Raw genomic sequence first — 72,089 nt, 5'->3', positions numbered from 1 at the left:
CATCAGCGGCGACACTGCCGCATCATAGTGTGGGCCCGCCAGCAGCTCGCGTGGACGCGACTGCCGGCTAGTGAAGAATGCAGAGAGGATCCGGGAGCCGCCGCCGAGGATCCGGGTGCCGGAGGTCGAGTGTTATTTTTTTTTTAAATTGATTATACACAAGTATATACGGTAGTTACATTTTTAACAATCATTGGTACATTGCACCACTGTGTGTCCCTAACCATGTGGCCTCTATGCTGTTGCATCGGCTGCATTATGGGTAAAAAGACCCCTGCTTATGAAACTGGTATCTTCTTATGTAACATGGTTTCTTTGGTGGTATAGTAAATGGCTCTATATTCTTTTACAGTGATTAACCTGCAAAAATTTAATGCAGTAATTGTTTCAAAAGCAGGCCCAGAATGACAATACATTCACGATTCATGGTAGGCCGCTAATAAAGTGGGGTGCTCTGATTACCCTGTTTATTCTTGACCTTACCTGTTCCAAAAGTCAGCTGCTCCTTAAGCATTAATATCAGGCCTATAAATAATTTATTTGGAAATTGTGTAATTAATGTGTAATTAAATGTCCCACTGGTCGAGACATTGTGAAACTTCCAGCGATCCTTAGCTATGTAGGTGACATATGGCCGACCATATTCTATGGTCCAAGTGTGGAGATCCTGTTGTTAGAATGTGTCATTTACAGGCACTCTCTTCCGTGGAAAAACAATTTTCTACTTTTATTATAAAATAAAATAGATAAAAACTTCAATTGTCTATAAGCACATAGAACAATGGGGTAGTGCAAACTAAAAGTGGGTTTGCCTGTGTTTAATGCTGGGTGTGTCAGATTCATGAAGAACGTGCGTCAGAAATCGTGAATCTGGTGCTTCCCTGCACTGACCCTACAGAGTTCACGAACTTTTTTGTGGTGCACCTTTAACATAGGGCTTGCGACACACTTATGTCTGACTTTGCATGAGAAATCTGGCGCACGGTTAGAATGAGCTCCTCTTATTTGTGTTACATGATGCCAAGTGCCAAATCTAGACCTAGGCTGTACTAAAGCCAGCCACTCAGGTACCAGTAGAATCCAGCTCCCCATCAGGTCAGGCCGTGATAGAAGGACGTTGCAGTACATCTCTTGGAGAAAATTTTTCAGTCTCTCACCCCTTCTACAGTCCCATGTGCTGCCAGAAAATAGATAAAGACAAAAACTCATCCTCTTAAAGTGGTGTTATATTATAATAGGGTATGCATAATGTAAATGAATGCAGTGTGTACTGTATAAATGGTTATGTATAAAGGTGAATGCACATGTAGTGTAGTGTTGCTATAAATTTGCATATGTTGTGAATATTATCTGCACAGAAATGGACCTGTACGCCAATAACATTGATCATAGATTTTCATCTATAATCTGCTGTGGATATACAGACAAAGGAGAAATTTGCTGCAGATCCAAAGCAGAAAATTACCATGCTAAGTTATAATATAAAGAACAAATTCTCACAATGGGGTTTATTTACTAAGGCCCCGTGGCCGCATTTCCGTCTGGTTTGCTGACGTTTTCAGAGATCGCACCGGGGATTGCGTCGCAATTGCGCCGGCTTTCCCACGACACAAATCAGGGGGGCGGTCCGACGGACGATCCAACGGATTCGGACAACGCTCAGCATTTAACAAGTCAAATTGTGTCGCAAGACATGCACTCACATACACCGGGAAGAAGAAGGTGAACTCCGGGGGACCTGAGCGGGGAAGCGACACATGCAGGATCTCAGGCGCACGATCTTGGTGAATCATCCTCAGTGGACAACGCACCTCGGGGATCGCGCAGGGACCAGGTAAGTAAATGTTTTACTCGGCTTGTGAACTGCTGTTTAATAGAGTTTGATTAGAGGACCATATTGAGTATGTTAAAAAAATAAATTCTGCCCTAGGAGTAAAATTCCTACAATAATAGTCATCTCGAATAAAAACATCTCTGCATGATTACAGCTCTCCTCTACAATGATGTTTTTTATGCACATTTGACTTAAAAATTCTGAAATAAACCCCATGCACCATTTCCATTTATTATGGGAGTTAGTAAACAGTATCATATGAAGTAGTAAGAGGGACGACTGATTAAAGTACTTTTTTTATGTGGACAACAATATTGCATGTCAAGGTCTGTTAACCAGGGCTGCTTTTCTTAGTTCCAACACATCCTTGTAATAAAAAGTAATTCTAGTAAATCTTTAACAGCATAAAGCAAAGCAAATCTTTGGACCTGCAGATTATCACATTTTAATGTACATATTATTCTACAAAAGAGCTAACAATTCAGGTATCCATATACTTTATGCCATTATATATAGGTCCTGCTGAACACCAGCTGATGGACTTGATAGCTACAGTAACTGTGGAGGGATTTGATTTGTAAAGAGCTGCTGAATTTGATGACTCTATATAAGTAAAGATTATTATTATGTAATCAGATCAGGGGAGTAACTAGGAGAGGCAGGGTCCCACAGCAGACTTCTGAATGGGGCCACCCTGCCATATACATACATACGGGGTATAAACATGCATACAGCATATACACACATCGGTGTCAGGTCGGATGATGGGACCCCTGGACACTGTGGGCCCCATAGCTGCTGCTATGTCTGCTACCACTGTAGTTACGCCCCTGAATCAGATAATTGTCTATAAGTACTGTGAAATTACTCTGCTTTAAAGATGTGTCTGAGACTGCACCAAAAGATGGTGACAACATCTGAGATAATAGTGGAAACTGACCGCCCTGAAGTCTTGGTCATCTGGGATTTACTGATCAAGGAGAGATACAGAACAAAGCTGGCAATGCCCTGGATAGTGCCACATCTCCACCGAGAGGAGATCTTATACCATACTTCTGTCCTGGTGTGGTTTCTTTGAGCTCGCTCAGTGGATTATATTCACCATTAGAAAACCTGAGGCTGTGTAAACAGGGGCAAAGATCATCATAACTATGAAGTACAACTTGCTGTGGGTCCAGTGTAGTTTCTAGCAAATATTATATTGTAAAAAGTAGCAACTGCAATATTATGTTTCTTCACTAGAGAGCATTGCAGCCCCACAATTGCCAAGCACATCTTTTCCTCATAAACATGTCAAATCTACAAGCTCTGTCCTCATAATTTAATTAACTAAGGTTAACCAGAACCTTACATCAACAAGGTGTAAGAAATCTCATATTGTACACTTTATATGTAATTGACAAATATAAATGCTTGCCCATAAATATCAGACGTTTCACAATCACTTCTACTCTCCCGCTAACAGGACGTCAGTGTTTGTTTAACACCACAATGCTGTATTTATTATGTAATTATAGGTGTGCAGGAGCCGGGGGGATATTGATTCTATATGACATAGTGAACTTAAGTATGTGATCATTATTACAAAGTAACACAACATTTTCTATCATAATTCATAAGCAAATTTCCCAGTTTCAAAGGAAGTTTGTCTATGCTAAACATAGCAATAGGCTCCCCTGTATTCATTCCCTACTTCTCTTCTGGAAGATCGTTCTACCAATGCGGCCCAACTTCTGGTACCTGACTATACTTCAAACATATGTGTGTCAACTTCAGGATGGGCTCACATAGGTCTAAACATAAGGAAACATGCTATCAAAATCATGGACACTTACCAGGGACACAAACCAAGTACACTTACTCATAGATCCAGGCACTGTTATATCAGGAAGGTCTGAAGGGGAGGGGGAAGGATGAGTCAGTGAAGCCATAGAATGGAGGGGCTCTGGTTATGCCCCCCAAAGCTCTTCTGCCTCTTTATCATGATTTAAAAAGTTGATTTAAGAAGGAGAGAGACCATGGATAACATATTTAAGAAGATTACCACAGTCACAGTGCCTGAATCTATAAGTAAGTGCCCCTGGTTTGTCATGATTGATTTTAATGGTAGATTTAAGAAGAGCACCCCAGGTAAGTCTTCTGTTTGAGGTGGGGGTACAAGACGTTTATTGACCCAAACTACCATAGAAGGCCAGCATCTTGGGGCATATTAATCAGGGCCTTTGCGTGGAGGTCCTGAAATAATTGCAAATGCTAGCTTATGAATAGCACTTGCGATTATTTTCCCCAATCCGCCACCTTCACGCCAGTGGGAGAGGAGGGGCGTGAAGGGGACGCGGCCATCCGAGCAATCGCTGCTGCTGGCGACTTTTCACATGTGAAAAGTCGCGGGCTACATTAATTTCTATGCCAGGCAGGGACAATGACTTGTTTTATGGAGTCCTGAAGTATTCAAACAATCATGTTAATGGGCTTTTCAGATTTTGGATTATGGTGGTCCATCCATATCCTGGGGTGGATTTATTACTTCTATTGCCCAATCAAAGCTATTCCTGGGTTTTCCAAAAGGAAAAGCAGTTACATAGGTTACATTATGGGAAAATCTGCCCCTGTCCATAGTTAAAGGCCACGTGTTGAATCACATCTGATTAACCGTTTACATCAGAGACTGGAAGTTGGAGCCATTTTCTCTGTGTAGTGGTTGGCCCAAGAAGCTCCTCTTCACTTTAATAAGTATAAACACAGTATGCACTTCCTCACTTATAACTGTGTTACAGGAACCAGCCTAAGTATCCCTGCCACTATGGAGAGCATGTAAGGTATAATCAAAGTAAAGTAGTAGTATACACATATCTCCATTGACCCAGGTATTGAAAGCCTTTCACTGGGACCAAATTCACAATCCTATTAAACTACCATCCCAATATGATATGTAATGGCCCTGCCATTTCAAAATATTACACTCCTATTAGATTGCATATGCCCATAGAGCCTGCTCACCTATACACTCACCGGCCACTTTATTAGGTACACCATGCTAGTAACGGGTTGGACCCCCTTTTGCCTTCAGAACTGCCTCAGTTCTTCGTGGCATAGATTCAACAAGGTGCTGGAAGCATTCCTCAGAGATTTTGGTCCATATTGATATGATGGCATCACACAGTTGCCGCAGATTTGTCAGCTGCACATCCATGATGCGAATCTCCCGTTCCCCCACATTCCAAAGATGCTCTATTGGATTGAGATCTGGTGACTGTGGAGGCCATTTGAGTAAAGTGAACTCCTTGTCATGTTCAAGAAACCAGTCTGAGATGATTCCAGCTTTATGACATGGCGCATTATCCTGCTGAAAGTAGCCATCAGATGTTGGGTACATTGTGGTCATAAAGGGATGGACATGGTCAGCAACAATACTCAGGAAGGCTGCGGCATTGCAACGATGCTCAATTGGTACCAAGGGGCCCAAAGAGTGCCAAGAAAATATTCCCCACACCATGACACCACCACCACCAGCCTGAACCATTGATACAAGGCAGGATGGATCCATGCTTTCATGTTGTTGATGCCAAATTCTGACCCTACCATCCGAATGTCGCAGCAGAAATCGAGACTCATCAGACCAGGCAACGTTTTTCCAATCTTCCACTGTCCAATTTCGATGAGCTTGTGCAAATTGTAGCCTCAGTTTCCTGTACTTAGCTGAAAGGAGTGGCACCCGGTGTGGTCTTCTGCTGCTGATGCCCATCTGCCTCGTAGTTTGACGTACTGTGCGTTCAGAGATGCTCTTCTGCCTACCTTGGTTGTAACGGTTGGTGATTTGAGTCACTGTTGCCTTTCTATCAGCTCGAACCAGTCTGCCCATTCTCCTCTGACCTCTGGAATCAACAAGGCATTTCCGCCCACAGAACTGCCGCTCACTGGATGTTTTTTCTTTTTCGGACCATTCTCTGTAAACCCTAGAGATGGTTGTGCGTGAAAATCCCAGTAGATCAGCAGTTTCTGAAATACTCAGACCAGCCCTTCTGGCACCAACAACCATGCCACGTTCAAAGGCACTCAAATCACCTATCTTCCCCATACTGATGCTCGGTTTGTACTGCAGGAGATTGTCTTGACCATGTCTACATGCCTAAATGCACTGAGTTGCCGCCATGTGATTGGCTGATTAGAAATTAAGTGTTAACGAGCAGTTGGACGGGTGTACCTAATAAAGTGGCCGGTGAGTGTATGTGCCATCTTCTGTCTATGGTTCCTATGGCCCCTGGTTTGATGGCCTGAACTTTTCACGCCAGTTGAAGTTTATGTCAAACTCCCTGTGGCTAGAAAGTTTCAGAGAGTTCTTAGAGAGACTCAGAGAAGACTAGCTGGAGATTAGATCCAGTAATGAGAGTGTGTCTGGGACCTGCTGTCCAGAAACACGGCCTGCGGTTAAGGCCTGCAGCAGCTCTGAGCCCTACCACAGCCTGCCTTGGAGTACTGCTAAAGCAGGCCATGACCTCTCCAGCCTGTAGCTACAGAAGGCAGATGTAATACAACCAGCTAACTTGGAACTGGACAGACATTACTGTTACCTTGGCCTGTTGCCTTTGCTGTGTTCGTGTTATGGAATAAAGGAACTGTGAGTTGATGTTTGACATCCCTTGTCTTCTAAGATCAACCATCTACTCAGGGATCCTTATACATACATACTGTACATCAGGAGTGCCCCAGGGAGAACTACCATTCATCCGCAGCATTTCCCTCTTTCTTGCCACCCACCTGTTGGACACCTGCCCGGAGAAGATGAGGCTTGTTCCACCTGGACCAAGCGACAATGACCCAGTCGAGCGCTAGGACGGGCTGAAGCCAGCCACTCAGGTACCAGGGGAATCCAGCTGCCCCCAAAACCAATAGGTCAGACCCCAATTGGGGGATGTTGCAGATATAGTATAGTATAAAGATAAAAACATCAAGAATGAAACATAATAAACATTTAAGTTTTGGGTTGAGTATCCCTTTAAGAACACAGATTTATGTATTCACCACATCTACAACATTTTCTAATAAATAACATCAATGCTTCTGACAGTAAATCATACTTCGCAGACAAGAAGCTGGTTATGGCCCACCGAGAGCATAAATACACTGCAGCATTCTTGACCATGAAATGAGTCACTCAAAGACAAAAAGTACAACATAGAAAATAAGTCATTTCAAATCTGAACAGTCGTAGAGAACAAATTAAAATTCAGTTTTTGGGAAGGATGAAGCAACACATCTGTTTACATATTTGTTTTTGGCACCCAAAGGAGCCTGTTAGCTAAGGAAGATTGTAAACAGCTAATTAATTGCTTTTTTCCTATACTTTTTTTTTTTCAAAAAAAGATTATACTGCCATGGTTTTAATATAATCACAATTTCATATGCCAGCCTTCTAGACATAAGTTAGTACATGGCACACGAGTCAGTTTGTAATAACAACCCTCAGAGAAGTTTCCTGTAGTCTGTAACAAATCCGGTAATAAAAATATAGCGATAAGCGACGAGCTACACTACATGTAATAACAGGTCAACAGTGTCAGTAAATATACCACAATTCTAACTTTTATCAATGTGCTTTATAACTACTGTTCATATGAAAAATACTATGGCGAATGGGAGCAATTCACATAATTCTGAATCACTTATGGTCCTTGGGATAATGTACAGGGGTGATGCCAATGATCTTCATTGTTGTATACAGCAGGTGGGTGGTGTCAGTGATATAAACATCAATGTTCATTACGTGAGTAACAGTTCTATATCAGTGTGATATGGTAGTTGTTTGCCTATACAATACTTCTTAGCTAAAATTTAGCTAAGCTCCTCTATTCTGCCTATCCTTTACTCCCCCTTTCTCCTTACCTTTTTGCTCCCGTATTCTGCCTTTTCTCTACTCCTCTACCTTCCTTCCACTCATGTACACACTTCTCTCCTGTATTCTGCCTCTCCTTTTCTCCTGTATTCTGCTTTTCCTTTTGTCTTGTTTTCTGCCTCTCCTTTTGTCCTGTATTCTTCCTCTCCCTTTCTCCTGTTTTCTCCTGTAAATCTGCACATACATTTTCCAGGAGGGGCAAAGTCTCCATAAGAGTACTTCCCAACTTTAGTCAAAAGCTTCTTATTGGGGGGGGGGGGGTGGATTCACCACCCATGTGAGAAGACGCACGATCTGTAGATGCTGCAACAGATCTGGCTATTATCCCGCCTTCATTGCCATTGGTGAGGTTTAAACCCTCAACACATAATATAGTATAATAACACATTATAGTCTAATAGGACTTGGGGGAGTAAAAGGCTGAATGAGAACTACGACATGAGAAGCGGCATTGCCACGCCGCATAAGAAAAACGGCAGCGCAGCACAGGTCAGAGCACAGGAAGTCGCGCCCCCCCCCCCCATGGAAAAATATGACCGGTCAGCCACGGGTCCGTAAACATTGGGTAATGAGACACCCGAACCCTAACATCTTTCTGCCGGCGATGACCTGGTGCCTGAAATGGATCCCCCTATGGCCAGAATGGAGGTACAAGGGGCAGAACAGGGGAATGCTACAACAAGTTTACAGCCATATATTCCCAGAGGGCCTCTCACAGAGCCTGCAAAATACACCCGAGGAACCTACACTAACTGACTTGTTTTCTGCTATATCCCACTGCAGTTTTGCCCTGCTTGCTAAGAACTCAAAGTTTGTCAGCCTTATGAAAGATATTTCACCTATTTGTCATGATATACGTACAGTCAATGATAGATTGCATGCAGTTGAAGACCGGGTCAGTGAGATAGAGGACCAGCTAACACCGGTAAAGCATGATCTGCAAAAAATGATTAACAACCTCTCCATGCTTATGGATAAATCAGAGGATATTTTAAGCAGATTGAGTAGGAAAAATCTGCGGTTAGTGGGGATGCATGAAAGAGCGGAGGGTAATCGACCAGTGGAATTTTTCGAATCCTGTCTAAGTGAAAAATTCCCGGATGGTGTGCTCTCTGCCTTCTTTGCCATAGAAAAAGCACACAGTACCAACACGACCACTTCATTCAGGGGCATTACCGCAAACTAATACTGTTTATGATACTACATTTCCGAGACCGTGACAACATAGTTTGGCAGGCAAGAGACCATACGATGCTGAACATTGAAGGGAATCGAATTTCCATCTTTCCAGACTTCTCAGCAGGTGTACTAATGAGACCCTCTTATTTCCTCAATACCAAGAGGCGGCTACACATCCTCCAAGTACCATATGATATGATCTTCCTGGCTCGACAGAGAGTGGTGGCCCTGGGATAAGTGCACGTGTTTGAGACGTAGGCATCAGTCTAGTGGCTTGACAACACCGAAGGGCCACTCCGTGTACATAGAGATCAAGCTGACTGATCGTGGCCACACGAAGGATGGTATTTGTTTTTCTTTCCAAAGTATTAAAAGCATGATTAAGATGCCATGACAAAAAAAATCTTAGAAAAAAACTGACTCATTTCAGGTCTGAACAAACCTTAATCGTAGTGCATACTAGAGGTATGGCAGCACACTATTATATGGAGACTTTGCAACTGGTACCACCCCAGAAGTATGTCTGAAAACGTCATTACGAGTGAGATCATTACAGGTGAGTATATAAAATGCAAGAATGAACATTAGTAGAGATGAGCGAATATACTCATCCGAGCTTGATGCTCGTTCGAGTATTAGCATACTCGAAACGGCTCGTTGCTCGGACGAGTATTTCCCCTGCTCGATAACGAGCTTTCAGTCGAGAAGAATAGTGAAGAACACAGTGAACACAGGATCATTTAAGGATCATTAAGGATCATTTAAGTGAAGAACACAGTGAAGAACACAGTGAACACAGTGAAGAACACATTGCAGATGTTTCCGTACATCTACTAACTTATCAGAAGACATTAGTGCAGAACAGTGTTCTTCACAATAGTATGTGAAGAACAATATGTGTGAAGAATCTTTACACATATTGTTCTTCACATACTATTGTGAAGAACACCGTCCTGCACTCGTGTCTTCGGATAAGTTAGCAGATGTACTGAAACATCTGGGAGTTAATATTTTATAGGGTTTAAAAAAGACACTTGTCCATCAAGTTCAACCAAGAAAGGGAAGGGATTGCACGAGGAAGGGATTTAGGGGAAACAATTCTATATAACATAACCATCAATGTTATTTAGGTGTTAAAAGGCATCTAGACCCTTCTTGAAGCTCTCTGCTGTCCCTGCTGTGACCAGTGCCTCAGTTAGGCTATTCCACAGATTTATAGGCCAGTGTTATATACAATATAAAAATATAATATATTTTATAATTTTTAGTGTAAGCTGCAATGAGTAAATTATCTATTGGGTTGTGATTGCCTGATCACTTAATCGTAAATAAGTGTATAAATTGTAGCTTATTGATACTGTCATTGGACAAAACACATTGATAAGATGGAAAAACCCAATTTCACTCAACCATTTTCATGAGAAATAGCAGAGGGATAACACAATGCATGTTATAACAAAAGGTTTAGTAGATTGTTTAGTGAGAAATGGAAGTATTTATTTAAATAGACAAGGCAGGAGAGGTGACAGATCCTCTTTAATCATTTCTAGTTTTTCCATACTCAATGACAAGAGTTTCACTATCCAACCAAAAATCACTGCACATAGTGGATTCTGCCAATTTGTGGGCAAAAATAATTTTAAGAATCTAGCTTCCAAATATGCTGGTAACAGCACACATGTCATTGCATCCGGGTGAACAGCAGAGCAACCAAGATGCCTTCAAAATTCTTCATTTAATCCATATAGTAATGAGACAGGCAAGTCATTTTTAATGGAAGTGATGGCAGTAGTCATCCTCAACACTGAACAATATTATAGTAAAAAGAATATTATGATAAATTCCAATAAAAAATAAGACATTACTTGTTCATCTAAATTAAAAATACAAGTCCACAAAACATAGAAGACAAGAGATGATCGAGTATACTCGTCCGAGCTTGATGCTCGTTCGAGTATTAAGATATTCGAAACGGCTCGTTGCTCGGACGAGTATTTCCCCTGCTCGAGATCGAGCATTTAATTAAAAAAACACAGTGAAGAACAATGAAGAATAGAATAAAAACAGTGGACACAGGATCATTTAAGTGAAGAACACAGTGAAAAACACAGTGAAGAATAGATTACAGATGTTCGGCACATCTGCTTACTTGTCGGGAGATACGCACGGAACGGTGCGAACAAAATAGTATGTGAAGAACAATATATATGTGTGAAGAACACATTAAAGAACACGGGGAGCAGCACAGAGACACCGGGGAGCAGCACAGAGACATCAGGGAACAGGACAGAGACACCGGGGAGCAGGAGAGAGACACCGGGAGCAGGACAGAGACATCGGGGAGCAGCACAGAGACATCGGGGAGCAGCGCAGAAACATCGGGGAGCAGCGCAGAGGCATCGGGCAGCAGCGCAGAGGCTTCGGGGAGCAGCGCAGAAACATCGGTGAGCAGCGCAGAGGCATCGGGCAGCAGCGCAGAAACATCGGGCAGCAGCGCAGAGTCATCAGGGAGCAGCGCAGAAACATCGGGGAGCAGTGCAGAGGCATCGGGCAGCAGCGCAGAGGCATCGGGAAGCAGCGCAGAGACATCGGGGAGCAGCGCAGAGGCATTGGGGAGCAGCGCAGAGGCATCGGGCAGCAGCGCAGAGGCATCGGGGAGCAGCTCAGAGGCATCGGGGAGCAGCGCAGAGGCATCGGGGAGCAGCGCAGAGGCATCGGGGAGCAGCGCAGAGGCAATGGGGAGCAGCGCAGAGGCATCGGGGAGCAGCGCAGAGGCAATGGGGAGCAGCGCAGAGGCATCGGGGAGCAGCGCAGAGGCATCGGGGAGCAGCGCAGAGGCAATGGGGAGCAGCGCAGAGGCATCGGGGAGCAGCGCAGAGGCATCGGGGAGCAGCGCAGAGAGATCGGGGAGACTTCAGTGGAAGAAGAGGAGAGGATCCCAGGACAGCGTATCTCCCGACAAGTAAGCAGATGTGCAGAACATCTGTAATCTATTCTTCACTGTGTTTTTCACTGCGTTTTTCACTTAAATGATCCTGTGTTCACTGTTTTTATTCTATTCTTCACTGTTCTTCACATCTGCTAACTTGTCGGGAGATAATATACGCGCGGAACAGTGAAGAATAGATTGCAGATGTTTGCATACATCTGCTAACTTATCAGAAGACATTCTTTTTCAATTAAATAACACATTTTATTCCCGAACCATGGTCCCTTTAAAAAATGCATCAGGAAAAGTTCGTCTCGAATAACGAGCACTTGAGCATTTTAGTGCTCGCTCATCTCTATAGAAGACATAATAAAAATGTTGTTAGCATTACTTCATTAACTTCTAATTCGGAGAAGTTCTTGTAGTTTTGTTGCTACAAAACAAGTGCTAGTTCTTGGACTTTTACCATTTTGTATCATCAATAGTTGATTCTGGTGCAGTCAGAAATTTTATGTACTCCCGCCCTCCACTTTTTTCAGTACTCAGCAATCAGTACTGCTAGTTTGGACATGCAATATGCTAAGTAGGCACTTTACTATTAACTGGGTGTTTATGGGTAAAGCAGAGGCCAGGACATTTATTATTGGCATATTGGGTGCCATAAATAATGGCACTGGTTCCAATGGAATGATGGGAGATAGTGCAAAAGTTCCAACAGAATCACAATAAATGGAGTAGCAACCTTGAGAAGAGCAGATGGAGCTGATGAAACGACAACTTTAACCCCTTCCCGTCTGTGCCTTTTTTTCGTTTTTGCAATTCCATTTTTTTGCTCCCATTCTTTAAAAATGTAAAGGACCAACCAGAAGGTCATTTTACAGGCATCAATCCTACTTTACAGCTTCATGATCTACCGTGCTGCGAGATACAGTTTGACCATAAGTCTACTGTATTATAAGCAAAGTTTCATGTCATTATAATGTAATATAGCCAAAATAGAAAAGCTAAATTTTCAGCTCACCACTCCGTTGCGCTCGCCACCTGATGTGCACGGACGATCCTGAGACTCCAGACTTCACAGAAAAAAAGCTAATATTCCAGCACAGTCTTCGGTAGGTAAAAACATTGAAACTTCTTTATTGAAAACTTTGATAAAAATATATCCAACGGCACATAGCATAGATACCCCAGTAAAACTAACGATCAACACGTTTCAGCCTTGTCGGCTTTAGTCATGATCATGACTAAAGCCGGCAAGGCTGAAACGCGTTGATCATTAGTGTGACAGGGATATCTATGCTATGTGCCGTTGGATATATTATTATCAAAGTTTTGATAAATCAGCAACGCTCATGGCTCATGTCCATGAGGAAGGACAGAAAGTGCGTTTGAAACGCGTTGCTGATTTACGTTTTTTTTTAAGCTGTTATATGTGGGAACTGGAAATTTGTGACTATGGTCCTGAAGTAAAAGCATGAAGTTTTATCTTGTTTGATGCATCGTAACAAGTTTAAAATTCGAGTCATGTCATTATAAGACTACTAAGTACAATATAATATTGTAAATTCAGGATAAATGAACTTCAATTGGACCATGAAATGTGGCCATCACGTCAACCATGTTTCCTGGCCCAAATGTTGGGCCCTAACAGTGACAAACTCTATGTAGGGCTGAATACAATTGTACTATAGGTATTTCTCTATCATAAACATTCCAAAAATGAAGAAAATGATGGACACTATCCCTTTAAGCCCCCGAAGGTGGATTCCCAAACTGCTTTTTTAATTATGTATTTATGGTGCTTAGCTGTATGTAAACATAAGAACATTCAATTCAAAAGGTAGAAAGAAACAGCAGCACTTGCCGCATAAATCCAATGTTTTATTTCATATCCTCTTTAAAAGGTTGCAGGCAGCCAGGGTGGGAGCAGGGGGTGATCAGAATGAGCAACAGTCTTTTCGCATTATAGTAGCGCTTTCTCCTACTATTCTCTTTTACTTTAGCGGGAAAGGACTGCTGCTCATTCGGACAGCCTCCTGCTCCCATACTGGCTGCCTGCAAACCTTTAAAGGAACTCTACCACCAGGATGAACGATTGTAAACCAAGTACACAGACATACTGGCATGTGCCACCCTCTGTAAGGATCCATTCTCTTTAAGGTTCTTTGTTTTAAGAAAAAGAGGTTTTAAAAATTATGCAGATGAGCTTCAGGGGCTCCAGGCTCCATTAACATCTATAGAGCCGGGAGCCCCTGAGACTCATTCGCATAATTTGTGAAACCTTTTTATTGTAAAAACAAGGTGCTAAGAAACTAAAACAAAAGCATAACCTGACAGAGGGTGCACACAAAAGTATGTCAGTGAGTTTGGTTTACAATTCTTCATCCTGGTGGTAGATTTCATGTTTAAAGAGAACATGAAATGAAATATGGTGTGAGTACGGCTTCTTTTTACCTTTTGCACTTGTCTTGATCTACAATTATAAAGTATACAGTTTCGACTTACATACAAATTCAACTTAAGAACAAACCTATGGAACCTATCTTGCACGTAACCTGGGGACTGCCTGTACTGGTTTGTTTTATGCAGAACAAATTGTACTTCCTTGTGTAAGTTTTTTATTCCATGCTGTGTAGTGGGAAGATGCAAAAAAAATCCAAGTGCAATGAAATTATATACACATTACTGTCAGACCGCACATGGAATGTATATACATGTATATACTAGAGGATAAGCCAACCCGAGTATAAGCAGAGGTACCCAATTTTAACACAAAATACTGGGAAAACCCATTGACTCAAGTATAAGCTGAGGGTGGGAAATGCATTGGTCACAGCCACCCAGAATATAGACAGCCAGTCGCCTGTAGTATATAGGCTGCCAGCCCCTGTAGTATATAGCCTGCCAGCCATTGTAGTATATAGCCTGCCAGACCCCTGTAGTATATAGCCTGCCAGCCACTGTAGTATACAGCCAGCCAGCCCCTGTAGTATACAGCCAGCCAGCCCCTATAGTATATAGCCTGCCAGCCCCTATAGTATATAGCCTGCCAGCCATTGTAGTATATAGCCTGCCAGACCTCTGTAGTATATAGACTGCCAGACCCCTGTAGTATACAGCCTGCCAGCCCCTATAGTAAATAAGAAAGGATGCAGAAGAGGACCTATGGGGGAAGTCGGAAAGGTGTACAGTGTTAATTTTTTATAGACTCGAGAATAAGCCGAAATCCCTGAGCTATCAAAATACACAAATGATCATTCCATGTAGAGAAGACTGTAACAAGAAATGTCCATATTGCCACTTTTTAGCATTTCCCCACACATAAAAACTTGCACAAAAAGTGAGCCGAAGGTTGCTCCCATAATGGTAGAAATGTAAATGTCAGCTCGACCTGCATAAAAATTACAGCTTACCCGCTTGAAACCTTGGCACCAAAATATGAAAAGGTTATGGACATCAGATTATAGTGATAAAGATTTTATTTGCAAAAGATTACATTATTTTTAAAATGTATTAAAAGGTCCCTAATCTTGCCTCAAATAACTGGGAAAACTTTTTGACTGAAGTTTAAGCCTAGGGTGGGAAATACATTGGTCACAGCCTTCCCCATGCAGCCAGCTCCCCCATACTGATGGAATGCCCCATGCAGCCAGCCTCCCATACTGATGGAATGCCCCATGCAGCCAGCCCCCCAGTTATGAAATGCCCCATGCAACCAGCCACATAGTTATGAAATGATCCCCGATGCTCACTTCAACTCCTTATGTTTGTTTTCTTTGCATGCAACAGCAGACAGAGACATGTCTATGCACACTATGACATCATCATTGGCAACACTGCCACATCATAGTGTGAGCTGTCGGGCAGAGCGCATGGACACAAAGAGAAGAAATAAGAGGAGCCACAGGAAGCATCAGGGAGCACTGGAAGGTGAGTATGTACATTTATTTTTTTTATTCACTAGTGTGCTGAAAAACATGGCTTATACACGAGAATATACGGTATATAAATTTGCTATCTCCATGATTTTACTGAGCCATAGATTAAAGTGGATGTATCATCTGGAACGCACAGTGAAAGCTGCAACAATAGAGATTGTGAGAATTTGATGCATATGTGTTTTTTGTTGAATTAAAATGTTTTTACAGCTTCGTAGTACATTGTACGGACTATTAAATGGTTCCACTGGAAGGTCCAATTGTTACACAGAAAACAAGCCCCCATAAACTGGTGTAATGTGAAATATAAAAAAGTTCAAGCTTTTGAGAAGAAAGGAGAAGAAAACATAAATGCAAAAATGGGGAAAAAATACTATGTCATTTCAGCTCAGTTCCTCTTATTCTGTAACATGCTGCCTGCAGATAGGACACATTGTACAATCTACACAGATTATCATGCTCTATAAAATGCTGCCTGCAGATAGGACACTTTGTACAATCTGCACCGATTCTCCTGCTCTATAACCTGCTGCCTGCTGACAATTTTCTCAGCTCCTTTTGCTCTATTTTATTCTGCAAGCAGGATTTTATTGTGGCATTAATTTCAAAAATAGCTTTGGTTAATTTAAAAAATCAATGTTGAACATGAAACACTGACAGTAATGTGCCTGTTTCCAAGAACAAATATCTTGAATGTAAAAATGTCTAATTCAAAGAATTCCATATTGTTAATAATTACAATTTTTGCAGATTATGAAGAAGCGGGCTCCTGTCCGAGAGACATATTTTACTATGGGGAATATTATTCCTATATCAATGTGAGATCCCTGAAATTGGCCTCAAGCATAGCGTTGCTGGAAAGACAATCGGTGTGCGGTTTCCAGCTTGAGAACTGGCTGTAGCATTGTTCAGCTTACATATCTGGGAACTCCTGCTCATAACTAAAATGACTGAATGTTGGCGTCCAACTACCTGCTGCCTTAATTGCTCTTCACATTTTGGGACGATCATTGGCTTGTGAAGATAATTAGAGACCCCTGCTATGCAATCTAAGCTAAGAATCTTAAAGCTAATTAAAATGAAACTCTGCACATATGCAGTTGGCTGATAAAAGTATGCTGCGCTTAATCGGGATGTGGGAAGTACAAAGCAAAGAGAGGATATCAAATAAGCTTTAGACATAGTAGTATTAAGCGACTATGAAAAATCTAATTCAATTAAATAAGGCCGAATTTCCTCATTGTTTCGTTGTTATATGTGTAATCTGTATAAGCAGCATGAAGAAAATGAGACTTTTCTATCTGTTTTGACAAATGAGTTTCATCGCTGGTTTATATCTGTCTAATTGGTAAAGGACTAGATATCATGGTTAATCTTACTTAAAATATTATTTACGCCGCACATTTAGATTTTGAAATTCATCTCTTCCAAGTCAAGATTGCTGACAGTAATCTCATTTTGGTGAATTAATAGTCAATTATTGTATATGTGTTTAACATAAGCTGTCAGGAATCTTAGTGATATATACTATGGGCTGGCTATATACTATGGGCTGGCTGGTTATACCCTGGGGATTGGCTGGCTATATACAATTAACTGGATGGCTATATACTGGGCAATGGCTGGCTATATAGAATGGGCTGGCTATATACTATGAACTGGCTGGCTATATACTTTTGGTGGGCTGGCTATATACTGAGGACTGACTGTATGCTATCGGATTGCTGGCTATATACTTTGGGTGGGATAGCTATATTTTATGGGGCTGACTATAAACTATGGGCTGTTTATGAATTAGGGAGTGTGCTAGCTATATACTATGGGGCTGGCTATATAAAATGGCTGCTTGGCTATGTACTTTAGGCTGGCTGACTATGTACTATGGGCTTGCTATATACTATGGGCTGGCAGGCTATTTACTATGGGCTGGCTATATACTATGGTCTGGCTGGATATATAGTACACTGGGGCAGAGGAGGGCTGTATACTGGGGGCTGGCAGGCTATATACTGGTGCTGGTGGGCTATATACTGGGGGCTGGCAGGCTACATACTGGGGCCTGGCTCGCTATATACTGGGGGCTGGTATGTTATATACTGGTGGCTGGCAAGCTATATACTGGGGCATGGGCTGGCTATATACCAGGTGAATGGGCTGGCTATATACAGGGGCATGGGATGGCTATATACTGGGGGTAGGATGTAACCAATGCCTTTTCCTAACCTTGTCTTATACAAAAACTGAAATATCAAATGGTCATAAGTGTTCAGACCCTTTGCTGGGGACTGGTTATATACTGGGGGCTAGCTGGCTATATACTAGGTTTTGGCTATATACGGCAAACTATATACTGGGGGCTGGTTATATACTGGGGGCTGGCAGGCTATAGACTGGGGCCTGGCAGGCTAAATACTGTACGGCAAACTATATACTGGGGGCTGGTTATATTCTGGGGGCTGGCTGTATACTAGGGGCTAGCAGGCTATATACTGGGAGCTGGCACGCTATATAATAGGCACTTGCAGGCTATATACTGGGTCATGGGCTGGCAAGCTATATACTAGGGCATGGGCTGGCAGGTTATATACTAGGGGCTGACAGGCTATATACTGGGGCATGGGCTGGCCATATAGTGGGGCATGGACTGACCAGCTACATACTGGGGCAGGGGCTGGCTATATACTGTGGGCTGGCTTTACACAAAGCGGAGCCTGTGACCAATGCCTTTTCCTACCCTATTCTCAAGTCAATAGTTTTTCTCGGCTTATATGTGAGTCAGCTTATACACGAGTATATCCAATATTTTTGCTAATTTATTAAACATGAAAAACTGATATATCACATGATCATAAGTATTCAGATCCTTTGCTCAGTATTGAGTAGAAGCACCGTTTCAGGTATTTCAGCCATGAGTTTTCTTGGGAATGATACAACAAGTTTTTCACACCTGGTTTGGGGATCCTCTGCTATTCTTCCTTGCAGATCCTTTCCAGTTCCCTCAGGTTGGATGGTGGACATTGGTGGACGCCATTTTCAAGTCTCTCAAAAGATACTCAATTGAGTTTAGGTCACAGTGGCCATAATGGTCACAAAGTTGTTCTAAGGCCACTGCTTTGTTATTTTAGCTGTGTGCTTAGGGTCATTGTCTTTCTGGAAGGTGAACCTTCTGCCCAATCTGAGGTCCATATGAACAGTGCCTGGTTTGCTCCACACATACCACTTAACACCAAAAAGTTCAATCTTTGTCTCATCAGAAGAGAAAATATTATTTTTTATAGTCTGGGAGTCCTTCATGTGTTCTTTTGCAATGTGTATGCAGTCTTTCAAATGTCTTGCACTGAGGAGAGGCTTCCATTGGCACACTCTCTATCTCCCATCTTCTCTCATGATTGCTTAGTGTAGCTGGATGGCAGGCCAAGGAAGAGTTGTGGTCATCCCAAGCTTCTTCGATTTAAGGATTTTTATGCTCTTAGGAACATTGAGTGCTGCAGAAATTCTTTTGCAACCTTGGCCAGATCTCTCTCTGTCTCTGAGCTCCTTGGGCAGTTCCTTAGACCTGCACTGCAGGCTGTGAGGATGTGTGCCTTTCTTAATTAAATTAAATCCGTTGAATTAAAAAGAGCTGGATTCCAATGAAGGAGTCTTAAAAAGGAGTCTTAAATGGTATCCAAACCACAGTGGCATAGTTCACCCCCTTATCTTGAATTCATCCTCTAGGTTGCCTACCTACCCTACCAATGCATGGGAAAGGTAGGTATTGCAAAAGTGTCCCTCTCCATGTCAGGAGCTACCTGGTGAAATTGATCACCTCATTAAAAGGTCTCTAGCATGGTAAACTTGGTAAATGCAGCTATAAGTCTCTGCCTGGGAGGCTAGGAGTAAACTGTTTTAACCATAGATATGCTGTGTCATTACTGTAAGGAAGGAGTAAGCTAGTTGGACAAAGTGCTTTCTACCTCACAACGGGAGGTTATAAAATCCCTTTTGGGTGGGAGCACATGGTACAGTCTTTGCATGGAGGTGAGACTGCTGACATAGTCAGCCCAGGAAGAAGCCGTGTCTGAGGCAAGCGCCGTGACACCAGACCAGAACAGAGGTCCACATCAGAACACTGTTCCTACCTAACCATCCCAACCTGAAGATACTTTGCCAGGATGTGGACAACCACCTTCCTGCAGATCTGCTCCAACCAGCTTCCTCTAACCACCTGAAGTCAGCTGATGTTTAAGGCTGTTGTCTACTGTTAGCTGATTAAATAACTGTAAATTATTCTTCACCAACGTGTCTCAGCGTGTTCCCTGAATTAGGCTGTTTACCACCACGGACTCGCCATCCTTCATCTCCAGGCAGTGGTCATCCTCGAACATGCCACTCTAATGGTGATCGCACATAGGTTCAAGCAACTTTCCATTTGTAGTTAAACCCCCCACTTCTCCCCCAGGACATCGTGGGGCACTATAGGAGCCAGGAGGAGGCTCCTATAGCTGTAATTTAACGATCACTTTCACTATAATAATGAAGTAGTATATTAGCACAATATTTGCAATACAATTGTATTGCAGCACACTGTATGAGTGATCACACTTAACCTAGAAAAAAATGTAAAAAAAATTACAAAATTCTTAAATTCAAACCTGAACTTTTAAAGGAAATCTACCATCAAATTCCAAAATGATAAAACATAGATATTTACTCATAGATATAGTCACCGTGGTAAACTTCTTACATTTGTCATCCATGGCCTCCTCCTTCTAAAATAAATGTTTAAAATTATGCTCACCCAACTCCCTGATCTCTCCCTCCTCCCTCTGTCTGTGTAATGTAGCAGCAGTAAGAAGGGCAGGGGGAGAGGAAACCTGCTCTGCTCATTGTAACACCCTGTGAATATACTGCACAGAGGGGCTCTGGAAAACCCCTCCAGAGCCCTTTAGGCTCAAAAGTATAGAAGGAATGAGCCATAGGATAACAAATATAAGAAGATTACCACATTCACAGTGCCTGGATCAATGAGTAAGTGTCAGTCGGTTATCATGATAGATTTTGATGGTAGATTTTCTTTAAAATTGTATTAATAAAACATCAGCTCATCTTGTAAAAACATGAACGCTATGCACTGAAATACACAGAAAATTGTAATAAAAACGTATTTCCTTTTCCAGATAATAAATCATAACAAAGCTTCGTCAATGTGATATCTCCATGATCACCACCCACAGAATCATTTTAGCCATATCAGTGAAATTCATAAAGAATAAAGTAGCACAACTTGTTTTTTTCCTAATTTTCACCACATTTGGAAATGTTTCCAGTACAAGGCACAGACTAATAAGGACAATATGGGAAGGACAATATATTCTGCAGATAACATGTAGCTCTGCAAATGGAAAAATATAAATGCAGTGGCTTATGGAAGGCGGTGAGTAAAAAGTTAAAAGGAAATAAAAGGGTTAATTTTAATCAGTCAATGGTAGACCGGAAGCTTCATTTCTGCAACATCTGTATGTTGCTGTAAAAAAATAATGTACCTGCTAATATACAGGCAGTCATACATCATAGGTTCTGTAGGTTTGTTCTTTAGTTGAATTTGTATGTAAGTCGGAACTGTATACTTTATAATTGTATCTCCAGACAAATTTTTTTTGGCCTCTGTGACAATTGGATTTTAAAAATGTTGGGTTGTCATAAGAACCAGGATTAACAATAAGCTTATTTGCAGACACCTTTGATAACTGTTACAGCTGATTATTATAGCCAAGGGCTAAAGTACAGTAAATTACCAACATCCAGAGGGCCGTTTGTAACTAGGGGTCGTCTGTAAGTCAGATGTTCTTAAGTAGGGGACCGTCTGTATATTAATATCTCTTGTAAATGATCCAATTTATAATATCTACATAGATATTATTCAGAAGGATGAGACACGGAGCTTCTCTTAATAAAGCTACGATGATATGAGATATTCTGCAATTGTCAGGACAGAATGTAGCCTATTTCTTTAAAGTAACGCTTTGAAGAAGATGAAATCCTTCCTATTATCAGTACGTTACTGTGTCTTAAAAAATACATTACATCGTTTCGAAATCTGCCAGTTTGGAATATTAATGTGAAATAAATGTAATTTAAATATCGTTATGGAATAGACACATTACCATGCCTACACAAAATGAACTTGACAATGGATACATGTACATTAGTCTTCAAATATATTACCCAAAAAAGATGATAATCCCATGTGAATCTGTAGGAGTGTACTCATCCAATTTAATGATCTTCTCTGCCGAACCTCCACGTATGAGGCACACACAATGTAAGTGAAAGCAACTTATTTAACAGCGTTGTCTCTCTGGGATGCAAAAATGTCAATGTTTGAAAAGTAATTTGATGTATTACTGATTTAATATGCCAAAGGTTGTCATACAGAAACCTAACAAGCTTATTCAAACCAGCAGCTCCACAAATTGCCAAATGCATTATTGCTTTTGTCTTCTGGAAAGAGAGACAGATGTTGAGTGGGAGGAAAGATTTTCATTAGTAAATTAACACTATATTTTCTTAGATTCACTTCTCAAAAGTCAGTTTGCAAACTATCAGTTATGTTGTGAAATTCATCCGTTTTCCATCAGTTTATAACTAGTAGCAGATTTATTACTTGCTGGCCTATAAGCACACACTGACTTATCCTTCTCTTTAATCCTTTTCCATCCTCATACGAGGTGTATTATGGCGCACATACATAATTACTAATGAATTTATTAACCTTGTTCCTACTCCCTGAGGAAGGGGTGAATGAGGGAGACATTGATGAAGAGGAAACAAGCCCCTAGTGACTTGGTGACCCTTCTGGCAAGATGTCAGCTAGTTTTTTTTTTATTGATTTCTTAAAGGGCACCTACCACCACAAATCTACCTATAAAGGTAGATCGGGTGGTAGGTGAATCAATGGGACGTGAGGATAGCCCTTTTAAGGGCTAATCCTCACGTCCCCGCACTTTTTTGTAAACTTTTATTACCCTAATATGTTAATTTACTTATGCGGCTACTGGGGCGTGGAGTAGCCGCATCTGAGGTTACACGAGGCGGCTACTCCACGCCCCGGTAGCCACTTTACCCCTCCTACTCACCATGTTCGGCGCGCAGCTGCTCGTAGCTGCGCGCCCTCGTCCGACGATCCTGCCGTCTGCGCATGCGCAGAACAGCAGGCCCGCGCCTGTGCAGCCCCGGCTTCGGAGCAGTGACCGCGCAGGCGCGGGCCTGCTGTTCTGCGCATGCGCAGACGGCAGGATCGGCGGACGAGGGCGCGCAGCTACAAGCAGCTGCGCGCCGAACATGGTGAGTAGGAGGGGTAAAGTGACTACCGGGGCGTGGAGTAGCCGCCTCGTGTAACCTCAGATGCGGCTACTCCACGCCCAAGTAGCCGCATAACAAAATTAACATATTAGGGTAATAAAAGTTTACAAAAAAGTGCGGGGACGTGAGGATTAGCCCTTAAAAGGGCTATCCTCACGTCCCATTGATTCACCTACCACCCGATCTACCTTTATAGGTAGATTTGTGGTGGTAGGTTTCCTTTAAGGATATGAGCTGTGGATTTATACAATAAAAATTGCATGGAAAACAGTAAGTAGACTTCTGTATGGTTCTGTCATTATATTTAAAGGGGTTTTCCCACAAACTGAGGTTAGGCCCTATCCACAAAATAAGCCTTAACTTGCTGATCAGTGCTGAGACCCCCACAGATCGCGGAAACGAGGGGTCTGATGGACCCCTCATCGCTCCTAAGACTAATGGAGGAGACGGCTGCGCATGACCGTTCTGTTCCATTAATCTCTATGGAGCTGATGGAAATTGCCTCACCGATCTCCGTCAGCTGCATAGAGATTAATGGAGCAGAACGGTCGTGCGCGGCCGACTCCTCAATTAGCCTCAGGAGTGGTGATGGGCCGTCCCCCCTCACCGTGGATAGGGCCTAACTTCAGTTTGTGGGAAAACCCGCAAGAGTGAAGAAGTCAGATCATGAAAGGACATTAAAAAAAACGTAAAAACAACAGAATGATATATACACAGACATGAGGCGTGACAAGAGAGCTCTGGCTTTTATCTGCTTGTGGCCTTGAGGTCAGAGAGGGGTTCATGAAGTTTGTATGGATATTAAGAACGCTTTGTAAATTTCTGCATTAACCCCCTTAAGGACGCAGGGTTTTTCCGCTCATTTCTCGCTCTCCAACTTCAAAAATCCATAACGTTTTCATTTTTATGTGTACAGACCTGTGTGAGGGCTTATTTTGTGCGTAACAAATTTTACTTTCCCGTAATGTTATTTATTTTAACATGCCGTGTATTGCGAAGCTGAAAAAAAATTCCAAATGTGGAAAAACTGAAAAAAAACCGCACGTCACGTTCTTGTGGTCTCAGTTTTTTCGACTTTGACTGTGCACTCAAAATAACACCTCAGCTTTATTCTTTGGTTCGGTGCGATCGCGGTGATACCAAATTTATACAGGTTTTATTGTGTTTTAATACATTTTCAAAAATTAAACCAATGTGTACAAAAAAGAAAAAAAATTTTTTTGCCATCTTCTGACGCTAATAACTTTTTCATACTTTGGTGCAAGGAGATGTGTGAGGTGTCATTTTTTGCGAAATAAGGCGACGTTTTCATTTCTACCATTCTGAGGTCTGTGCGACATTTTGATCATTTTTTATTTCATTTTTTATGTGATGTAAAAAGGTGTAAAAGTCGCATTTCGGACATTTGGGCGCCATTTCCCGCCTCGGAGGTCACCGCCGGCCGTAACCGTTTTTATATTTTGATAGATCGGGCATTTTAGGACGCGGCGATACCTAATATGTTTGTGAATTTTACTGTTTATTATGTTTTATATCAGTTCTAGGGAAAAGGGGGTGATTTGAATTTTTAATATTTTATTAATTTTTTTTATTTTTTAAACTTTTTTTTTTCTTTTTTTCCACTATTTCTTAGACCATCTAGGGTACATTAACCCTAGATAGTCAGATTGTTCCTACCATATACTGCAATTCTTCTGTATTGCAATATATGGCATTTTTGCAGGTCATTCATTACAATGAGCCACTGGCTCATTGTAACGAATCTCCAGAAGCCATGTAGCCTCGTGTCAAAAGAAGACCCGAGGCTACCATGGCAACCAATCGCCACCCCCCCCGATGACGTTCGGGAGCGCGGCGATCGTAAAAAAGATGGCGGCGCCCGAGCGGCGGCGGCGTTGAGAGGGTTAATAGCGGTGGGGGTTTTCTGCAAAATGCAAAAACCCCCACCTTTGTATGAAGAGGACTCAGCCCGTGAGCCCTCTTCATACACTCCTTATACCTCTGCGCCGTAGCTCTACGGCGCAGAGCGTTAAGGGGTTAATTTACACTCCCATTCTTTTCATACAGTAATCTTGTATGTAACATGTCTGTGTATGTCTGTGTTGTTTTAGTGATCACTGCCTAGTATGCATAAAATGCTGTGAGTTTTCTGTTTCATGCATAACATCATGTCTGAGGAAGAGAACTAGTTTTCTCGAAAGGCATTTCTCTACTGATCCATAGCAGTCCCCACCATTCCAGAGCAAACCTTGCCACCCAATATACCATATAGGCTCTCTATTGTCAAGAGGGTATTCCTTGGGTGGAGAGAAAAATGCAATGGAATAAATGCAAAATGCCTGTGGTGTTAATTAGTTAATGGGATAATAGGAAACAATTTGGAACCCATCTATGTAAAATGCAGTACAAAACCTAAGTCGATGGTTTTGTACCATTGACTCTGAAAAGAATATTTCCATATTTCCTTAACAACGTCAGGTGCGGGTCCATGGAGAGGGCTTACGGGCGATTATCTTTCGATTATTTTGGCTATACACAGTGTTGCACTTGCATTGGTTCTACATTTAAGCCACTATTTCTGAGTGTACTGATACCCCATATGTGGTGGTAAACTGCATATGGTCGGACATGGAATGGAAGCAGCGCCATACAGAGCAGATTTGTATTATCACATTGTAAAGGCTATAAAAGTAAAAATTTTTTGGTAATGCGAACATATGAGGGCTTATTATTTGCGAGGTGTGATAAAGTATATAGATAATTCATTTTGGGGGGCTATAGCTTATTCATGAGATTTTATGAACTATCTCAAGGGGGATTCAAACAAATTTACCAATTTTTTATGTTTGATTTTCAGCGCTTTTTTTCCCGCTCCTCATAACATTACCACGATTACGGTGATACCTCATTTATATTGTTTTTCTTATTTTTGCTTAATTTTACTGAGCAAAACCAATATTGGAGAAAACCAGATTTTTTTTTCTATAGACAAATTTTCAGGGCCATAACTTCTGTATTTTTTCTGTTGACAGATCTGGTCTGATCTGATTTGTTCTTTTCAGTCATTTTTCAGTTTGTTTGGTTTTTTTTACGTCGTTCACCAAGCTGGTTGTCATGGACGCACCCGCGATTGCGGGCACACCTGTGCCTCTCTATGTACCGCGGTCCCCGCTGCCGCTGTCCCGCTCCCCGGCCTGGACTCACTTCTCCACGCTCCTGGCTGTACTCCTGTACAGCTAGGGTGCGTGCGCGCCAGCTCTTTAAGACTTAAAGGGCCAGCGTCCTCCTGATTGGCTATTGCTAATCCGGCTCGCCCTTACAATCCGGCTTCTCCCTTCACTCCCTGCCAGATCTTAAGCATCATTTCCTGCCAAGAGAAAGTCCTCCTGTGTTCCTGTGTTTCCAGTGTTCCTCCGTGTTCCAGCATTACCAGTGTTCCTCCGTGTCTCTGCAATTCCTGTGACCTGCTGTGCCTTCCAGGATTCCTGTCCAGCGGAATCTACAGTCCGTGCCAGCATCACCAGTGTTCCTCCTTGTGCCAACGTTACCAGTATTCCACCGTGTTTCCTGCTGTCATCTCAGGTTTGGACTGTTTCCTGCATTTCCTGCAGTACTACCTTGGCTGCCACCATGGGCCTCATACTATCTTCCGCGGTGGTCTAATGGGTCCACAGACTCTCCCATAGAGGCTTTCCCTATACCTGTCCCCACAAGTGTGACAGTAAGATCTGGCCATGGACCCCGCCAAGGCCATGGATCCCATCATGGACTGTTCCAAGGACAATACCATTTGCTGAAAGATGTTCTCGCCCAGCAGTCTCATCTGATTTTTTTCTTGGGGAGAGGATCTGAGTAGGGTTGCCACCCTGCTCCAACAGCTGTTAGACTCCCGGCTACCACACGCTCCACTTCCGCATCTTCCCAGTGCTGCTCCGGCTTTCCAAGAGCCACTCCAGCCTGTCTCCATGCCTCAACAGCTGTTTGATTGCCAGAAACTTCAAGTCCAGCTTCCATGTCGGCCTTGCTTGGCTCCGGTGTTCCAAAAGCCGGCCGCCGTGCTTCCGCACCTTCCGAACTTTTCTCCGGTTTTCCAAGAACCACTCCAGACGGCCGCCATGCTTCCACCGCTTCCAAGTTCTTCTCCTGATTTTCAAGAAGCCACTCCAGAGTCTCCGGCTTTTCCAGAAGCCACTCCAGCCTCCTGCTTTCCAGAGCCTCTCCAGCCTCCGGCTTTCCTAGAAGCCCCTCCAGAGTCTCCAACTTTCCCAGAAGCCACTCTAGTGCATCCGGCTTTCCAAGAGGCACTCCAACCTCTGCAGCTTTCCAAAGTTGTTCCAGCCTTCCAAGAGCCGCTCCAGCCTCCGCAGCTTCACAGTGCTGCTCCGGCTTCCCAAGAGCCCCTTCAGCCTCCGGCCGTACTGCTTGCAGGGGAGTCTATGCAAGTTAGAAGAGTATGTCTCTTGGCCAAAGGACACTCCAGGTCCAAGCACCTCATCGGGGTTTGTCCTGTTTCTGATTTTCTCCTCAGGTGTCCGGACTGCAAGATAAATTGGAGGAGGTGAAAGAAGAGGATGAAGAAGAAGAGAAGAGGGGCCCTAAAGGGGGGAGGGGTTACTGTCCCAGATCGCGGACACACCCATGCCCCTCTATGTGCCGTAGTCCCCGCTGCTGCTGTCCCGCTCCCCAGCCTGGACTCATATCTCCACGCTCCTGGCTGTACCCCTGCTAGGCCACACGCTGCCACAGCTAGGGCGCTCACGCGCCAGCTCTTTAAGACTTAAAGGACTAGCGTCCTCCTGGTTGGCTCTTGCTAATCCGACTCGTCCTTATAATCCGGCACCTTCCTTCACTCCCTGCCAGATCTTCAGCAAGTTTTCCCACTGAAGTGAAAGCCTTCCGTGTGTTCCCAAAGTCCCGTTCCTGTGTGTTTCCCGAGGTCCCGTTTCCTGTGCGTTTCCAGATGCCTCCATGTTCCTGTGTGTTTCCTGATGCCTCCCGTGGTCTGTGTCCGGTGGTCCATATCCTGTGGTCCATATGCTGTGGTCTGTTCCCGTACGACTGTGCTCCTGCTGTGCCGTCAAGGGTTCCAGCCCAGTGGTGACCTCCTGCCTTCCTGTGCTTCTGCCGTGCCTTCCAGGGTTCCAGCCCAGTGGTGTCTTCACTCCGTACCAGCGTTACCAGTGCTCCTCTGCGTTCTTGCTGTCATCTCAGGTTTGGACTATTTTCTGCATTTCCTGCCGTAATACCTTGGCTGCCACCGCGGGCCTCGTACCATCTCCCGCAGTGGTCCAGAGGGTCCACAGACTCTTCCAAGAGATTTTTCCACACACTTTCCCTCCACAAGTGTGACACAGGTTCAATATTGATTTAGATTTATTGTACAGATTAATAAGGACACAGTGATACTAAATATGTATGTTTTTGGTGTGTTTTTGTGTTTTATATGCTTTATTTGTATTTTATATGTAATTGGGATGATTAGGGGACTTTTATTTTATTTATTTAATTATTATTATTATAAAATGATTTTTACTTTTTGTTTTTTTTTAATTTTTTAATATTCCCAAACTTGGGCTTGAACAAACGTTCATCTGAACGTTTGTTAAAGCCCTTACGCTGCAATACACATTTATTGCCAATGTACAATGTAAGTAACAGCCGGGTCTTGCCAGGAGGAGGAGGAGTCGGCAGCCTCAGGGCACACGCCGGACCCCGATGTGCCGCAGGAAGTATCGGTTCCCCCGGTAAACTCACTGAGAAGGGGAAGTCCGATCCACGGGGGACAGAGGCAAAAAGGATGTCCCTACCTGCCAGTATATGTCTATGAATATGAAGCATAACACAATAAGACCAATGCTATTTCTCCTTCATTAAAGGAACACTCCAGTCACAGGTGATTCATTGAATCATACCTCGTAAAGCGCCTGAAGGGACTCTAGTGTCCAGGAATACAATGAAAATGAGTCATGTTCCTCCCTTCAGGTCCTCCACTAGGGGTGCAACATTCAAGTAACAATCATGGGCAACTGCAATGGGCCCAGCCCTTTCCAGGACCTACATCTGCCACCCGGCAAGAAAAGGGAAGGATGATCAATGCTATGTGTGTCATTGAAACACAATTAGAATTGATTCAGCAACACAGGCGGAGACACATACCCACGCTCTGCCTTTGTTCACTGTATGACATCATCACACTGCAGTATCATACAGTGCACACAGGAAGAACACGAATATGTGTGTTTGCTGGCAGTATATTATTAGGGGGGGGGGATTAATGGCTTTAGGACAGTGTATTATTGGGTTGATTTAATGGCTCCTGGACAGTATATTATGAGGGGAGGGATTAATGACTCCTCCTAACAGCTCCTGACCTGCAGAGAGCGTTATTTGCAACAACCAGTCTATATATGCATTGGCAGGGATGTTGCATATGCATGGGTGAGATTTATCAGAAGTTTCTGAGGTAAAACTGTTCTAGTTGCCCATGGAAACCAATCAGAGATCAGCTTTAAGTTTATAAACAGCTGTGGGAAAATGAAAGCTGAGCTTTTATTGGTTGCCATGCGCATATGTTTGTGTAGTTATATATGGTATATGTGTATTCTGAAGTATTACGTGCGGGGTGGTTTAGGTATATGGTGGCCCAATTCTATGTTCGCACCAGGGTCCACTGGGGTCTTGTTACGCCACTGCTGTTCCCCATGCATTATTCAATGCATTAGTTTGACTGGAGTGTTCCTTTAAGATTTTAGGCCTGAGTGATATATCTGCCTTCCTATAGTACGAAAAAGTTTCAAAACAGAGCAAAATAAATTAAAAACAGCAGAACAAGGATCTGATTTTATTTGTTAATGCGCCTAGAATATTGTTCCAATCTATTTTACAAAGTTATGGCCCATGCAAAATGAAAGCCATAAGCATGATGTTGTATAACAGCACCAATCAAGTGATATTAAAAACCCATTGAGAGTTTCTAATTGCTTCTAGCATTAGGAGATGCAATCGTTTGGTATAAATAATATTAGATTGTATCCTCCATTGACTCATAAGGGAGTGAGCGGAGAGCTAAAGTAGCACTTTTATCTGCCAAATCATTTACATTATACCTGTTAGAGGTTTATAATTACCCAAATGTTTATATGCAGAGTTCAAAGATTATTGTAACATGTGGCACCCATCATACATATTATTTAGTCTACATTGGCAGCAGTCATTTCCAGTCGTCTTTGCCAAATTCATTCTGATGCTGAACATAATTGCTAAAATATTCGAAAGTAATTACAGTATATCCGCTATTACCACACAGACAGGCCTCGTATAACAGGAAATAGCCTTCCGTGTGATAACACTGTGAATCTGATTCCAGGTGTATTTTTTTATCATATCCTATATATCATAGCATTAGGGGTGTTTTTGGACATGTTTTACTGTTAATACATTTATTTACCTTTCTTAAAGAGAACCTGTGAGTAGGGAACCCCCTACAAACCACACACAGAACCTTTTAGATACCTCTATCCAGTGGATTAGAACTACCATCCTTTTAGAAAAAGACTTATTGTTGTCCGACTGAAGAAATTGCTGAATAGGAAGTGAGCAAGACATTTGCTCTGTGTTACTCGGCTCCGCTATATCATTAACCACTCCCCCAGGAAGATGGGGGCTAAGAGGGAACTGGCTGTGTGAGGAGAAACCAACTTTCCTTCTCACCCTTCACTGAAGAGGGCCAGGTTAGCAGTGTCAGTGAGATGGGCAGGGTAGCTGGAGTGTGTACTGCAGCTTCTTGTTTCTATTACTGGAACAGAGGACATCAATGAATGTCTTGTTTAGAAGAATTCTGGCTCCAATCCCATGGACACAGGCTTCAGTGAAACATGGAAGGTACTGTGTGTGGTTTGTGGAGGGGGGGGGGGGGGTCTCAGAGGTTCTCTTTAAAGGGGTTTTCTATCTATGACTTATCTACAGGATATGTAAAAATAGATGTTAGATGGTCCTTGAAGGTCCTTTGAAGGTCCTTCAAAGGTCCTGAAACCGAAGATTGACAACAAGTCTGAGGGCCACATCTACGAGCTCTGTAGTATTTTATTATCAGAATTAGTAATTTATTGTCATTTTATTCTCACAATTTGCTAATTGCGCTTAATCAGATTTCAGGCTTCTGATCTTGAAAACCACCCCCACAGCTGCCTGTGATTGACAGCTCCCTTTTTGGACCTCTACTTAGGGAAAGCTGGGTATGTGAGCTTGTTTTGTGTGCAGCTGTTACTTGAGTGGATGGCTGAACCAGTCAGTGTACATTACTTTCTTTTTATTCTGCCCAGTTCCTTTATGTGGTCCTACTCCTTGCCTGTGCTATTACATTTATCTGACTTCAGCTACGTTTAATAAACCATTTTATTGCTTTTTGATTCTGTATCTTTGCTGTCATCTTTGTTTTGATCCCATTCTGTCCGACTAAGCTTGTCTGTCTGTATCTGTTGTTTCTCCCTCAGTGTTGTGTATCTCCTGGTATGACCACACTTTTCGTGTTTGAGACTTGTTTGTGATTGGCTTGACACTTTTCTGTGTGCACACTGGTCTAGCTCTGATTTGCTGTTTCCGCTCCACCAACCAGGAGCTGCCATATGAAGTAAATCTCCCCTGTCATCTTGTAGGGTCTGTTACTTAGGTTCCAAGTAGCAGATTTGCTCTCATCTTCTGTATGAAGGGACTTAGCCCACAGGGATTTCACAAAGTGAGTTTGCCACCACTCACCCAGTCTGACATCTTGTTCCAAGTCTGGTTGTGGTTTGCTGGACAGGTTTGTGACAATTATTATGTCCAGTACTTCTTCATTCTTTTACATATTTTATAATAGAGGTTTTTCTATGAATCTTATCCACTAAGCTGCTGTTTTAAATCACTACGGGTTAGCTGCAGACAATTCTACTGCGCCTATAAGGTCTTATTCACACAAGGAATTTCTTTCTAGTTATGTCCTAACTGTTTTAAAAGTTTCAAAAATAAAAATCTGACACGTGAATACACCTTTACAAGACATAATGCAGTTCTTTACTGCATTGTTATAAATATCCCAAACTGGGACTATAGAACCTTGAGAAAGTTGTAGAAAAGTATAAGATGAGAAAATTAGATTGTGAAATTCTATTCATCCAGACTGGGTCCATAGTTCTCAGGTGGTGAAGCTAAGCTGCGCCCTCTGCTGGGCCCCCTGCACATAGCTTCATATATAAGATACTGCTGCACATGCGCGCCCTAGCACCCTGGCCACCGACGCTGAAGTGATGGACACTTATCCTGACCGATTATTTAAGAGCGGTGCAATTGTGCACCAATGAAAAGTTAGTATCGCTTTCCAGCTCCTTACTCTCCGCCAATGAGGAGAATGTGGGCGGGGAGTTCGTGTTCTTGCTCCCGCTGCCGCCACAGTTTGAATGCTGGCAGCGGAGGAGAGCGGTGTCCGGGGCAGTCATGGTGGAGGGGCCCGGCTGCACCCTCAACGGGGAGAAGATCCGGGCGCGGGTGGCGAAGGGGCAGCGAGTGGTGGCAGTGCGGGGGAGCGCGGCGTGTAGCACGGTAACTATAGTGTATTATATCACACCCGGTGTACAGCCAGGAGTACATGGTACATTATCCGTGTGCTGTGTACAGTGCAATGCTCAGCACATACATAAAGACTGACGTCACAGTACAGGGGAGATACACACAGTGATGTCACAGTACAGGGGAAATGCACACAGTGATGTCACAGTACAGGGATAATACACACAGTGATGTCACAATACAGGGATAATACACACAGCGATGTCACAGTACAGGGATAATACACACAGTGATGTCACAGTACAGAGATAATACACACACAGCGATGTCACAGTACAGGGATAATACACACACAGCGATGTCACAGTACAGGGATAATACACACACAGCGATGTCACAGTACAGGGATAATACACACACAGCGATGTCACAGTACAGGGATAATACACACACAGCGATGTCACAGTACAGGGATAATACACACACAGCGATGTCACAGTACAGGGATAATACACACGCAGTGATGTCACAGTACAGGGATAATACACACGCAGTGATGTCACAGTACAGGGATAATACACACAGCGATGTCACAGTACAGGGATAATACACGCAGCGATGTCACAGTACGGAGATAATACACACAGTGATGTCACAGTACAGGGATAATACACGCAGCGATGTCACAGTACGGAGATAATACACACAGTGATGTCACAGTACAGGGATAATACACGCAGCGATGTCACAGTACGGAGATAATACACACAGTGATGTCACAGTACAGGGATAATACACACAGTGATGTCACAGTACAGGGATAATACACGCAGTGATGTCACAGTACAGAGATAATACACACAGCGATGTCACAGTACAGAGAATAATACATGCAGTGATGTCACAGTACAGGGATAATACACACACAGTGATGTCACAGTACAGGGATAATACACACACAGTGATGTCACAGTACAGGGATAATACACACAGCGATGTCACAGTACAGATATAATACACACAGTGATGTCACAGTACAGAGATAATACACACACAGGGATGTCACAGTACAGGGATAATACACACGCAGCGATGTCACAGTACAGGTATAATGCACACAGTGATGTCACAGTACAGAGATAATACACAAACAGCGATGTCACAGTACAGGGATAATACACACAGTCATGTCACAGTACAGGGATAATACACACACAGCGATGTCACAGTACAGAGATAATACACACGCAGCGATGTCACAGTACAGGGATAATACACACACAGTGATGTCACAGTACAGGTATAATGCGCACAGTGATGTCACAGTACAGGGATAATACACAGACAGTGATGTCACAGTACAGGTATAATGCACACAGTGATGTCACAGTACAGGGATAATACACACACAGTGATGTCACAGTACAGGGATAATACACGCAGCGATGTCACAGTACAGGGATAATACACACAGTGATGTCACAGTACAGGGATAATACACTCAGTGATGTCACAGTACAGGGATAATACACTCAGTGATGTCACAGTACAGGGATAATACACACAGTGATGTCACAGTACAGGGATAATACACGCAGCGATGTCACAGTACAGGGATAATACACTCAGCGATGTCACAGTACGGAGATGATACACACGCAGCGATGTCACAGTACAGGGATAATACACGCAGCGATGTCACAGTACAGGGATAATACACTCAGCGATGTCACAGTACGGAGATGATACACACGCAGCGATGTCACAGTACGGGGATAATACACACGCAGCGATGTCACAGTACGGAGATGATACACACGCAGCGATGTCACAGTACAGGGATAATACACGCAGCGATGTCACAGTACAGGGATAATACACTCAGCGATGTCACAGTACGGAGATGATACACACGCAGCGATGTCACAGTACGGGGATAATACACACGCAGCGATGTCACAGTACGGAGATGATACACACGCAGCGATGTCACAGTACAGGGATAATACACGCAGCGATGTCACAGTACAGGGATAATACACTCAGCGATGTCACAGTACGGAGATGATACACACGCAGCGATGTCACAGTACGGGGATAATACACACGCAGCGATGTCACAGTACGGAGATGATACACACGCAGCGATGTCACAGTACGGAGATGATACACTCAGTTCCTTCTCTAACCCCTCTTTATACAGCATGTAATATGCCGGGGAATCCTTTGTAGACTTGTCTCGTCATGTCCAAGGTGCTGAAAACAGGGAACTATTGTGCGTCTCCCCTGTACATGGCTGCTCTGTGATCTGTACATAGGGAAGGCAGGAATTCGGGATAAGGGTACATTCACACAGCGGTATGCCCGCCGTGCGGGCATACCGCCGTGTGCTGGAGAGGAGGAGGCAGCCCCTCCTCCCTCCACAGAGAATAGCGGCGCACGGCCGCACACACGCCAAAAGATAGAGCATGCTCTATCTTTTTGCGGTGTGCGGGCCGGATCGCGCCGCTATTGCCATCTATGGGGACGTACATGCGGCCGCAAATTTGCGGCCGCATGTACGTCCCCGCAGACGGCCATGTGAATGTGGCCTAACCTGTGCCCCTGTAATAAGAACACAATCATGCACATCCCATTCTAATAAAAAGTTATCATACTGTCCCCAAAATGGCAATGTCAGATCGTCCTGCAAAACCTGACACCTTATACGGCTCCGTATGAAATAGTTATTGGCTTCAGAATATGGTGCAACAAAGAAATTACATTTTTTTTTTTTTTTAAATCTTACAACATAATAAAACGCGTATAAACTTGGTATTTATATAATCTCCCTGACCCAAAGAATACATGAGGCGGCATGTGATGCCCTCAGCGAATGACGTGGGGAAAAAAAACGCTACAAGAATATTGTGCAAATGTGTTTTTTTTTTTAAATCAATTTCGTTGCATTTTGATTTTTTTTTTTTTTTTTCCCCAGTTCACAACATGGCATATTACATTTTACTTCCTTGTGTCAGTACACAGAAAACATGCTCCATACAGCTCTGTATATAAGAACTACAAAAGTCATGGGGTTTGGGGGGAGCGATAAATGGAAAGCTAAAACCAAAAAGGGCTGCAGTGTTTAGGGGTTACACACAGGGAAAAACTTTTGGTAACATTTTTATTTTTTGGAGATATATATATTTGTGATATAGATGTATACATTTTACTTTATATATTTAGCAAATATACAATCATAATAATAAATAATTATTATTATATAATAGACATGCATATCCAGGTATATTCATATTCCAGCAACCATTCTAACAAATACACAAGGATAACAAAGATTACATATTTCCCAAATATTCCTGGGCTTGAATACCATGGATTTATACATACCGTGTCTACTTGAGTACAAGCCCAAGGCCCCTAGTTACTGGGAAAACTTATTGACTCGAGTATAAGCCTAGGATGGAAAATGCAGCCACTACAATGTAATAAGATGCCCAGCAGAGCCCATTTAAAAATATTAAACTTGGTGCTTCTGGCGCTCTCTCCCACAGCAGCTCTTCTCCTCATGGCTCCTGGTGTCTTTCTGGCAGTACAGGCAGAGGTGCGTCTATGTGCTCATGCGTTTTAATTTTTGAAAATGTATTAAAAAAAACAATAAAATCTATAGACATTTGGTATTGCCGTGATTGGATCAGACCAAAGAATAAAGTAGAGGTGTTTTATGGAGCGCATGGTGAAAGACGTAAAAAATGAGACGTGAACGTGATTTTTTCCACAATTGGAATTTTTTTTCCAGCTTCCCAATACAAGTCATGGAATACTAAATAATACGACGGAGAATTAAAATTTGTTACGCACAAAATAAGCCCTCACACGGGTCTGTACACAGAAAAATGAAAAAGTTATGGATTTTTGAAGGTGGAGAGCGAGAAATGAGCGGAAAAAACCCTGCGTCCTTATGGATTAATAATAAAGCTTCATTGCAGACACATTTGGTAACGTTTACAGGTGTTTATTGTAGCCTAAGGATAAAGTAGAGTAAATTACCAACATCCAGAGGTCCGTTTGTAACTAGGGATCGTCTGTAAGTCGGGTGTTCTTAAGTAGGGGACTGCTTGTATATAATGTATATACATAAATACATCTATGTACACACATAAGCCAAGTGAGGATGTACAGCACAAAACTTGTGCTGAAAAATTTGGCTTAAACTCGAATATATACGTTATGTATCTCTTGGCTGGATTTAGTAGTGTCATGAGCAGAGGCTTCTGGGTATTTGTGGTCATGGATACAAAATGTCCAGAAAAGTTTTTTTATGTAGACCACATTGTGACTGGGTTTAAGTCAATTATAAACCAAAGAAGAATTGTCCAATTGGGACACATGAACCCATTGGTCACTAAAAATTAACTTTTATTAATATTTATTAAAAGATGGATCCAACTTCATCCAATGTTATATGTTAAAATTTTACAGGGTGCAGGGGGCAGCAGCTTTCACCATAGCAGGGTGATCATTATTATTTGGTGGAGCACATCACATCAAAAGTAGATATCGGAAACTGGCAGTGTGTCCAATCGCTGCATGTGGGATTATGCTGCTGTGGCTGTATTGTATATTGTGGAGGGATCCATATTTCTTTATTGGGTTCAATTCATAGCCACTTCTATGTAGTACTACCCTTAGGGTTACAGATCCAACTCCACGGCGCTATCACCTCTTGCCAGTACCTCTATCTAACTGTTCAGATTGTTACTACAGCTAGATAGCTAAATTCATATATCACCCTAGGTTGCCTTGCTGTCTGCTGCCTCTGAATTAAAACCTAACAAACTAGCCCCCCCCCCGACATGTTTCGTCTCATGCCGTGGCGTCCTCAGGGGGATCGGGGCAAATAGTGTGGCACACCAGACCCGCCGGTATCCTATATAGACTACTACGGTGACATAATCACTGGGGGCCTGATCGCATTGTCCAATGGCAATGGGGGAGGCCCGGCCCTCATATCCAATCCGCTTGATGCCAGCCATTGGAGGCACGCCCCTCGCTTCGGCTGGTTTGTTCCCAGTCGAAGGTGTGGTGAAGACATTCTTGCTGATCCAATCAGAGTATACCTCTGGAGGACGGTCAAGTCCGATATTACTCGGCCCCCCTCACGTCTGTCCGCGGACTTATGCCGCATTCTGGGGGACCTTATGCGCATGTCATCAGACTTTGCCTCAATAGTGAGCCAGAGACTCCAGTGCGCATGTCAGCAGATTTAGTCTACATCGTAAGTAAAAACACTAGGGCGCATGACGACGGACTTAGTCTGGATTGTAAACAAGGGCACTAAGGCGCATGACAGCGGGCTTAGTTTCCGCTGTCATTCTGAGCAGAGATGTACATGGTATTTGCCTTTTCTTCCAAACTGGGCAAAGTCTGAAGGTGCATATTAGCGGACTATACTTTCATTGTCCACATAGTCTCGGGTACGTATGTAAGTAGACTTTACAATAGTCATTAGCTGGGTCACCAATGCATGTTGTAGTGGATAAATGGTTATGAGAGTCATCTGAGAGTATCAGTAGTATAGGTTACTGTCAAGTCAACATACTACACCCACTCAGTAGCATGTATGCCATCAGTTATAAGAATGCTGCATATGTGAAGCCCTCATTTAGGCCTTTGGGGGATAGTGTCCCCAAGCGATAAATCCATTTCGCTTCGAGTTGTAATAATCTACGATCTAAGTCGCCTCTTCTAATTCCGGTCTTCAAACAATCAATGCCCCAAAATTTTAGCTGTTCCAGGTTCATGTGTTTGGTTAACGTTGTATCTTTGTTGGTCCTTACAGTACTGAGGTGTGAGGACATCCTCCTCCTCAATTCTTGTACTGTTTTGCCAACATACATTTTGGGACAATTGCATTGTGCCACATAGATTACTCCTGTCGACTTGCAGTTAATGTAGTGTTTTATGTCATATGTTTGTCTGCCTTCTGAGTCGGTAAAGTCCCTCTTCCTCGTCATATGTTTGCAGAATGTACAGTCCCCACATCGGTAGGAGCCTGTTGTACGAGGGGGTAACCAAGTAGATTTCGGAGTTCTCCGTTCGGAGTAATGGCTATGAACTAATAAATCTTTTAGGTTCTTACCCCTCCGATATGTGATTGAGGGGTATGCGGTTAAGACCGGCTGGATATCCTCATCAGCAGTTAAGAGGGGCCAATATTTGTGAAGAATATTCGAGACCTGTTTGCTGTAACCATCAAAGGTGCCAATGCACCTGATGGGCATCCGTGTCTCCCGGTTATCCTCACATCTAAGGAGGTTATCCCTCTCGGTGCATTTTGCTCTCTGATAGGCCCTATGTAGGATCTTTTTCGGGTATCCTCTATGTAAGAAGCTCAGATAAAGCTTGCCGCACTCTTTCTCAAAGTCAGTTTCTGTTGAGCAGTTTCTCCTAGCCCGAAGGTACTGGCCTACCGGTATGCCCCTCTTGAGGGGTTCTGGATGCCAACTACGCCAGTTTAGTAGACTATTAGTTGAGGTCTCTTTCCTGAAGATAGATGTTTGTACGATGCAGCGATTGGACGCACTGCCAGTTTCCGATATCTACTTCTGATGTGATGTGCTCCACCAAATAATAATGATCACCCTCTTATGGTGAAAGCTGCTGCCCCCTGCACCGTGTAAAATTTTAACATATAACATTGGACGAAGTTAGATCCATCTTTTAATAAATATTAATAAAAGTTAATTTTTAGTGACCAATTGGGTTCATGTGTCCTAATTGGACAATTCTTCTTTGGTCATGGATACAATTCTCCGTTTCAGGTGTGAGCCCAATTCTCTTTTTGTAATTCTGATATATATATATTTTTTTTTTATTTATTTATTTTTTTTTAAAGGTAACCTTTTATATATATATATATTTTTTTTTATCTTGGTCTATCCTAAAGTATATTGTAGCTATTTTACCTTTTGAAAAAAAAAAAAAGCTTTCCAAAAGGAGAACTTAATCTCTGACCACATATACCCCAAAGCCTCCGGTCATGAAAGGTTTAATATTAATAGAATTTTAATAGCTGAAATTTCCATCGCCTTCCGCCAAAAAGCTTTTGCTCCGCAGTCATTTCACTTTTTAAATAGTATTTAAAGTGATGTGGACTTCATCTTTAATTACAGGTTTGTGCTCAGCCCTGAACCGGAGTAATTGACCGTGGAGTATACGGGAGCATATGCCAATAGTGGCTTTGTAATTACCTGGCTAGAAATGAAAGACTCCAGTCCATTAGAGAGACCTGCAGCTTCTTCTCCATAATATCCCTTTCTTATCCGCCGTCTCTTCTGGCTGCTATTTAGACTTTTAAATTGCACAAAGCCGCGGAGCCTTTGGAGTTATACATCAATGCTATTGTATCCCTCCTGGATATTTAGGGAACATTTTTGCACTCTCAAGACAGCGAGAAGTGATTTGTAAGAGATTTCATTACATTAAATTATTAAAACAAATATTCCAGCCGTGCGGTCTTGGATGTAATGGTTGTCGGCTGAGAGGGGTAATTTCACAACAAAATTGCTCTCAAAAGGGGATAGTGTAGGGGGTTATCAATATCGAGGAGCAGGAGAAGGTGTGATATCGGAACAAGGCCGGACGCAGTTATAAATTTTGACTACGACTCTTATTAGGGTTCCGATGTCATGGCCATAGGGAGAGCTTGGAGACCTTGTTATCCTATGCGGAAAAAAAAAATCTACATTTCTACTGCACAACGTCTCATAAATCTGCTCCCAGTATTTGGAATATTAACAAGGTGACCTATTTGGGTGGATAAATCGTCATAGCTGCTGCCTTGTTCTTCCCTAAATCACAGCGGCTAAGGCATCCCCATATGGTTATATCAGTGACCTTTACAGATATACACACAAGTATTTTTTTCCCAATTCCTAAAAGACTTAAAGGGTCTCTGGAAACGGCATAAATAAGCGAGTGCATCTAATGAGCTGCGAAGATTCTCCGGCGCCGGTGTCACTATTTATGTGTTTTCTGCTTGGTACCAAAATCCTTCCGAATGTAACTTTATCTGCAGATGGGTTACAAAAGTTGTGTGACACTGCATGCAGTATACAGAACATATATATGTGTGTGTGTGTGTTTGCTATACTCTGAATAATTAAATTGCTATAAACCTACAGCAGCTACATTATTCTATCAAAGTTGTACTGTAGTAAAAATGTAAAGGTGATTTCCAGCCTTCATTGCAATCCCCTTTTTATATGATCGGGGATAACACTCTGATCTGACTGCTTGGACCCACACCAATCTCGACAATGGACCCTGGCAGTTTATAAGAACGGGGGTGTTACACTCCCGTACTAATGGCGAGCTGGGTTGAGCATGTATCCTGCTGCTCTGTTAAGTGTCACTGGTACTGCTGGATATATCCAAAAGCGTTGCCATAAACTTTCTAATGGAATTGATTTGGAGTGACAGTACGAGTGTTCAACCTACCGCTATCAGGATAGGGAATAATAATGAAAATTGGGAAAACCACTGTAAAAAAATTTCCAAGTTGTAGCCCTCTGCATTGGACTCTTGCACTGTATTTTGGGTGGATGCCACAGGAAATAATGATTCTTTATATAGCGCCTACAGATTACGCAGTGCTACACAGAGCTTGCCAAATCGGTCCCTGTCCCCATAATCTAATTAACCTACCAGTATGTTTTGGAGTGTGGGAGGACCCCGGAGGACCTGGAAGAAACCCACGCAAACATGGAGAGAACATACAAACTTTTTGTAGATTTTTATCCGGATGGGACCTGAACCCAGGACCCCAGCGCTGCACACTACTGGGAAGGGCTTTAGGGGTGATCAGTGATGGGCTGAGCAGCCTCCTCTAGTGGTAGGAGGAGGACAGTGTACTTACTGTCACTATATAAGAATCAGTACTGGAATATCATATCTCTCTCACTGCAAAAAGCATTTTTACGTGTACAGGGCTTATTTTGTGCGTAACTTGTGTGTGTGTGGGGGGGGGGGGCTGACTCGGCCCACACCGGCTCCCAGTTACTGCATTTCTCATGAACTTGCGATATTGTGGTTTGCTTCTGTTCAGGAGTTTAAGGGATCATGGGGCTTACTTCACCTAACGAGTGGCCTCCTCAAACCATGGAACAACAAAGGAAGTGGCATCCTGAAACTGATTGGCTGATGTGGGCCCGTAACCCCTCAGATCTTCTGTTAGGACAGAAACCTAAAAATTGGAAATACTTGAGCAACTCTAACTCCCACCTATAACCTGTGGTGATAACCATACTAGCTGAAACCTTTAGCCCTGTACAGGCAGTCCCCCACTTTGATGATCCCTAGTTACAGACGACCCATCTCTGTGCCCTGGTAATATACTGAACTTTTAGCCCCGGGCCGCAATGCTCATCTGTAAGGGGTCTGCAGTGAAGCTTTTTTTGTTCATCCTTGTTCCCTTGTCCAAATACAGGCAGTCCCCTGTTTACGTACAAGATAGGGTCCATAGGTTTGTTCTTAAGTTGAATTTGTATGTAAGTTGAAACTGTATATTTTATAATTGTAGTTCTAGACAAATTTTTTTATTTTTTTGCCCCAGTGACAATTGGAGTTTCTAATTTTTTTGCTGTGATTGGACCAAGGATTATCAATAACTCTTCATTACAGACACCTTACAGCTGATCATTACAGTCTGGGACTAAGGTAAAGCTTCACCAGAGGTCACAGTGGTCACAGACCTCTTCCGACTTGCATACAAATTCAACCTAAGGAGAAACCTGCAGAATCTTGTATGTGACCCAGGAACTTCCTGTATGCTGCTTAGTAATTTATACTAAACACTTTGTACCTTTTTTTATAAATCTTAAAAATGCACATTTATTGCACTTTGCTCACAGAAACCCTCCAGCAATGCAGCGCCAGGCCCGAGTAGCATCGCCCTCCAGTCTCTGGTTAAATGCACCTTTACCGGGGTGGAAACTTTGGGAAAAGAACTCTTCATTTACTTTGGTCTGAAAGCCTTACGGTAAGATATCATGTTTTCTTTTATCTATTTATACAAAATATTCCATACTCCTCAGCATTGTCCGTCCAAAGTTTAAAGGCTGTCGTACATCTAAGGATCCTGCGAACAACTATTCCAACGGTCTCCTCTATACTCATCCATGCTCAGCCAAAGATTGATGAAATATTTTGCTGATGCTTATCTCCATAGATAAAATATAAAATTTACACATATTTGATCATTCAAGGACTCATACTGGTGAGTCCTTCAAAATTCTTCACGTTTAGTTAATAGTCATTTACCATGTACAAATGATTGCAGATGGACCCGCAGTCCCTTGGCTCACTCCATTCAGACATACGGCTTTAAAGGGGTTGTCTGGAGGTTGAACTAATTGCAGAATTGAAACTCTGCTACATAGATATGAAGCTGCAATGCCAGCACAAACCATGGTCAAGCAGCCATATTTTAGAAGAAAGCAGCCATGTTTTTCAACCTCTGGACAATCCCTTTAAGCTGAAACAGAAGATAATGCTCCTGTTTGCCTGTGACTTTATTGAATTTTCCTAAATCCGAAAGTCCCACCATCAAATTCCTTAGCGCTTTACAATGCTAATGAGCACGACGGGCTTTGGAGGCATTACCAGACCGCTTCCGGTTGTAGATTCACAGGCTGTCACACTGTGTAAATGCACCCCCTCCTCCCACTGAGCTGAAACTTCCTATGCTTCAGGGACATTGCAGCAGGTGGAGTGAGGGGAAAGTGCAGAGGGGGACAGTGTAACGGCCTTTGAAGATGCAGAGTGGAGAGCCTCTGGTAACGCCCACGGAGCCCTACTGGCTCATTAACATGATTTCAAAAGTTGATTTTAGAAGGCAGAAGGCCATGGATAAAAAATATAAGATGATTACCACAGTCACGGTGCCTGCATCTTAGTAAGTGTCCCTGATTTAACTTTAAATAAAGAAGGTCACAAGAACATATTTCTTTAATAAAGTACATTACAAAATTTACTATTGCCCTCTGCATTATTCACTTACAAAATGTAGTCAAAAATTTTGTTACACTGTAAAGAATGTGCACCTGCGCGATTAGCGGCCATTTCTCAGATTCTGTGTTACTTGTGCTGTCGGAGGAAATCTATCCGGTTCCCGGGTCTGAGTGATGACTTGTTGAGTTGTTTGCTAAGTGCATAAGTTTTGGCAGTGACAGCTCGGTTCTCCAGCGCCGCTCACCTCTACTTCATGTAATGTATTGCTTCTCGAGGCTGAGCCGCATCCACTTCCATCTTTATTTGGTAAAACAAACACGGCTCTGAAAACGCCATGTAGCGGAGCGCCTGCACAATGACCTTGGATAAATATTTAAAGATCGAACAAAACCAGATAATTTAATTGTAAATAATTCAAAGGTTTGAGCAAACACAAACATCAATACTCTTGTTTTTATTACAAGTCTATGAGAGAAGGCGCCGCGGCTTGAATGACTTTTTTAAAGTGCCTTTTAACTTCACCTCTGCCGTTTATAGGACTCGCTGAACGCCTTGTATCGGGACCGCAGTGACCTATAAACTCAACGCTCAACTGTTGTAACCTAGCGAAGATGTAGGTGAAGCGTTAGTGACTTGACCTATGAGTGCAGAGATAACAAGCGGCTGATGAGCTGACCACGGGCACGGCTGCTTCTCTCTCCACACGTGGCTTGCAGCTGTAATCACAGTAAAACTATGTCCTGCGGTTACTTTCTAGAGTCCATTTTGGAATGAATGGATCAATGCGCATTAATCCAGCAGAGACAAAGGATAGAAATGGACATCCAGCCGCTCTGGAAGTGCAGCTCAACAAGGACCTGATTTGCTTCTTTGACTCCACAGTAGATGTGAGGTAAGGCTCCGGTTATATCATCTACTCCTAATAGCTCTGTAGGTAAGCGGACATGAAGGAAGGTTATTGTTTTTTTTTTTTTTTCTTTTATACTACTTGTTATAAAATTATCTGACCAATTTCTGAACTGGTTATATACAGGAAGTGAGTGGGCACATTTCTCACCATTGTTGTGATATCAACATGTAAATTGCTGATGAACTGTGTACATTGTATTAAAGGAAATCAACCATTCAAAAAACCTAGAAATAACACCCCCCCCCCCCCCCCGGCTCCTCTTCATCTTGATCCTGTCACTAGTCTTGACACACCGAGATCACCTAGAAAACTAGCAGCACGGAGCACGCGGATAAGATGTCCGGTGCTCCAGGCTGCTAATTATGCTGGGAGAGGGAGGTGACATTACCAAAGAGGCTCCTTATCTCACTCTCTCATGCTCCCTCCTTCTAAAATCAACTTTTGAAATTATGCTGATTAGCCTGAATGTAGGAAGTGCTGGGAAGGGGGAAGTGCTGATGTAGGAGAGGGAGACAGTGTAACAGCCTGTGACTCTACAGCACAGAAGGACTCTGGTAACACCCGCAGAGCCCTTCAGGCTCATTAGCTTAATTTTAAAAGTTGATTTTAGAAAGAAGTAGGCTGTGGATAGCAAAAATAAGAGGATTAGGACAGAATCTTACCACTGATGGTGGATTTCCTTTTAAAGAAGTTTTCCACGAACCCCAAACTTTAATACTGTAAGTACAAGACCCTAAGGGCACCCTTACTATATTTACCATGTTAAAGTTTGGTGCTCGCTGCCAGGACCTTTGTGGGTCACGTGACCCGTTGGCAGCACTGGGTATGTATGATGGGTGACCCTATTAGGGTCTTATACCTGCCCTGGCAAAGTTTAGCATTAGTGGACAAACCCTTTTAAGGTGTTTTCCATGAACATGGGAGGCCTTTATTTATTCAAAGCCTCACCTCAAACACTGTGCTCAATGAATGTGTCCTGATCTGGGAGGCCCTCAGAGCTGGGGTAAAATAAATCACTTACTTACCTTGCTCTGGCTACTGGTTCCTGCGCTGGTCATGAAGTTGGGGGGGCGGGGGATGGGACCGCACGGGAAGTAAAGTCACCTAGTAAAAGATGTTAAGTCCTGTGTCCTAGGAGGTGGCTCACTAGATGAAGATGAAATACGTGTATTATATCTGCAGCCATTCTAGACATTACATTCTCTTATATCATTTTTCATTATGTAATGAAGGAATGCAGCAGACTGCCAGGAAAAAGTGCAGTATTCCCAGGACTTGGATATGTGCTCTCACAAGTTCAGCTTCTCCAGAGCGGAGAGTGAGGTAAAGAAGCAGGGCGCCCGCATGCTGTGTGACGTGCTCCTGGATCAAGCTGTCATGCCTGGAGTAGGGAACATTATTAAAAATGAAGCTCTGTTTGACAGTGGCCTCCATCCAGCCGTCCAGGTACAGTCTATTCTTCTGCCATTTGTTCTGTCCTGGGGTTTAGATATTAAATAGGGGGCACAGACACTCTTGGTCTATATATACCTGTGTATGTGCCCCTTGTCCTCTGTTATTCCTCTGGGTAATGTGCAGTACTTGATTTTAAGAAAATACTTTACTTGTTCTGATGATTAGACCTTCTATACCTCCATACAGGATTATTGTGATCTACTTATTCTGTATATTTAGTCATTTTGACCATTGGTGGACTTTTTCTGTGTGTATTTTTATCTGATGTGATGGGAAGGCTGACCTCGGCCCAGTGGCTGTGGCAGAATTGCTATTTTTGATGCATGCAGAATGGGGGGATGGCATAGTTACCATTTAATTTCACATGAACATGTTTTTCATGGATCTGTGTGCAGGCTGTAGAAAACTCAGAGCTACTCCTGCCCATCGGGGCTCTCCCATAGAAGTCTATATGGGGATGCAAAAACAATGGATGACAGAGGTGTTGCCTAAATGATCAACAGATCCGTTGTTTACCGCCTGAAACGGCACTTGATTATTAAAGAAGAATTCCAGGAAATCTAAATTAAACATGATAAACCAGGGGCACTTACGCATAGATCCATATATGTTTGGCCTCATTCCTTCCAAAATCAACTTTTAGAATTATGATAATGAGCTGGAAGCGCTCTGGGAGCACTAGCAGAGCCCTTCTGTACTGCAGCTTCACAGGCTATTGCCTGTCTCACACTCGTTGCCCCCACTCCACTGTGTGAGATTATAGAAGGCAGAGGGAGGGGAAGTACTGAGGGAGCAGGAGGGAGGGTGCAATGTTGCTGCATAGAGGGGCTCTGAGAACCGCTCCAGAGCACTTCTGGCTCATTAGCATTAGTTTAGTTTAGAAGGAAGGAGGCCATGTATAGGAAATATAAAAAGATTTCCACTTCGTCCCCCATGACGGCCCACCTGGAGGATGCCCCTTGACCTCTGTAGGGACAGGAAGAAGAGAGGTTAAATTCCCCTCCCCGCATCCTCCCGCCAGTGTTCTTCCTGTCCCTACCGAGGCAGGTCATAGAGAGGTGCCCTCTCTCCTCCAGGTGGGGGGGGGGGGGGGACGAAGAATTACTCACGGGTATGCCGTCCACGGCGAAATCCCGGCGGCCCCGGCTCTCGGTCGATCCTGGTCCTCCCTGTAGCCGTCCGGGGGTCCGTTGACAGGGCCGCCGCGCCGCAAATTCCGATTGCACGCGCGCGCGGCTGAAGAAAACTACACTTCCCAGCAGCCCGTAGTCTGATGACGACTTCCGGCCGCGACCGGAAGTGATCGGGGAAACCGCGCAGCATCACTGGGAGCCGTGGGACGCGGACCGGCAGCCGCTTCTAAGGGGGATGGGCTCCCCATTAAGGTATTTAAAGCAGGTAGATCACTATGATCTGAGGTCTAGTTGTTCAAGTGACTACGGCTCCAGTATCTGCATCTAAATCTTCCGCTGTCTACTATGACTGACGAAGTTAACCCAATCTTCCTGCACCCTCCAGTATCCGTAAGTGGGCTAATTGCAGGGGATATTGCCACTATGTATGCAATGTTGTGGGTTATTAGTCTCCTATATTTGCCTTTTAGGAAAAAGACCTGGGGTCTAAGGGGAAAGGCAAGGAGGAGAAGGGGGATAAGGCTAGCAGGCCTGAAAGACCCGAGAAATCGGATAAAACCAGGACCAGAAAATGTAACATGTGTAACCATTCTATGCCAGATTCATATAAGAAACCAATCTGTAAAGTGTGTATTGATAACTTCATGCGAGAGGAGAAATCATCCTTCCTAGACGAGCTCAAAGGGTTCATAGAGGAGAAGGTGGTCTCATCTATTGCCGCTGCTACATCTAGGGCTCCCCCGTGTAAAAAGCCCAGATTGGAACTGGGGTCGTCACCATCCGAAGCAGGAAGTGATTCAGAGACTCCTTCTTGTTCTGTAATAGAAACGGAAGACTCCTTAAATCCCCAGGATTTTGTAAAATCTACTGAATCCAGACATCTTTTCCCAATAGATGAATTGGATGAATTATTGAAGGCCATCAGACAGACATTAGAAATTGAGGATGTGGTCGTACCCCAATCTAAAGAAGATGAGCTATTTGGTGGGTTAAAAGCAAAGCGCCAGAGGGTGTTTCCCTTAAATGACACCCTCAAAGAGTTAGTGTATGAGGAATGGAAGGAACCAGAGGGCCACCTCAGTCGCGAGAAATCTCCTGTATTGGCTAAATGAGCTCGAATCTCATATTAAAGAAGGAACTCCCAGAACTACAATTTTGGAGAATTTCCCTCTATTAAAATCAGCAACGTCCTTCTTAGCAGACGCGGCAGCTGAAGGTGTACGGTTCTCTTCAAAAGAAGGAGCCCTGACAAATGCTTCAAGAAGGGCGCTGTGGCTGAAGCAGTGGAGTGGGGATATCCGCTCAAAAACAAAGCTATGTGGTCTTCCCTTTTCAGGTGAATTCGTCTTTGGCCCTGAACTTGACACCATCTTGGAAAGGGCATCAGATAAGAGAAAGGGTTTCCCGGAGAATAAGCCAATACCCAGGAAGCAGCCCTTTCGGGACTTTAAGAGCCAAAGAGAAGAATACAAAGATAAAGGAAAAAGGGGTCGCTGGAGCTACCCGAAAGGAGGAAAAGGTAAAGGGTTTCTCTTTTCAACATCATCCGATCCCAACAGAAACAAGAAACAGTGACGCCATAGTAGGAGGAAGATTATTGAAGTTCAGAGAGGAATGGTTAAAAATCACCTCAAATCCTTGGGTTCTAGACATCCTTCTTCAAGGATACAAGATAGACTTCAAGAAGCTTCCTCCTACCAGTTACCTACCACCCCCTTCCCATACATCAGAAATGTCCCACTATCTAATCTGGCAAGAAATATCATCTTTACTGTCTTCTGGAGTTATTACCCAGGTTCCTCAGGAACAAGAAAAGCAAGGATTTTATTCTTCTCTTTTTCTTGTAAAGAAGCCGAACGGATCGAACAGGCTGATAATCAACCTGAAACGACTCAACGACTTCATCGTCTACAACAAGTTCAGGATGGAGTCGGTAAGGTCTGCCACTCACATTATCCACAAAAATGCTGTAATGTGCACTATAGACCTAAAGGACGCATATTATCACGTCCCCATTCACCCGTCTTCACAAAAGTTCCTAAGGTTCTCTGTCCTTTCTCCAGGGGGTTCCACGTTACATTTTCAATTTCGTGCACTCCCCTTTGGCATATCTTCAGCCCCCAGAACCTTCACCAAGGTGATGATAGAGGTGGTGGCGTTCCTAAGACAGCAGGACATACTGATTGTTCCATATCTAGACGACCTGCTGGTTATTGGACAAAACAAACAGAACCTAATTTCTTCCAGAAACATCACAATAGGAACTTTAGAAAAACTAGGCTGGATCATAAATTACCCAAAATCAGATTTATCACCAGCCACAGTAAAGAAATTCCTGGGAGTAAATTTAAACTCATGCTTACAAATGTCATTCCTTCCACAGGAAAAGGGGGCTCATATCAAGGAGGAGTTAAGAAGTTTCCGGAGAAGGTCTCTTATCTCCATCAGGGGCGCTATGAAGGTCCTAGGACTATTAACAGCATGCATCCCCTCAGTGGCCTGGTGCCAAGCCCATACTCGAGTTCTCCAGAAATGGATTCTAAGATCCTGGAACAGGAGTTCGAAGGGACTGGACAAAAAGGTATCAATCCCCGCATCAGTCAAGGAAGATCTCAAGTGGTGGCTGATGGACACAAATCTAGACAGGGGAATCTTCTGGAGGAACAGTCCGTATATCACCATACAGACAGACGACAGCAAGAGCGGTTGGGGAGCAGTGCTTCCTCAAAAGTTATCGCAGGGCTCCTGGACAGAGGAGATCTCCAGAAGGTCGTCCAACTATCGAGAACTAAGGGCAGTGTGGGAAGTGCTCAGCTCAAACACTGCCCAATTGGCAGGACATCATGTGTTGATACTGTCCGACAACACCACGACAGTATCATACCTGAAGAGGCAAGGGGGAACCAGATCCCCATTACTGATGTCCTTAACAAGGCAAATATTTTTGTGGGCAGAGGACCATGTCCTATCAATCTCGGCTACCCATCTAAAGGGAACAGAGAACACCAGGGCGGATTTCCTCAGCCGAAGGAAAATACTTCCCAACGAGTGGTGCATAAAAGAGGAGATATTCCAGTACCTATCCTCTCTTTGGGGAGAACCTCAAATAGACTTGTTTGCGACAAAAAGAAACTCCAAGTGTCGACACTTTTTTTCCTTAGAAAAAGGGGAGACAAGAGATCGTCTGGATGCATTCTCCCACCCTTGGAACACCACTCTCGCCTACGCCTTCCCCCCTATTCCCCTGATCGCCAGAGTATTGGAGAAAATTTATCTAGAGAAGACACAGACCATATTTGTGTGCCCAAATTGGCCCAAAAAGAGCTGGTACCCGATTCTGAAGCGGATGTCCACTCAGGACCCAGTCATGCTACCAGTGTCAGAAGATCTCCTGGTACAGGGTCCAATATCCCATCCAGATCCAGGAAGACTCCAGTTATCAGCATGGATCCTGAATCGGACTATATGAAGTCCCAAGGACTATCCTCTGCTGTTATAAACACCCTGAAGGTTCTTAACTTCCTTCAAAAGGGTTTGGAGTTGGGACTTTCCACAAGTACTCTAAAGGTCCAGGTATCAGCCCTAAGTGCGTTCTTCGATCAACCCCTCATCGAGCACAGGTGGGTGAAAAGATTCATTCTAGCAGCCTCTAGATTAAAACCCCAGGTCCTTAAAAGGACTTCTTCATGGGATCTTTCTCTGGTCTTAAATGCTTTAATTAAGGAGCCTTTTGAACCAATTTCTTCTGCTAGTGTAAAAAACCTGACACTAAAAACAGTTTTCCTGGTAGCAATCACCTCAGCACGGAGATTAGGTGAACTCCAGGCAATTTCTATCAAGGAACCCTATATGAGGGTTCTTGATGATAGAATTATTCTCACACTGGACCCAAATTTCATCCCAAAGGTGGTCTCGGAGTTCCATAGAGGTCAAGAGATCATATTACCTTCCTTCTGCAAGAATCCGTCCTCAGAAAGAGAACGCGAATGGCACACTCTAGATGTAAGACGTTCTGTCGTTAGATACTTGGAAATAACTGAATCCTGGCGAGTTGATTCTAACCTATTTCTCCAATTCCAGGGGAAAAATAAGGGGAGGAAGGCGTCCAAGGCAACCATCGCTAGATGGTTAAGGATGGCGATATCTTCTTGTTACGACATCCAAGAGATTCCAGTACCATCAGGAATAAGGGCACATTCCACAAGAGCCGTATCCACCTCCTGGGCAGAGAAAAGAGGGGCCTCCTTAGAACAGATCTGCAAAGCAGCAACTTGGACTTCCTCTTCTACCTTCTCTAAACACTATAGACTTGACTTGCCCTCCTCGAAGGATCTGTCCTTCGGGAGAAAAGTGCTTCAAGCAGTGATCCCTCCCTAAAAGACTACTCATATTGTAAGTCTCCAGGTGGGCCGTCATGGGGGACGAAGTGGAAAGAATGAATTAGTTACTCACCGGTAATTCCATTTCCATTAGTCCACCATGACGGCCTATAGTTTCCCTCCCTTGCTTGTTATAGGTTATGTGGTATTCACAATGATGAAACTGTATGTGATGAAAACATATAAATAAATCATTGTTGCATCTTCCTCAGTGTGGTTATTTTGAAGTCACTGGCGGGAGGATGCGGGGAGGGGAATTTAACCTCTCTTCTTCCTGTCCCTACAGAGGTCAAGGGGCATCCTCCAGGTGGGCCGTCATGGTGGACTAATGGAAATGGAATTACCGGTGAGTAACTAATTCATTCTTTCCACAGTACAGTGCCCGGATTTATGGGTAAGTGTCCCTGGTTTATGATGATGGATTTTGATGATTTCCTTAAATCCACACAATAAATATAATTCAGGCAATAATTTAGTTTTTGACATCTCTATCCAAAAATTCCTGCAGTCCTTCAGTTGGGTGAAATGATGTCTTTGTGGTCTATTCCCCCTGAGAAATGCATGACGGTACCTGCCAGGGGTCACCACCTCGGACACAAGGCTTCCTATGTAATTAAATTGCATGGAGTGTACCCTCTACACTTTCAATTGATAGACCACAACTCCCATTACAGTTACTGGTGATGGTTGGACAGTCTCATGTCCAGAGGTCGCATTAACGCCTCACCACGCATCACTGCACTCTGTGTATGCGCTGGGTGAGTGTGTGCTGCGTGTGTCTGCCATGTGCTGTGAGTGTGTGCTGTGCGAGTGAGTGAATGCTGTGCACTGTGAGTGTGCCATGCGCTGTGTGTGTGGTGTGTGTGTGCTCTGCACTGTGTGAGTGTGTGCTGTTTGAGGGAGTGAGTGAATACTGTGCACTGTGAATGTGTGCTGTGCGCTGTGTGGTGAGTGTGCGCTGTGTGGTGTGTGTGTGTACCATGCGCTGTGTGAGTGTGTGGTGTGTGTGCTATGTGCTGTGTGAGGCTGCTGTGTGTGAGTGTGCGAGGGAGTGAGTGAATGCTGTGCACTGTGAGTGTGTACCGTGCGCTGTGTGAGTGTGTGCAGTGGTGTGTGTGCTATGTGCTGTGTGAGGCTGCTGTGTGTGTGTGCGCTGTGTGAGTGTGCGAGGGAATGAGGGAGTGTGCGCTGTGCGAGGGAATGAGGGAGTGTGCGCTGTGCGAGGGAATGAGGGAGTGTGCGCTGTGCGAGGGAATGAGGGAGTGTGCGCTGTGCGAGGGAATGAGGGAGTGTGCGCTGTGCGAGGGAATGAGGGAGTGTGCGCTGTGCGAGGGAATGAGGGAGTGTGCGCTGTGCGAGGGAATGAGGGAGTGTGCGCTGTGCGAGGGAATGAGGGAGTGTGCGCTGTGCGAGGGAATGAGGGAGTGTGCGCTGTGCGAGGGAGGGAGGGAGTGTGCGCTGTGCGAGGGAGGGAGGGAGTGTGCGCTGTGCGAGGGAGGGAGGGAGTGTGCGCTGTGCGAGGGAGGGAGGGAGTGTGCGCTGTGCGAGGGAGGGAGGGAGTGTGCGCTGTGCGAGGGAGGGAGTGTGCGCTGTGCGAGGGAGGGAGTGTGCGCTGTGCGAGGGAGGGAGTGTGCGCTGTGCGAGGGAGGGAGTGTGCGCTGTGCGAGGGAGGGAGTGTGCGCTGTGCGAGGGAGGGAGGGAGTGTGCGCTGTGCGAGGGAGGGAGGGAGTGTGCGCTGTGCGAGGGAGGGAGGGAGTGTGCGCTGTGCGAGGGAGGGAGGGAGTGTGCGCTGTGCGAGGGAGGGAGGGAGTGTGCGCTGTGCGAGGGAGGGAGGGAGTGTGCGCTGTGCGAGGGAGGGAGGGAGTGTGCGCTGTGCGAGGGAGGGAGGGAGGGAGTGTGCGCTGTGCGAGGGAGGGAGTGTGCGCTGTGCGAGGGAGGGAGGGAGTGTGCGCTGTGCGAGGGAGGGAGGGAGTGTGCGCTGTGCGAGGGAGGGAGGGAGGGAGTGTGCGCTGTGCGAGGGAGGGAGGGAGTGTGCGCTGTGCGAGGGAGGGAGGGAGTGTGCGCTGTGCGAGGGAGGGAGGGAGTGTGCGCTGTGCGAGGGAGGGAGGGAGGGAGTGTGCGCTGTGCGAGGGAGGGAGGGAGGGAGTGTGCGCTGTGCGAGGGAGGGAGTGTGCGCTGTGCGAGGGAGGGAGTGTGCGCTGTGCGAGGGAGGGAGTGTGCGCTGTGCGAGGGAGGGAGTGTGCGCTGTGCGAGGGAGGGAGTGTGCGCTGTGCGAGGGAGGGAGTGTGCGCTGTGCGAGGGAGGGAGTGTGCGCTGTGCGAGGGAGGGAGTGTGCGGTGTGCGAGGGAGGGAGGGGGTGTGCGGTGTGCGAGGGAGGGAGGGGGTGTGCGCTGTGCGAGGGAGGGAGGGAGGGGGTGTGCGCTGTGCGAGGGAGGGAGGGGGTGTGCGCTGTGCGAGGGAGGGAGGGAGGGGGTGTGCGCTGTGCGAGGGAGGGAGGGGGTGTGCGCTGTGCGAGGGAGGGAGGGAGGGGGTGTGCGCTGTGCGAGGGAGGGAGGGAGGGGGTGTGCGCTGTGCGAGGGAGGGAGGGAGGGAGGGGGTGTGCGCTGTGCGAGGGAGGGAGGGAGGGGGTGTGCGCTGTGCGAGGGAGGGAGGGAGGGGGTGTGCGCTGTGCGAGGGAGGGAGGGAGGGGGTGTGCGCTGTGCGAGGGAGGGAGGGGGTGTGCGCTGTGCGAGGGAGGGAGGGGGTGTGCGCTGTGCGAGGGAGGGAGGGAGGGAGTGTGCGCTGTGCGAGGGAGGGAGGGAGGGAGTGTGCGCTGTGCGAGGGAGGGAGTGTGCGCTGTGCGAGGGAGGGAGGGAGTGTGCGCTGTGCGAGGGAGGGAGGTAGTGTGCGCTGTGCGAGGGAGGGAGGGAGGTAGTGTGCGCTGTGCGAGGGAGGGAGGGAGGTAGTGTGCGCTGTGGGAGGGAGGGAGGGAGTGTGCGCTGTGCGAGGGAGGGAGTGTGCGCTGTGCGAGGGAGGGAGTGTGCGCTGTGCGAGGGAGGGAGTGTGCGCTGTGCGAGGGAGGGAGTGTGCGCTGTGCGAGGGAGGGAGTGTGCGCTGTGCGAGGGAGGGAGTGTGCGCTGTGCGAGGGAGGGAGGGGGTGTGCGGTGTGGGAGGGAGGGGGTGTGCGCTGTGCGAGGGAGGGAGGGGGTGTGCGCTGTGCGAGGGAGGGAGGGGGTGTGCGCTGTGCGAGGGAGGGAGGGAGGGGGTGTGCGCTGTGCGAGGGAGGGAGGGAGGGGGTGTGCGCTGTGCGAGGGAGGGAGGGAGGGGGTGTGCGCTGAGGGAGGGAGGGGGTGTGCGCTGTGCGAGGGAGGGAGGGGGTGTGCGCTGTGCGAGGGAGGGAGGGAGGGGGTGTGCGCTGTGCGAGGGAGGGAGGGAGGGGGTGTGCGCTGTGCGAGGGAGGGAGGGAGGGGGTGGGTGTGCGCTGTGCGAGGGAGGGAGGGAGGGGGTGTGCGCTGTGCGAGGGAGGGAGGGAGGGGGTGTGCGCTGTGCGAGGGAGGGAGGGAGTGTGCGCTGTGCGAGGGAGGGAGGGAGTGTGCGCTGTGCGAGGGAGGGGGTGTGCGCGGTGCGAGGAAGGGAGTGTGTTAAATAGCGTCTATTAACATTATATACGGCTATTATATATTATTTAGTTATATGTATTACCGAAATTTTCATACTCCTCCTCGACTAAAAATACTCCTCAAAAATAGTATTTTTACCCTTTGGGAAAAATGTTAGTGCGACCTCTGCTCCTGTCACACAGTAGTAATGTAGAAGATGACAGGAGGGACTGACACTGTTATGTGAGGCTGTGCAGAGGCATCATGGGATTGATAATTTGATTTCTCTTGCTGCTTTGATGTCTGATTAGAGAAGAAAGGATACTGCAGAGACGTGTGTCTTACAATCTGCTATTTTATCTACATGGTGAGAGACAATGTTATCTGATAGTTTTGTACTTGTGTATCCTTCTACACCATAGGCCGGGCAGCTAACTAGTGAGCAGGTCAGGCATCTGGTCAAAATGACGCGAGACTTCACTCTTCTCTTTTATAAGGTAAATGGAGGATAAAACTAAAGCTTCTAGGCTGAGGCTACATGGCTTTATCTAAAGATGATTTTTATTTCCATGCAAGTCAATTTCCTCTGGACTACAGGATCCGATTTACTCATTAAAAAGACGTCTTGTGTTTGCAGTGTCGTAAGACGGGCTCCGCTCTCTACAAACACTACAAAGTGTACAAGAAGCCTGGCTGCGGCCAGTGTAGTACGAAAATCACCGTCTGTCGCCTGGGAGAAAACAACAGGATGACCTACTTCTGCTCAAATTGCCAAAAGGATAATCCTCAACAGGTGGATGTAAGGTACAGAGATCATTGTTAGCCGAATATTCAGGGACGAGGCGGCTGAAGCAGAGTAGAAAACAAAAGTTTTTCAAAAATGTTTATGTATTTTTTATTTTATTTTATTGATGTAATACAGAACAGAATTTAACCACCATATTATTGTACTTGGAACAATGCATTATTGTATCACCATCCACACACATGATGGGAATATTCGGGGAAAATAGGAATAAAATAAAATATTAGACCCATACAATGGAATCTGTTTAGTTTAGGGTTGCATTAATGTTAAAGGGGTAATACCATTTCAGCAAATAAGTTTTATTGTTTGAAGGAAAGTGATACAATTTTCCAGTATACTTTCAATATCAATTTCTCACAGATCAATTTCTAGATCTCTGCTTGCTGTCCTTCTATGGAAACCTTCATTATCTATTTCCAGTGGACAGAAATCTGACCGTGGTCACACAGGTGCACGGCTCGTTATATCATACAACTCTGATTACTCTATGATATAGCGAGCTGTGCACCTGTGTGATCATGGTCTGATTTATGTACTTTGCAGGTTAACATAGAAGCTTTCTATAGAACAGCAAGCAGAGATCTAGAAAACCACGAGGGGTTCGTACAGAAAGTATACTGGCAATTTGTAAAATTTTTCACCATACCAATAGCAATAACATTAATTTGCCTAAATTGGAACACCCCTTTTAACATCACAACTTATATTTGTATACAAATTTAGTTTGAGAGGGAGCGAGAAAGCAACATTATTAAATGCACTTATCTGCCGACCCTGTATCTTCTGAATTTAGGGTCGGCGACCATCTTTTTTTTCTGTCTGATGCTGTGGAGCTGAGCTGTTCCCTGCTCCCTGCAGCGGCTCCTCCCCCCTGCATGCCAGGACAGAGCTCACACTGATACACAATGACTTCCTGCCTGCAAACAGCAGCAGCAGTGTTGGAAGTATGGCAGGGTGTGGATAGCTCATATCACATAAAACATCTACACGTTCATGGCCTAACAAGTTTCACTTTTGGCAGAAGCTAAAGCTCACATTGCTTCCCTATTGCGGCCTACTGTATGTGATCGTGGGGTTCAGACAACTGGATCATGTTCCTCTCTGGGCCTCTACCAACTTCTTGGTGTAGGGTGTGTGGGTCTGACCGCCATCAATCACATACTGATGTCCTGTATGACTTGTGCCGAAATCTGCTACTTTATTTCATTCTGTGCTGTAATTATTCTACTTTCTGTCTTATCTTTTTTTTTTCCCAAAAGTGAATTGCCAAAAAGAAATAGTTTACTTGGATGGGCGTTTAGACAAGACTCTCTAGACCAAGTGGCTAAGCGTGAAGAGGAGGAGTGGACGTGCGAGGTCTGCACTCTGATCAATAAACCATCAGACAAGCAATGTGATGCCTGTCTCACTGCCCGACCAGCAGGTAGGTGTCATATAATTGTGTTCACAAAGTACATTTCTGCTTGGGGACCATAGGGAAAACTTGATACTTCTATCTGTGGTACAGGCGGTCCCCTACTTAAGAACACCCGACTTACAGACGACCCCTAGTTACAAACGGACCTCTGGATTTTGGTAATTTACTGTACTTTAGTCCTAGGCTACAATAAACAGCTATAACAGTTATCACAGGTGTCTGTAATGAAGCTTTAGTGTTAATCCTGGTTCTTATGGGAACCCACCATTTTTAAAATACAATTGCGACAGAGACCCAAAAAATTGTGGCTGGGGCTACAATTATAAAGTATACAGTTCCGACTTGCATACAAATTCAACTTAAGAACAAACCTACAGACCCTATCTTGTATGTAACCTGGGGACTGCCTGTATTTTACATTTTTGATACCACCATTTTTATTTTTTGATCAAATAAATTTTAAGACTTTAATTTTCAAACTTTAAAACAGAGACCCAACAAAAAGACAAATCAAAACAAAAAGAAAGAAGAACAATATAATACAGCAACCCCCTCCCCTAGTGAGCCCCATAGTCCTCAATTATGAGATGAAGGCTTCTACAACTACTTGGACTCTGGTTCAACGAGAAGTTTAGCAGGGTATAGGTGGTAGTCCGCAGTTCCCAGAAAACTTTTTAGCACAGATTTAGAAAATAAATCTCCAACTGCAACAGCACTGGAAAGTCACCAGCAGGAGGCAGCACCCGGTATCTTCAACGGAAAACCTGTGTCTCTAATCTAGTTTGGTACCACCATTGCTCCACCATTTCCTTCTCCTTGTGTTGACCATCAGGAAGGTCTCTCCACTGTAGTGTAGAGTTGCAGAAACCAGTTTGGGGGTTTTGGGCACAAACACTGAGATCTGTGGTTTCGAGCATGACTGCGGTGTGTAAGTGGATTTCCCCCTGGATCGCCCACCCCCACAGGGAGCTTTAAGGCGTTTGATGGAACCTATTACTTAAATTTTCCAACATGAATTACAATGTGTAACGAGAAAACTATCTCCAAATCCCCTGGATGTGTAAATGTGTTCCAAAGTTATAGCCAATTATGGTGACACATTTCAGATTCTAAAAAGATTCTGGAAAGAAGCATCAGGGATAACGGGTAAAGTAGAGTCAGGGACGGCTGCTGAATGTAAAAATGTGTTTTTCTTTAACCCCTGTCCTCACTTGTGGTCCAGCATGGCGCCTCCTATATCTGATGGTCCGTGTTGATATACATAGACTGCATCCAATCCCTGACCTCAGTGCTGGACAATGGTGTTTATTCATGCGGAAAGGACATAGAATATTCTCTGTGCATGTGTAAATTCGATTTTGTGTAAAAAAAATTTCAACTTTAATTCTTCCAAGCTCCAGTAAATTCAGCCCATGAAGATGACGCCTCTGACTCGGGACTAGTGAAATATCCATGTAATAATTTTGGGAAACCTCTGTCTCAAGTGAAGATGAATAGAAAAACAGCGTTTGGTTATACAACATTGGTACTGACTGATTTCAATGGGGAGAGGAAATCTGATCATGAACCACAAGATAAGTGTACGTCTCCGTCAGGTATCTCAGCTAGTTACAATAACCAGCACATGTATACTGTATCCGGGAAGAGAAGAAGTAGTGAGAGTGACGAGCGTACAAACAGCAGAACAAATGCAGAAAATAGTCCATTTACTCAACCGCAGAAGAAGCAGAAGACTCAACACACAACTCCAGGCAGCAGAGGCAATGCCAGCTCCTCTATAAGGTAATGTACTACTACTGTAGACCTGATACCAGGCAAATCAGGCAAGGAAAAGATTGAGTGATTTTAGTGGTTTTTTTTGGTTAATTGTAACTTTTATGAAAGCCATGAAAGTACATGTACACAACATATAGATGAATCAGTAAAGGGGCTCCAGTTTAACATTATTGGCAGAAAGTAAATGTCTATAACGGTAACATACTAACAAATAGAGCCACATGTTGGGCAATTACAGAACCCGAAACTGGGGCTGCGGTAAGTGGTATGTGACCAGAAGCTATAGCAAACATCTAAAGCAGTCTAGTTGTGAGAAAACTAGAAACCTCAGATTTGCTTCTCATGAGACACCACTTCAAGTCCAACTCGTAGCACACGGTTTAGTAGAGCTGGGAGCAGCCAGGCGAGGAAAATGTAACCATTACGTGCAAAGGTTTGGAACAAAAGTGCAGCAGAAAACTGTCTAGTCCAACTGCACTGGTCTAATGTGTGACACATTGATCACAATGTTACACAACATTTTACCCAAAACTGGGCATACGTTCTCAGCGATGGAGAGGAGGAGGTGACCCCTCCCCCTCTCCATAGCGATGCATGGCACACCGTGCCGTAACATGGGGAAATATAGGACCTGTCCAATCTTTTCCCTGTGTACGGTATTGCTCTGTGCGCCATTACCATCTATGGTAATATATACATCCCCCAACGGTCGTGTCAATGTAGCCTTATACTGTATCGGCAAGGTCTCTCCACAACATCTTCTGCAACATGTAAAAAATGTACCATAAACATTGGTGACCAAAAGGCTGCACAGTCCTCAATAAGGTAGCAATGGTAATGTCATCTCAACTCACATATAATGACACCAAACACCGCTCCATACACCGAAGTATGAAAATGTTTAGTGCCAGAAGATGGTGAAATGAAGATTTTTTTTTTTTTGTGTACAGAATTTTAAATTTTTTTAAAAAATGTACTAAAACACAATAAAAGCCATATAAGTTTGTTAGCCCCGTGATCACACAGAACCAAAGATTAAAGGAGGCATGTCATTTGGGGTGCACTGTGAAAGTCTTAAAAACCAAGCCCACCAGAAAATGGCACAGATGTGTTTTTTCAACAATTTCACAGTATTCGGTTATTTCTTTTCCTGCTTCCCTGTACAAGGCATGGAATATTAAGAGTGAAAAATGAAAACGCTAAATCAAAAAAAGGGATTTGACAGGAAGAGGTATGCCCTTACAAGGAATTTGGATAGAGATGCACCTGCTTGCCTCATGAAGACTATCAGACACTCCAGATTGGTAACTCCCCACTTGGTTAAAGGACATCTACCACCAGGATGAAAGACTGTATACAAATGAGCTTGAGGGGCTCCAATAACGCCTATGGAGCCTGGAGCCCTTCAGGCTCATTTGCATACAGTCCTTCATCCTGATGGTAGGTGTCCTTTAACTATTGCTGGAAGGAATAATAAAAGAAACAGAAGTAAAGATTATCTGGAATTGAGGGGGAGGGGAGTTATCTAATGGAACAGCCTAGTGATGACATGTGTCCCTTTTAAAAATATTTTAAACTTTATTGTAACTCTTCGGCTAATGATATTCTTAAAGTTGAGAAAGAGGCATAAGGAAAAAAATTAGGAAAAAAAACCTGTCAAGCATTCCTTCACCTACTCCGATCCTAGTTAACTCAGTTTCTCTTTGCACGTCCCTCCAGTGGCATTAGAACAATGCGTCTCTGTAATTGCCTTCTGGAAATGTCACTTTGTTTTCCCTGTGACAGAATTTAGGAGAATATTTTAAGTCATTTTCTCTCTCCGCAAACACTTTTTTTTTGTATAGGTATCATATATTACAAGCTACAACTTCATATTCCACTTAATGTGTGCATTTTGTGACCAGTATTCATGAAAAATAAATGAACTGTTCTTATACTCGACATCCGGGAGCTGCGCACAACACAGTCCAATACTAACAATGTGGAAATGGTATAATGATGGTATAAGAAATTAAATACCAATGGCAGTGGTGGGCACTGATAAGTTAAAGGGGTTGGCCAATAATATGGAAATTTACTGAGGAAAAAGTACAAGACTCCCATATTGTACTTCCCCTGGTAACTTTCTCTCCTGTATGTAGGAGCAGTGAGTCGCATGACTCATCGGCAGTCAGTCTATTTAAAGGGGTACTCCAATGATGACTAGTTAGCCCCTATGCTTATTGTGGGGGTCTCGGTAAAGGGACCCTCACCTATAACAAGAATTAGGGGGGTCCATTGTACCCCAGTTGTACCCAGAGATGAACAGAGTAGCCGGTCACTCATGGGACAGGTAGCTGTAGTCATCTCTATGATGCTGATGGATATAGCGGAGTACAGTGTTCAGCTAGAGATGACTAGAGCATTCAGGGCATGTGTGGCGGCTACGCTGTTTAGCTCTGGGTAAAATGGACCCCGTTTCTGTTATCCATGGGGGATCCCATCACTGAGACCCCCACCGATCAGAAACTTTCTTCCTATCTTGTGGACAGGGGCTCACTTGCTGTCACTGGAGAGCCCCCAGTATAGCATTGGCTTGGTACTGGTCACCATATCTACTATTATTTGTAACTTGTCTTCATTTTTCCAGGACGTGTGAAATTCATTTATTTTACTTGTGTTCTAACCTGTGACTATTACTTGCAGTTCACCTAATGTGAACATGGTCGGGGGTACATCTCCTCTGAACGAAAATGGCCCCCACTGCAGTAAGCATAACCGTCCTTCTGCTCTTCAAGTCGTGAAGAAAGATGGCGAGAACAAAGGAAGACAGTTTTATAGCTGTTCTCTACCTAGGGAAGCACGATGCGACTATTTCCAAGTAAGTGAAGTTCTGCATCTAAACATTAAGCTTGTGTCTGATATTCAGTCATTCGTATTCACTCTGAAAAACAGGAATAACTTCCAAAATATGATGGGTCTGGTAGAGGATGTAATATGGGATGCATGCAGGATGCTAGTGCAGAACTAATATATGGAAGGCAGTATATGTCATAGGACAAGGTGGAGTTATTACTTCATGTGGCATACACTCTAATGGCCAGATGAGAAGTAGAAAGCCTCCGTATGGGTGGATGGAATACAGCTTTGCTATATTTACTTAAACTTTATGGCTATTCTCTTCCATCGGAGATGTAGCAGATAAATGGTTGCTCGATATGTCATAAAGTGGATCCCAATGGAAGCCTCTGATTTATATTGAGTTAGGCTGGGTTTCCTTCAATAATTCGGGAAGTTAAAGGGGTACACTGGGATTAGGGAGGTTGGGGACAGGGGTGACGTGGTATTGATATTGTGCTGCAGCAGCAGCTTCAGGCTGTAGCAGGTGTGTGACTGCAGACGAAATGTCAGGTCACCACTAACCCTCCATATAGAAGCCAAGTGCGTTGCCACGCTGAACTGGAGAGTAATATACTCTGATCCTGGACAACCCATTTAATAGCGTTGCATACGATTATGTTCTACCCATAAAATATTACTTAATTCCCTGTTAAGCTGAATTTACACTAACGCATGCACCCGGTGCTATAGCCGGATGGGCATACATCTGGCACGGTGAGAAGGAGGGGTGACCCCTCCCCTCTCTATAGAAATGTACGGTGTACAGGCCATGCACACAGGGAAGGATAGGACACGTACGGTGCTACACGTGTGGCCATTGCCGGCTATGCGGCCATACGGTCGTGTGAATGCGGCCTTAGACTGTAACTGTGAATAGGGCCTTGTGCACCTACATTCATTCTCCAAAAGGCTTGGTTTACCAAATAGGCATTTTGTGGGGCTGTTAAAGTTTGAGGTGAGTAGGCAAGCTGGCACATGTGTGACTGGCTACTCTGTTCATGCTCTGCTCAGTCCCATCACTGACCCCCACAAGATCAGCAAGTTCTTCACCCCCTATCCACAAGGGCTGGTCAGTTCATGTTCAGTTTTGTACTGTACTACAAACAGAACATAAAGTGACTTGCTAACAGTGGCAGCACGTTGCAGCTTCCCAGTTATCACTTGCCTGAAGCAGCCGACATCTTACCCTAAGGCTCGGGCATAGTGCCCTGCAGTGGCCAGTGAGGGAGGGGCAGGTTACCTGGCACATTGCACAGTAGTCTCCATTTGGCTGGTGGGGAAATGAAGATATAACTGTATTAAATGCAGTGACTTAAATTTTACAGCTCAGCGTTTGCTTCTTTTATTTCAGTGGGCCGATCTGCATTTTCCATTCTGCAACCATGGAAAGAGATGCATCATGAGAACGGTTTTGAAGATTGGACCCAACAACGGCAAAAATTTTTATGTGTGTCCTTTCGGCAAGGATAAGCAATGTAACTTCTTTGAATGGGTAAAACCAGCAGCGTAACCATCTGAGAGCATATCCTATTGTATATTAAAGTTACTTTTTACTATTTGTGTTAAGTCTTTTTTTCAATGCTTTTATTTGGAAGGAAAAACTATCAAATATACTTCCTGCTGGTCTCTAATCCTGGTGCCATTTCCAGTGATGGACACCTGTCTGTAGAGACTAGTGGGGGAAGACTGAGGTGAGTAAGGCGTTTTTTGTGTCCATGGTTTACTCATGCATACAGTACTACTAGTCTGGATACCTTATACAGTGACACTTCTATAAACAGATCACCCACTTTTAAAATGGTCTTTTATGGGGACAGCTCCCATACAGTACAATAGGGTAAAAAAAATCTTCTCCAAAGGGTGTTATTCCTGAAGAGGTTTCACTATATATGATTAAATGCATCTGTAGACAGAAAAGCTCCTGGTATACAAGGGCCTACACTGTAATCATTTGTGTGCAGCTTATCTGCTAATGTTGACAGTCGTAAAGAAAATCTATCATCAGATTCATACCTTTTAAAGCAGTGTCACTAACTAAATCCACTTTGCACCCTGAAGCAGGATCTGGCCTTTTCTATAGTCTCCTTTTCCTAAAAATGAGGATGTAAAAGGAGAATTATTCTCACCGTTAATTCAGTTTCCATTAGTCCACCATGACGGCCCCAACTGGAGGATGACCCTTGACACTCCAGTGGCTACCAAATAACTACACCGGCTGTGGATGCAACCCATTTATTGTATGTTACAGTCACACACAGTTACAACAGGTTAAATAATAACAATACTAAGACTACTCTGTCTTATAAAGCAAAAGGGGGGTGGGAAAATATATAGGCCATCATGGTGGACTAATGGAAACCAAATTAACGGTGAGAATAATTCTCCTTTTCCATGGCGTCCCCCACGACGGCCCCAACTGGAGATGTACCAGATTACAAGTACTTCTAGGGGGGGACAACTGCCTGCAAGACCTTCCTACCGAAGGCCTGGTCCCTGGCACTTTGGACATCTAATCTATAGTGTCTAGCGAATGTTAACTGGCTAGACCAGGTAGCTGCTTTGCAGATATCTACTAGTGAGGCCCCACGTTTTTCAGTCCATGAGGCTGCCACCCCCCTTGTTGACTGGGCCCTCACAGTCCCTGGAATGTCCATATTTTCGGCATCATATGCCTCTTTGATGGTAGTTCGGATCCGACGGGCAATAGACGCCTTGGAAGCTCTTTTCCCCTGGTTCTTCCCCGTGTACTGCAGGAGGATGTTGTCGTCCTTTCTCCACGGTTTAGAGATGTCCAGGTAGTGGAGAAGGCATCGCCTCACATGCCATGCTGACTCCTTACTGTTCTTTGGGTTCTGGCAAAAAGAAGGTAACACAATTTCTTGATTGCGGTGAAAACTGGAAGACACCTTGGGTGTGAAAGTCTAGAGTTAGAATTACTCTGTCTTCCAGAATTCTAAGATAGGGCTCTCTGAGGGAGAGAACCTGAATCTCCCCTAGCCGTCTAGCTGAGGTTATGGCTATAAGGAAGGTCAGCTTAAGGGTTAGGTTTCTAAGGTTAGTACTCTCTAAAGGCTCAAATGGAGGCCCCATCAGGTGATTCAACACCAGAGACAAATCCCAGTTTGGGATGTTTTGTCTTAAAGGGGTTCTCCGGTCACTATATGTACTTTTTTTTTTTTTTTTTTTTTAACTAACCAGTTCTTTTGCATATATTATAGTTGCACACCTCACCACCCTGGGCTGTATACTTTCTTTTCCTTCACTTGTTACTTCACAGCTCACTGCTGCATCACTCGAAGATGGCTGCCCCCATTCTGCTAAATGATTACATCGCCCACAATCCCCCTGGTCAGCATAGCTTCTTCATACAGAGGGAACAAGGAGCTGACTGCACATGTCAGACCAGAGAGCAGAGACAGTATACAGGTCGTTTCTATGGAAACTGTAAGTGTAGCAGCAGCTGGCAGTGCACAGGAATGACTTTGATTTCATGAAAAGGGGGCAGAAGATTTAATGACACTGAATTAGTAAAGTGATAAGTGTGGGGAGATAAGGTATAGTGAGGTCAATCTTTGTCACCGGAGAACCCCTTTAAGCGAGGTCTTAGCCTGGAAGCAGCTTTCACGAATCTCTGGATCCACTTGTGCTCAGCCAGGGAGGTATCAAAGAAAGCACTAAGGGCCGACACCTGGACCTTGAGCGAACTTGTCTTCAGCCCTTTATCAAATCCTGCTTGCAGGAAGTCTAGTATCTGCGAGATGTTAGGGGACAACTGGTTAGGAGAAACCGAGCCGCAAAAAGACACGAATTTCATCCATATTCTGTGGGTGACCACCTTACGACTGGCTTTCATCGTGGAGATTACCTTGTCGGATAGCCCCTGGGCTATTAGTATCTTCCTTTCAGGATCCATGCCGAGAGCTGGAGAGCCTGCGGATTGGGATGAAGGACTGGACCCTGGAACAGGAGATCGGGACGAGGCGGTAGCAGGAATGGATCTGCCAGTGCCATCTTCTTTAGCCAAGAAAACCAGTTCCTCTTTGGCCACCAAGGAATGACGAGGATAACTTCCGCCTGGTCTTCCCGGATTTTTTGTATGACTCGGGACACGAGAGGTATTGGGGGAAAAGCATACTGTAACGGCCCCCTCCAAGACTGGCTGAATGCGTCCCTTTGGCAAAAGGGAACTGTGGGTTCCAGAGAGAAGAAACGCGGGAGCTTTGGTTCTTGCTGGAGGCAAACAGGTCTATTAACGGTTGTCCCCAACTCTTTACTAACTGATGGAAGATGTCCTCGTTCAGACACCATTCGTTCTGATTGATTTTTCTCCGACTGAGGAACTCTGCCGCCTGATTTTCTTCTCCCTTCAGGTGAATGGAGGAGAGGGATTGAAGATTATCCTCTGCCCAGGCAAAGATCTTGCTTGAGAGTCCCAGGAGATCCGGATTTTTGGTTCCCCCTTGGCGGCGTAAGTATGCCACCATAGTGACGTTGTCCGAGAATATCCTGCAGTGCTTTCTCTTCAGCATTTGTGTGCTGGATCTTAAGGTTTCCAGCACCGCTCTTAATTCCCGATAATTTGAGGAACGGGATTTTATTGAATCTGGCCACAGTCCTTGAACAGGATGATCTGCAACAATCGCTCCCCATCCCGAATGACTTGCGTCCGTCTGTATAACTGTAATTGGCCAAGGATGCCAGGGTACTCCTTTCCTCAGATTTGCCAGATCTGTCCACCAGTCCATGGATCGTGAGACTGAAAGGGGAATTTCCACCTTCTGGTTTAGGTGACGAGGATCTTTATCCCAGGAAGACAGCACCCAGTTTTGGCGTGTCCTTGTATGGCTTTGACTCCATTGCACGCACTGGATGCATGCAGTCATGAGTCCAAGGATTCTCATCGCTTCTCTTATGGAGCAGCACTTGCTCTTCTGGAAAGTTTTTACCTGGAGAATTAGTTTTTCTCTTTTTTCCGGCGGGAGAAAGGACATTTGTTGTGCGAAGTCTATCAGTACTCCTAGGAAAACTACGTTCATGCTTGGGTCTAGGTTGGATTTTTCTGAGTTGATAATCCAGCCTAGCTGTTGAAGAGTCTTCATGGTGACGTCCCTGTGAAGAATCAGCTCCTGTCTTTAGGCACTTACTACCAGAAGGTCGTCCAGGTATGGAATGATGGATATTCCTTCTTTTCTCAACAACGCTACTACCTCGACCATTATCTTCGAAAAAGTTCTCGGCGCAGAGGATATTCTGAAGGGAAGAGCTTTGTACTGGAAATGAACTTCCTCGCCTTCTGGTGACAGAACTGCAAACCTGAGAAACTTCTGCGAGTTGGGGTATATTGGGACGTGGTAGTAGGCGTCCTTCAGGTCTATAGTGCACATGAACGCCTGGTGTTGGATTAGAGCTGAAGCAGAAGAGATGGTCTCCATCTTGAACCTCCTGTAATGGACATACTTGTTTAAGCCTTTCAGGTTGCAGATTATTCTGGAATTCCCATTCGGCTTTCTTATGAGGAACAATGGAGAATAATGTCCTCTTCTTTGATGTTCCAGAGGTACGGGGATAATCACATACAGCTCTATTAATTTCTGTACCTCTGCCCAGAGTTGAAGTAACAGATCCCGAGAGGGTTGCCTGGTTAGGACGGAATTTGTGGGAGGAAGAGCGGTAAATTCTATCTTGTAGCCGTCCTGGAGGATAGATAGGATCCAGGGATTTTATGTAATCTGGCTCCATTGTTGGTGAAATTTCAACAGTCTTCCTCTCACCTTGGCGTCATTGCTTCCTGAAACTCGGGGCGGAGTTACTGGCACTAAGGAGAAACCCTCTGCCTCTTCCACCTTTGGGGTAGCTCCACCTTCCTTGCTTACTCTTACCCCTAAATGACTTCTGTCTTTGGGGTCACGAAGGGAAGGTTTCCTCAGGTTGGTTCTGGATTCCGGGAAGGCCTTTTTCTTATCCGCTGCCTTTTCCAGGATGGTGTCCAATTCGGATCCAAACACATACTTAGACTTAGACCTGAAATCTCCGTTCCACTGACGCAACCAGAGGGATCTTCTCACCGAGTTGGATAGTGCTCCTTCCTTGGCACTAATCCTTACCCCTTCCGCTGAAGCGTCCGCGATGAAAGCTGTGGCTGCCTTCAGGGTTGAGAAGGTATTAAGCAATAAATCCCTTGGGGTTCCATCCCTTACATGCTTCTCCAACTCCGTTACCCAGTGGAAAAGGGTGCGAGCTACAGATGTTGTAGCGATGTTGGACTTTAGGTTCAGCATGGAACACTTCCAGCTCTTTTCCAACAGGCTATCTGCCTTCCTATCCAGTATGTCCTTCAACTGGGTAGCATCCTCAAAAGGCAAGTCAGTCTTTTTGGTCATCTTGGTGACCTGAATGTCCATCTTAGGAGCTGAGTTCCATAGCCTGGCTTTCTCTTCATCAAATGAAAGGCGGTTCCTAAATTCTTTGGATAAAGAAACTTTATTTTCCGGATCCCTCCATTCTTCCAGAATCAGTTCTTTGAGTGTGTTGTTGATTGGGAATACACGCCTCTTCTTAACTTTAAGAAGACCGAAGAGTTCATCCTGGATGGACTGCTTCTACCTCCTCTATTTTCAGGCTATCCCGTACGGCCTTTAAGAGGGGCTCTAGGTCTTCAGAGGCCAGCAAATATCTTGACTCCATCTTATTTGCAGAAGTGGAGGGAAATGTATCAAACTCCAACGAATCCCTGACCCTAGCTCCTTCAGAGTCTGAAGCGGGGTCTGAAGACGAGTCTATTATCCTTTGTCGTTTTTGAGGTGGCTCCTGGGGGGGTAAAGGCAGCCAAGGATGATGAGACAGATGATCGGACTTCCTCCAGGATAAAACTGCGCATCTCATCCATGAATGAGGTCCTTTCCTCACAGAGCAAATTATCCAGGCATTTTTTGCACACAGGCTTCTTATAAGCACTCGGCAGCTTTTCAAAACACATGTTGCATTTTTTATGGGCCGTTTTCTTTCTCTCAGAGGAGGATTGTTCCTTAGAACAGCCTTTTTCCTTCTCCTTGGGATCCTATCAAGGAGAGGAGAACCCAATTAAGGAAGTGCTATAAGCGGGACATGCGGGTGACCCACCACCCTATCCCTTTAACCCCTACTGACAGGAGGTGGGGATATGAGGTCCAAACCTGAGGCCTCCAAATTGCAGGGTTCCATGCTCCTAGAGGGACTACAGTAACCAGCCAGCCTAGAATGTAACAATAATTGAAGGCCTGGAGTTCAGTACTGCAATGGTTAAAGGGTAGGATTTTACCTGGTACGGATAAGCCAGGAGAGATCCACCAGGGTCTATAAAGTAAATGTGGCCAGTGTACAGGTGTGTATAAAAATGCAAGGCAAAAACCGACCTGAACAATCGCCAGAAAAAACATAAACTCGAAAGCAGCAAGTTAGAGGTATGCTCCGGTGTGAAGAATAGACCTCAGATCAACGCGATTACCACGCTAGAGCTATTTAAACTTACCGCCCCGCAATCCTGCTTCCGAGTCGTGCGGCTTTGAGGTCACATCCGGTTTCGCGTCACTCCACCGGAAGTCGACGCCGGGGCCGTCCGGAAGTGCGCATGAGCGCGAAGACCACGCGCTCCGGGTGTCCTAAGCTCCAGGAGCTGCGGGCAGAGCCGGAGACAGGCACAGTTCCCAGAGGGCAGAGGAAAGGGCCACGACCTGATCGAGGCCCCGAACTGTGTTGGGTAAGGGATAGGTCCTGCGCCATGGTGCTCCCCCCTCACTGTCCCAACTAATGGGAAGCGAGGAGAGAATCTTTCTCTCTACTTCCTGCCCTGTGTAGGGACAGGAAGCCACTGGAGTGTGGATGCGGGGGAGGGGCATTTAACCTCTCCGCTTCCTGTCCCTACAGAGGTCAAGGGTCATCCTCCAGTTGGGGTCGTCATGAGGGACGCCATGGAAAAATATGCTAATGAACTTCCAGTGCTCAGGGGATGTCACCAGAGCCCACCCCACCTCCTGTTGCACAGGCCATAACACTCCCCCGAAGCACTTGCAGCTCATTATAATAGTTGTAATGCCCTTTTTTTTTTTTTTTTTTTTAAGGGAAAGGAGATTGATTCATAGCTTGTAAAGCAAGGTAACTAGACAGTCTAGGAGTCTATGGACTCCTCTCTCCAAGTCTACAGGATCACTTTAACTGCCTATAACAGGGGGAAACAATGAGGCAAGCGTAAGCTTATCAGTTTTGAACCCACTGATTATACAGGCCTTTAAATTCTTGTGAAATATATTGCCCACTTTTAAAAAGGCTCAGGAGGAGAGGAAAAGTAAACCAACAGGGAAACTTTGCAAGGCAAAGTAGAGTTATTTTTTCTTTATTTCTTCATTTTTTATTTATCTTCAACTTCAGCGTATCTTGCTGTTATTGGTACAGTACACAGAAGACAAACCTATAGACAGTCCACCATCTCTTCCAGAGGCTGTGACCGGCCAGGTTTATATACAGAGTAGCGAAACTGAGTGAAGCCCGGAGCTTTACTGCAGGCAGCACCTATAAAGAGAGAAAACCAAGTGTTAATTTCTCTATTTTCATGACCTACCGTATATACAGTAGTTTTTCAGCTCCAAAAATGTGCATCTTCCGATGCTGTGGGTCCCCGCACGCTGCCATTGGCACACACTATGATGTCAACAAGCGGCTGACGTTATGGTGTGGGTGCGATGGTATCGTGTGGGGACCCGGAGCATCGATAGATCTGCATGGGGGGGGGGGTTGTGTTAAAATGAGGTACATTGGCTTATACTTGAGTATATACGCTAATTCTTTTTGAAAGACAAGACCAATTACAGCTCCAGATTACAGTAAAATTATAGAAAACATTCACCAAGATTTCACTTTGGTTGTAAAGTGACCTCACAGCACAGAACATACTGGATGCCATTAACATACAACTCAAAAACTATTCCTGTAACTTAAAAAAAGTGATATCTTTAATGATTAGAGAGTAACGAGCGTCTCGGCGTCTAATCTCGCATACACAAATCTGTGGGAAGTAAAAGATCAAAGTATGAAACAAGCAGTCTAAGCTAATAAGTCTTATTGATCGGTAAATTGGACTTTCTGCTAAACTAAACCGTACTAATGAGACATCCCGCACAAAGACTGATCTCTGGTTGCTTTGAAGTCTCGGCCCTTTCTATATATTTATGCAAAACAAAGCTAGATTTAGACGCCACGCTCCATCATTACACCGGACAATTTGTTGTAGGGATTGATGAAGATTTGAGAGGAACTTGTTAAACACTGCTCTTCACCGAAAGGGACTTGAATGCTACTTTGCTCCGTTTTGAAATCCATCTTTTGGAAATTGCAGCCTATTACAGTGGATTTGTCAGCACACAGATCTATCCGTAACATTGCAGATAATATAATGAACATGGAAAGTGTCATATTGCCAAAAGGGTTCTACCAACTTTCATTGATTGCTGGGACCCTCACAAGTAAGAGGGTCATGTTCTTACCAGTCAAGTGAAATAGCAGGTCGAGCACGTGGCCCTTTTGTGTCGCTCTAATCGTCTATCGCCCGTGTCTCTCTGCTACTTCCTAGAAACTTATGCAGGAAAAACTAAGCACACGAGGAGAACATCAGCGTGCACTCAGCTTTTTTTTCATGCCCGCATTGACTTCAATGGGTGTTTTTCTAGCAGGACATGCTGCGTTTTCCTCAGGTCACATCGCAGAAATGGCTTATTCAGATAAGCATGCACGCAAAAAATGCAGATCTGTGTGCAGTGCTTATTGTATCCACATTTATTTCACAACCGCAAAAAAAAAAAAGCAATGGTTTTCTAATTAATTTAAAAATAATAAATAAAGTTGGTGACCTAGAAACATTTGAGAAAAAAAACATACCACATATGGATGTCATCCATGTGGGGTACGTTTTTTGGCGTATCCCTTGACTTCTATAACCTGATGCCTGAAAACTAGAATAGAACCACAGCACAGGGTGAAAAGAATATACCTAAAACCTAACTTTTAATGAAATCCGTGTGCACGTCTATGTAGTGGAGAGTCCATCATGTATAA

The 72,089-nt window shown here is 44.4% G+C and overlaps 3 protein-coding genes across 3 annotated transcripts in view; 2 read left to right on the top strand and 1 right to left on the bottom strand.

The window, feature by feature from the left end:
• The first annotated feature begins 32,529 nt into the window (after window positions 1-32,529).
• On the top strand, window positions 32,530-63,565 carry NEIL3 (nei like DNA glycosylase 3). Its single transcript, XM_072123599.1, has 10 exons — window positions 32,530-32,693; window positions 42,572-42,699; window positions 44,428-44,562; window positions 45,813-46,026; window positions 55,548-55,622; window positions 55,763-55,929; window positions 57,193-57,356; window positions 58,745-59,132; window positions 61,812-61,986; window positions 63,358-63,565. The coding sequence occupies exons 1-10, from the start codon at window positions 32,589-32,591 to the stop codon at window positions 63,514-63,516; spliced, it is 1,710 nt and encodes a 569-aa protein (XP_071979700.1). The 5' UTR covers window positions 32,530-32,588; the 3' UTR covers window positions 63,517-63,565.
• On the top strand, window positions 48,250-51,890 carry LOC140076842 (uncharacterized). Its single transcript, XM_072123589.1, has 2 exons — window positions 48,250-51,170; window positions 51,249-51,890. Exons 1-2 carry the CDS (start codon window positions 48,783-48,785, stop codon window positions 51,543-51,545), a joined length of 2,685 nt encoding a protein of 894 aa, XP_071979690.1. The 5' UTR covers window positions 48,250-48,782; the 3' UTR covers window positions 51,546-51,890.
• Window positions 63,566-70,404: 6,839 nt separating the features above from the next.
• The window catches only part of AGA (aspartylglucosaminidase), a 23,320-nt gene continuing 21,635 nt past the window's right edge, over window positions 70,405-72,089 (bottom strand). The window contains exon 9 of the mRNA XM_072123579.1: window positions 70,405-70,550. Within this exon, the coding sequence (XP_071979680.1) occupies window positions 70,450-70,550 (101 nt within the window). The 3' untranslated portion in view covers window positions 70,405-70,449. The remainder of the gene's footprint in view (window positions 70,551-72,089) is intronic.

This window comes from Engystomops pustulosus, chromosome 1, assembly GCF_040894005.1.
Source record: "Engystomops pustulosus chromosome 1, aEngPut4.maternal, whole genome shotgun sequence".
Classification (NCBI taxonomy): Eukaryota; Metazoa; Chordata; class Amphibia; order Anura; family Leptodactylidae; genus Engystomops; species Engystomops pustulosus.
The sequence above is the reverse complement of the archived record's forward strand: the minus strand, read 5'-3'. Positions and strand labels throughout refer to the sequence as shown.

Excerpts from the sequence above, each read along its gene's own strand:
- LOC140076842 (XM_072123589.1), top strand. The coding sequence starts at position 48,783 with ATGGTTAAAAATCACCTCAAATCCTTGGGTTCTAGACATCCTTCTTCA. Across the intron at positions 51,171-51,248 it reads GCGAATGGCACACTCTAGAT|GGGAAAAATAAGGGGAGGAA; the intron begins GTAAGACGTTCT and ends CTCCAATTCCAG.
- NEIL3 (XM_072123599.1), top strand. The coding sequence starts at position 32,589 with ATGGTGGAGGGGCCCGGCTGCACCCTCAACGGGGAGAAGATCCGGGCG. Across the intron at positions 44,563-45,812 it reads GACTCCACAGTAGATGTGAG|GAATGCAGCAGACTGCCAGG; the intron begins GTAAGGCTCCGG and ends TATGTAATGAAG. Across the intron at positions 55,930-57,192 it reads CCTCAACAGGTGGATGTAAG|TGAATTGCCAAAAAGAAATA; the intron begins GTACAGAGATCA and ends TTTTCCCAAAAG.